We start from the raw sequence: 63,561 nt of genomic DNA on the forward strand, positions 1-63,561 counted from the left end.
TTAAAAGCACTCACTGCTCCTGGGGAGAAGCGAGTTCAGTTCTCTGAACCCACAGGGGTTCACAGGCACATGGAACTCCAGTTCCACGGGATCCGATGACTTCTGACCTCCATGGGTGCCTGCACACATATGGTGCACATACACACACATAAAATTAAACAGATATTTAAAAAAAGAAAATAGTATGGCTTGGGAATATTTTCCAAAACACTCAACAAAATATTAACAAACTAAATGTAGCAATAAATTAATATAATATCCTATCTCAGAGTATAAGAAACAATCAATGTGGCTCACCATTATGACATTCTAAGAAGAAAAAGCCACCATGGCATACACTTTTAATCCCAGCACTCAGGAGGCAGAGGCAGGCAGATCACTGTGAGTTCGAGGCCAGCTTGGTCTACAAAGCGAGTCTAGGACAGCCAAAGTTACACAGAGAAACCCTGTCTCAAAAACAAACAAAAACAAAAAACAACAACAACAAAAAAAACCAAAAAAAAAAAAAAAAGGAAAAGGCCACATGATCCTATCAAATTATACGAAAACTCACTTGACACAGCTCAGCTTTCATTTACGTTAAGAATTGTAGCCAGACTTTTAGCTACTTTATTGGACTCTTTTTCCTACCCCCCCCCATCCCTTTCAGCCCCCAACACTAGGTAGGAGAAAAAGGTTAGAGGTGAGGCGGGCATCAATATCGTTAGCTACTTCCTGCTGGTTAGGGACACCTAGTTTCTTAGGGCAAGTTCGATCTTCTTTGTCAGGGTATCTCCAACCAGCAACCAGCACCAGGGGCAAACAACAATCAGTAACAGCAGCCGGGGTGGGGGAGAAAGGGCGGCAGTGGGGGAGCAGCAGGAGGGCAGCTGGGGGACAGCAGGGGTGCCGTGGGAGCAGCAGGGGGCAGCTGGGGGCAGCAGGAGGGCAGCTGGGGGACAGCAGGGGTGCAGTGGGAGCAGCAGGGGGCAGCTGGGGGGCAGCAGGAGGGCAGCTAGGGTGCAGCAGGGGTGCAGTGGGAGCAGCAGGGGGCAGCTGGGGGGCAGCAGGAGGGCAGCTGGGGTTCAGCAGGGGTGCAGCAGGAACAGTGGAGGGCAGCTGCCCAGCTTCTTGGGGCTCTGGCATTTTAATCCCTCTGAAGGGTCCCCAGAACTCCAAATATAAAATATCTTCAGCTGACAAAAAATCACACCCCTGCCAAAGCACGAGACAAATCATAGTCAGCTGCTATGGACGGTCTGAAGCAGCCCCATATCCCATGCCTGGGATTAAAACAAAAACATAATATTTCTGTTTTTAAAGAAACCAAAATTCTCACGGCAAAGAATTCACTCAGTTTAGAAATAGAATGGGGCCTCCACAAGCAGACAGGAGCACTGCTGATGGGGCAGACTCACACTGAAAAGCGCCCCAACCTCAACCTCTTGAGAGCTGGGGCTGCAGTCATGTGACACCAGCCATCAGTCCCAGCTGTGGACTTCCAGGTTCCAGAACTATTGTGTTACTTAATGTATGAGATCATACTGTTCTTGCAGAGAACCAGAATTTGAGTCCCAGTACCTTTTAGGTGATTCAACACCACCTCTAACTCCAGCTCCAAGGATCGGTTGCCCTCTTCTGACCTCTGTGAGCCCCTGCACACATGTGGTAAATAAACTCACTCGGGCACATGCATGCACACGCACTATAATTATTAAAATGTATTAATTTGTCTGTACGTGGGTGGTTTTGCTTGCATGGATGTCTGTGCACCATGTGGGGAGGCCAGAAGAGAACATCGGATCCCTAAGATTGGAGTTACAGATGTGGGTACTGGGGAGTGCACCACAGGTCCTCTGCAAGAATCGCCAGGGCTCTTCACTGCTGAGCCATCTCTCCAGTTCCTACATATTTTTTTCATAAACCTTAAAATGTGTATTTAAAAATTGGGTGCATCTTGGTGGTAGAGCACTTGCCTAGCATGTTCAACACTTACTATCATGAGAGAGAAAACCAAGTTATTATTTTAAGCACCGAGGCCCTACATGATATTGCCTGTGTTAGCTGTACCCAGCAGAGCTATCTACAAGCCAGCTTTAGCGTGGCAGTTTTCTCTTCTACAAACAAAGCAAAAATGTCTGTAGTCATCAGTTAGCACAAAAAGGTGACTTAGTCAATCTATTCCATAGATGGTATTCCCTTACCTCATTACCTTCAACACAATCACACACACACACACATACACACATACACACACACACACACACACACACACACACACACACACACACACAATATCTGTTATCTAAAGGTCTCAGTTAACCATTTTATTTTAAACCACGGAGCCATCTCTCCGTTCCCTAAAGGTCTCCATTAAAACGCTTCTATCTAAATTACCAAAATTGTCCCTCAGTTGACTAGGTGTGTACAAAAGCTGTTTGAGCATAATGAGGGACAAGAAACGAAAGTTTTAAAGGAAAAAGAATTTCAATCTGCTCACGTGAACACCGCCAGCCATGTTCTAAGGACCAGGGTTCACTTAATGGAGCTTTCTAACCCCATTACTGCTCCCTGGCTACAATGTGTTACTCCTGCCCTAAAAGGGGAGGGGGCAAACCGTGATTAAAATGCAGAAAGCTTCTCAGAACTCTTCCTCACCTGTGAGTCACTGGAGCAGCGTCTCCTTCCCCCAATAAGCATCTAAGCAACTTAGGGCTGCAGACTCCACTTCTCACCGACCCTGACAAGGAAATGATCTCAGGCAAATCATGGAAACTACCACTGGAGCTGTTCACCTGTGGGAGGTGAGGTCTGCAGTGCCAGCTGTTGCCAGAGCCAGCTCAAGGAAGCAAGGATTATGTTTTGTGGCTGTTTTCTCCCACGGCTCTTTAAGCATCGCCTGGATCGATTCCCGCTCTCTAATTATCTTTTACAACAATGTAACAATAATTTAGTAACACTATGTGCTGTCACTTCTCCATTAGTAAACACCAGGACCCGCTGAGTAATTACAGAACAACCTCATAATGAAATGCAGCGAAGACTTCTAATTAAATTTGTAACGTTGCCTAGAATGGTTCTGTTTTAAAAATGAGAATTTTTCCAGCCGTGTGTTCTAATCAGTTATCAGGATGCATTATCTGTCCCCTCACCCCGTGCCCCAAACTGTGTAGATTGGCACTGAATATTAGCACCAGTGGGCACATGTGTGGAAACATTTATCGCCAGAATTATACTGGACACTTAAATGAGAATGCTACAACAATGGGGAAAGGTGTTTATGAAAGCTATTCTCGGTCACTCTTTAGTCAGTCAACCGCAAGAGAGCTCAAAACTGTCTGCTCTGAACATGGACTCACACAAGTCAGGCAGTGTGACCCACAATGCCTCTGCTGTCCCTCAGCCTATAGGAACTCCCTGGCCCCAGACAGTTTTAGTTTGTGTCCTCGTCTATTAAACTAGCCACATTCTGTTGTGGTTTATTTTTGCTTGTTTGTTTTTTGGGTTTTTTTTGTTTTTTTTTTTTTTCTCTCTCTCTCTCTCCATCCACACATCCTCTTCTGGGCGTTTGCTAGAGGTCCCTTCAGTGTTGACTGAGGTGATGAGTATCCCTTACTGGTTCTCTTCTCCTCATGGCAGGAAGGCCACAGCCATTTCTTTTCCTTTTACCTCAGTGCAATGAAGATCTGCCCCGTTGTCTGGTGAGATCAGCTGTAGCCTAGCTACTGCCAGGACCAGCAGCATCTGAAGAGAGATTTGGATAGACACTGAGAGTTCTACAAAATGCCCGTGGTTACCAGTGTGGCCCGTGTGCTTCGGTGGCCAGCCCTGTGCTGAGCTCCGCACCTGTGTTATGTATGCAGGCCACCAGGAGGACAGACCTGAGTCACCATCCCATTTGGCAGTGGCAAGGTTAGGATGCTACTGGGCTGCAACTTGTCTTTGCATGGCACAGCAGTGCTCAAGCTCTGTTTTAATTCCGATGCAAGGAAAAGAGATTTTCTATTTGGCATTAGCCAGTTTAAATAAGGACGGTCTCGCTTCTTTGTCTTGTTTCCATTTGAAACCGATTCTCGCTATGCGATCCAGACTGGTTCCAGTTCATGGTCTTTCTGCCTCAGCTTCCCGAGTGCTGGGATTGCAGGTCTGAACCACCACACCCAGCTCTTATTTCGTGTTCTAATATATTACTGATTTCTATGGAACTTCAGAGACCGCCAGCACTACCAAGGTCTAATTCCTAAGAATTCGCCAATGGCAAGGAGAGGGAGGCTGTGCGCACAATGCTCAATGCCACCAGGCACTGAAAGCAGGAGCCTTGCATCCCATCCCATCCCACTGTACCTAGAAATGCCTGCTTTCCCCCTTTGCTTTTATTAAATAAATTTAACTGATTAATTTTTATTTTTAAAGTATTGTTTATGTACATTGGTGTTTTGCCTGCATGTATGTCTGTGTGAGTGTATCAGATACCCTGGAACAGGAGTTATAGACAGGTGTAAGCTGCCATGTGGGTGCTGGGAATTGAACCTGGGTCCTCTGGAAAAGCAGCCAGTGCTCTTAACCTCTGAGCCATCTCTCCAGCCCTCCTTATGCCTTTTTATGATTTCATAACTTATTTTACTCTCTCCCTCCCTCTCAAAAAAGCAACTTTTATGTGTAGAGCAAGTTTCAATATCTGAACATGGTAATCACATTTTTAACACATACACACACATGCAGATACATAAACATATACAGACCTATACACACATGAGCACACATATACATAAACACATACACAAACACCCACAGAGACATAGACACACACACACACAAATACACGCATGTGTACACACTACACACACATAGCACACACACACTCACATACTCACACCACACATATACACACAAACACACACACATGCACACACGCACACAATGTCCTTGTGGAAGAGTATGTATGCAGAAGAGCCAACTTAAGCCTCTGCCATAGTGGTCATTGACTAGGAGGCCTAAACAGCAGGAAGTAAGTTCCCACAAGCATGTTGGCCATGATCAGGCTTCCACAGGTGATTTCTTCTGAGGTCTCACTCCCTGGGCGGTAGTAGATGGTGGTCTTCCCTCTGAATCTTCACTGTCTTTCCATTGAACACGCCTCCCAAAGCCAACAGAAATCAGTAATAGTAGATGTTGTTTTAAGATAGGGTCTCATGTAACATAAGCTGGACCTCAAATTTGCTATGTAGGAGGAGATGGTTTTGAACTCCTGATTTCCCTGCCTCTGCTTCCTAAGTGCTGGAATTATAGGCATGGGTCACCTCACCTAGTTTTTGCAGTGATGGGATCAAGGCCGGGGCCTCACTCATGCTAAGCAACCAGTCTACCAACTGAGCTACATTCCTAGCCCTGTCCTCCCCAGTAGTTAAATATGTTCTTTCTATTTTGGGGCTGATGCAATTTTATTTTGAGGCCATGAGAATCTGAGATAATGGGAAATTCCAAGGAAGTTATGACAAATATCTGCCAAAAACCATGTTGGGTTTAACTTAGCACAACGAGTGTACAGACCAAGACCAGTAGGCTGCTATGAGAAACACCCCCAACTCCCCACCCTGCTCTGGACCCGAGCAGCTCAGCCCCCAAGGCCACACACAGTATCACAAAGAGGAGACACCAGCATGGTGGCACTTACAAGAAGAGCTAATCTAAATGAATGCAAGCCCCCAGTTCTGAATATCCCCTCTATACACTCATGGGGCAAGCCCATTCTGTGCTTTTCAGGATGCTCTGACTTTGCACTGGAGCCTGCATACAGGACACTCCTCACTCCCAGCCACACAAGAGAGGCAGATGACCCTGAGTCTTTCATAGGGTGGGTGGAGCTAGAAGGAGAATGGAAAGAGAGAAAACTGATAACCATTTCATTCATTGGGCTAAACTGAAAATAATTTCTGAGGTTATTTACAATCTAGTTAGTGCAAAGATATTATCAATTGCTTGCATGTTTAATATTGGGGGGGGTGCTCTTGTGCACTGTGTATTCAGATGCTGATTCCTGTGCCCCGAGATCTGGTTGCAGTCTGGACGTGGTCACAGTCGTCATTTCTATGATGAATCTCCTGTATCAATTCTCAAGTCTAGTAGTTGGTAAGAAAGTGATAGCAATCTGGTGCGGTGACGCACACCTGTGATCCCAGCACTGGGGGAGGCAGCGGACCTCTGTGAGCTCCAGGCCAGCCTGGTCTACTAAGTGAGTCTAGGATTGCCAAGGTTACACAGAGAAACCCTCTTTCAAAAACAAAACAAAACAAAACAAAAAACAAAAGAAAGAAAGAAAGAAAGAAAGAAAGAAAGAAAGAAAGAAAGGGAAAAGGAAAAGAAAGTGTGATCCCAAACATAAGGAAAATAACCATGATGGTGAGCTCCCAAGAGAAGCCACATGGAATACAGCAGAAGGTGAGAGAAGAAGATAACTCCTGAGAGAGGCTATCCAATGCAGACCTCATGCTCTCACAGACACACCTACCACTGTTGAACCTTTTTACATCTCTTTCCTCACTAGATACTGTGTAGATACTAGATTGCTCCAGAAGCTCCTGTGTCACTCATGAATGAAAACCTTGGCATAGTAAAAATATTTACTGATTACTGGTTAATTAAATAAACACACAAAGGATGAGACCTTTGTATTTTTTTTTTTATCATTAACAATGTATTTGGCTGCCCAGATCAACATTCCATCCAATAGGCCTCATAAGTGCACAGTGTGGGCATCAGTTGGTGAGGGTCTATAGATCCCACCGGCCCCAAACATTACAGGTGACTGCCATTGCTCATGGCTACCCATAGAACTTGTTGGTAAGCTCCTATTATAAAAAAAAAAACACCACATATTTGAGTCATAGGAAACTAAGAAACCAAACTGGTACCAACAGTCATGAGGTCTCTTTTCATCACAGCAACAGAAACACTAAGATAGCACTTGCTACCAAGCCTGAAGCCCTGAGTTCAATCCCCAGTGACTACAGGGTGGAGAGAGAATGGATTCTTCCTGAAAGTTGCCCTCTGACCTCCACATGTGCACACCCACACAGGGGTTACATACATACATAAATAAATGTCATTTGTTTTGTTTTGGTTTTTGGTTTTTTGAGGCAGGGTTTCTCTGTGTAGCCTTGACTGTCCTGGACTCACTTTGGAGACCAGGCTGGCCTCGAACTCACAGAGGTCTGCCTGTCTCTGCCTCCATAAGCGTAACTTTTAAAACGAGTGAAAGTAAGCAGGAAAGTTTTAGGGAGGAGACAGAGGTTAACAATAGTGAGAAGGGACTAAGAGCAGGCAGGAAGTTGCAATCAGACTATATATATATGTATATATATATATATATGTGTGTGTGTGTGTGTATATATATATATATATATATATATATATATATATATATATATATATATATATATATATATATATATATATATAAAATCACTATGTGCTGGCAACATCAACATATTGAGGCTAGGTGTAGTGGGATGCACACTTTAATCCCAGTATTCAGCTCAGGAGTTAGAGGTAGATGGATCTCTGTGAGTTCAAGGCCAGTTTGGTTCATACTGTGAGTTCCAGGCCAGCCAAGACTATGTAGTGAAACCTTGTCTTTAAGATGGAAGCCAAGCATGGTGGCACATGCCTTTAATCCCAGCACACCTTTAATCAGGGAGGCAGAGGCAGGCAGATCTCTGAGTTTTAGGCCAGCCTGATCTTTAAAGCAAGTCCAGGACAGCCAAGGCTAACACAGAGAGACCCTGTCTTAAAAAAACAAAACAAACAAACAAACAAAAAAAATATATATATATGGAAAGAAAGAAAACGAAAAAGAAAAAGGACGGAAGGAAGTCATAATGAAACCCACTATTTTGTATACTAAATAAAAAATATCAATAATATATAATTTAGTTGGTCCTTTGGCGATACTAAGCATGGCTTCAGAATGAGTTTACTATCTCCAGAATTCTATTTATATAGGATAATTTTATTCTTTTTTTAATCCAAGCTACTCTTTACTGATATTCTGTTACTTCAAGTCCACTATAACCTGACTGATGAAAACAGTGACGACAAACCAGGCACAGATCCAAATGCTGACAACTAGATGAGGAATATGTAATTATTGTCCCATTATACACACTGTATAATTAAGGCCTCCAGAAGTCAAACGACTTCAAGTCTGCACGCCTGGTGAGTAGCCCAGCACTCAGCCTGTGAATCCCTCAGTCGTCCATGTTACGTGTGTACGTACTGATAATGATGCACGGATAAAAGTCGGGAACAGGTGTTCATGGTTGGAAAGCCAGGTGGGGATGTCTATCAGGAAACTAGAGATGCCAAGACCAGAGATACTCAGAACAAGGAGCCATCTGCCCCGAGACGAGAATTGATGTGCATCCTCTGAAAGATCCAAACCCTCCTATCTGCTAGGTGAAGTGAACAGAGCCATAAATGCAGCAATCTTGCTTTGGCATGGATAATGATCTTTAATTGGTAAAAAATGCCTTTACGTATCCAAAAAAATGAGTGCACTTGTCAATGCAAGCGTTTTGCATAGCTCTGGCTTCACCGCAGGAGCACGGTGAAGCGGCTCTCCGCTCTCCACTCTTTACTGCCAGGAAAGGCTTTGAGCTGCGCATAGCAATTAGAACATGACCCCAATCTCCCAGCAGCCACCAGTTTGCAAGGCTGTGCTGACCCAGCGAAACTGGGCAGAATCTGAAATGAAGTTCCCAGGGGCTGGGGGCTGCAAACGGATGCTCTGGCCTTCCCAGCTCTCGGAGAGGAGAGAGCGAGAAAGGGAACTGGGCGGCATGGATTCCAAGTCATAAACTAATGGGCACAAGAGCTTCCCCATACCAGGCTCTGTGCCAAGCCAGTGCTGCCCGTAGATTATCTTGCTTAATCTACCTAACAGAACCTAAAGGTCCTGAGGAAAATGCTTGGTAACAGTGACAATGTCTTGGCATCTGCCAGCTGGTTAGGCTGGTGGTTTAGCTGGTTGCCTTGGTCTGAGTCTTTTCGTGTCTTCTCCTTTCCAACTTTTCTCTAAGGAAAGATCTAACAAAGGCCAGCTGTGTGAGACAGCCAGCTGGAATATTCTAGTGTCCAGGACAATGCCATCATTCACATGGAGAGCTGACAACCAGGTGATAGGCCAGTTCTGTGGGAAGCAGATCAGCCTGCTGGGATGAAGCAAGAGGCCGCACGTAGGAGAAAGAAGCATCTCTGTGCTTCCTACTGCCCAACATGACAGGGAGGTGTGCATACAGTCCCAGGATGGGACCAACCTAAGCATATTGGTGCAGCAGCACATTATTAATGTGCAGCTGCATGAAAAGAACCGAGGGACGGAGAGATGGCCATTGTACCTATCCTGGTGTGGGCTGGTCTCATTTTGTCCTTTGTAGATATTCACTGCTTTACAAAGGGAAGGTCTGTGGCAATCCTACATCAAGCAAATTCTTGGCACCGTCCTTCCAAAGCCAGGTGCTCATCCTGTCCCTGCCATGTTTTGGTAACTGTCCTAACATCACAGGTGTTCTTATTATTGCACCTATCAGGTGATCTGGGCCACAGGCACCTTTGGCATCACTACTATAGTTATTTAGGAACATCCCAAATCATGCCTCTCAAAGACTGCCATTGGAGCTTTGTGTGTCTCTGATCTGCCAACTGACCAGCGAGCTCTCTGCCTCTCTTTCTCTCTGTGGACTTCCCTTCTCCTTGTAACATGAGATTGAAATATGACCAATTAATAACCCCACAATGGCCTCTAAGTGTTCAAATGAAAGAAAGACTTGCAAATGTCTTCCTTTAAACCAAAGCGAGGTGCCAGGCATCACACCTACAATTCCAGCTTTCTGCAGACTGAGACAGGAGGGCTTAGTAGGCTAGGCTTCAAAGACATTTCTCAAGAAAAAAAAGCAAACACAGAACCTCCACAAAGCAAACTGCAAAATATATGAATGGTTACAATTTAGTGATGAAGGTATGCTAAAGGCTGAGACAGCCCAAAGTTACATGAGTTTGAGGCCAGCCTGGTCTACATAGAGAATTCTAGGATAGTCAGGACTATATAGAAAAAAACCCCATCTTAAAAAACTAAAAATAAGACACAGCAATGGTGTAGTATATTTTCAATCTCCCTACTCCAGGAGACTGAGGCAGGTGGATCTCAGAGCTTGAGCCCAGCATGGTCTACATAGTGAGTTTCAGGAGAGTTCCAGGACAGCCAGGAGGACTACACAGAGAAATCCTGTCTCAATGCTAACTGCCCCTTCCCCCACCAAAAAACCCTAAAAACAAAAGGCATATAATTTTGTGTGTGGGAGGGTAGCATAGGGTTTTATCGCTGTGAAGAGACACCATGACCAAGATAACTTATAAAGGAAAGCATTTAGTTGGGACTGGCTTACAGTTTCAGAGGTTGAGTCCATTGTATCAGACATGGTGCTGGAGAAGGAGCTGAGAGTTCTACATCTTGATCCAAAGGCAGCAGAAGGGGACTGTGTGATATCCTGGGTACAGGATGAGCATAGGAGACCTTAAAGCCCACCCCCCACAGTGACACACTTCCTCCAATAAGGCCACACCTCTTAATAGTGCCACTCCCTATGGGCCAAGCTTTCAAATACATGAGTCCATGGGGGGCCAAACCTTTTCAAACCACATTCCACCACTTCCTGGCCCCCACTGGGTTGTAGCTAGAACATAATGCAAAAATACATTCAGTCCAACTTCAAAAGTCCCCATAGTCTAACAGTCTCGACAATGTTTAAAAGTCTAAAATTCTTCTAAGATTCATGCAATCTCTTGACTGTAATTCCCTGTAAAATAAAATCAAAAAGCAAATCACATACTTCCAACATAGCACGCAATCTACATTAGTGTGCCAAACTGTAGGGAAGGGAGCACAGTGAGGAAATACTGGACCAAAGCAAGACCAAAAGCCAGCTGGGCTAACTCCAAACTCTGCATCTCTGTGTCTGATGTCAAAGTGCTTTCCAGATCTCCAACTCCTACCCAGCTTTGTTGACTTCTTTCTCTTGGGCTAGCTCTACTCCCTGTTAGCAGATTTCCTCATCAGGCATTTCAGGGCTCTGGTATCCCTAGGCTCTTGGGTCTCCATGGCAACCGAAGCTTCACCTTCACAGCTTCACACAATGACCTTTCTAGGCCTACTAGCAGGGACACCCGCCATGCACCTGGCTTCAGCAACTTTCCTTACTGGAGGGAAATTCTATAGCCCTTTTCTTGTAGCTTTGACTCTAAAGGCAGAACCACGTGGCCAAAGCTGCCAAGTTCTGCTGTTCGCTGGAGCTGGAACATGGTCCCCTCGTTCAATTACATCTTCACCACTTTTCTGTTTCCATGGTTACCTTCACTGCCTAAGCTTGGCTGTCCTAGAACTTGCTCTTTAGACCAGGCTGACCTTGAACTTAGAGATTCTCCTGCCTCTGCTCCTGGAGTGCTGGAATTAAAGCTGTGCACCTTTAGGGTGCCCTGAGGCACCTAGGGTCTTGCCCTGAGGTCACCACTCCCTTTCTTCCCTTTAAAGTCTTTTATTTAATCAGTTTATCTCCTTAAGCACAGGATTTAGTTCTATTTTTTTTTCCTGGTTCCCCTTTTCATTATAGATCTTTATAAGCATGGCCATTAATAACCACAGGACACAGTCCACACTAGGCTGTTTTGAGATTTCCTCTGAAAATGCAAAACTCTTCAATTTAGTCTCAGGCAGATTTTTTTTTTTTTGGACAAGGGCAAAAAACAGACATATTCTTTGCCGAAAAAATGAACAGCCCCTCGGCCACATACTAAAGTTCTTGAGGCAGACTTCACAGTCCACCTCACCCCCAGCACCACTGTCTTCCATGCTCTTACTAGTATGGCACAGTGAGCAGCTCTTAAAGCATTCTACTGTTTTCCTAACACAGAGACCCGAATTTGTATTCCTCCACACAAAGGCGTGGCCAGGCCTATCACAGCAACACCCCAGTCCCTGGCAGCAACTTCTTAGTTACCTTTCTATTGCTGTGAGGATACCAAGGCAACTCTTAGCAAGAAAACATTATAACTGAGCAGGCTGGGTAGTGCAAGCCTGTAATCCTAGCCCTCAGGAGGCAGAGGCAGGTGGATTTCTGTGAATTCAAGGCCAGCCTGGTCTACAAAGAGTAAAGGACAGCTAAGGCTACACAGAGAAACCCTGTCTTGAAAACAAACAAAAACAAACAAAGAAAGAAAAGAACATTATTTGGGGCTGGCCTACAGTTTCAGCGTTTTAGTCCATTATCACCATGGTGGGAAGCATGGCGGCAGTTGTATATGCACAAGAGGGGAGGAGGCTCTTGGAGGCCAGGGACGTTAGATTCCTTTGAGTTCTCAGCTGCCTGATATGGGCCTGTGAATTAAACCCAGGCCCCCGACAAGAACAGTAAGAGCACTATTTTCTGATCAGCTAATAGTGTGTCAGATCTTTTCATATGCTTGGTTACCATTTGTATACGTCTTACAATGAAATACCACTTTCTCCCCCTTAAGTTGTTTTTGTCAGAGTATTTTATCACAGTAGCACAAGTAACTATGGCTGGTACTGAGCTGCGGTTGGTTCCTCATGGCAGGTGGTGTGGGTCCCGCAGGTCTGGGTCCTGCCGACAGGAAGACAGGGTGAGACACACTCAACAAGTGCTTCCCCAGTGCTCAGCTTCCGGCTTGCCCAAATGGGGTGGGTAACTCCGAGCATTGGCGAACATCTCGAACATCTCGATGCCCTGGGAGCCCGGCCTGTCTCAGGAGCCCTTCCCAGGATGACGAATCTCAGGCAGTCCTATGAAGGAAGGAGTCTCAGGCAACTTTACTTGTGAATTAAGGAGTTATAAACCCTGGGAAGTGAGGACAGATGTGTCTGATTTGCTGCAGACAGCGGTGCTGTGCCTTTGTCACAGGAAGGCAGACATACTTGATTGTCCTATGTGTGAGGGGATGTTGCCAGGGGTATAATTAAAGACCATTTGTTGGAGGCTAAGAGGTCAGCACAGGTGGGTACTTCCTGGAACTCCCTGTGCCTGTTATCAGGAAAAGTTGGGCCTGTATTTTCCTTTTTCTTTTTCTTTTTTTTTTTTTGTTTTTTGTTTTTTGTTTTTTTAGGTTTTTCGAGATAGGGTTTCTCTGTGTAACCTTGGCTGTCCTGGAGTCACTTTGTAGACTGGGCTGGCCTCGAATTCAGAGCAAGCGATCCACCTGCCTCTGCCTCCTGAGTGCTGGGATTAAAGGCATGCACCACTACATACGGCTGGGCCTGTATTTTCTATGTGATGGCTCTTACAAAATTCTGGAGTCAGCAGACCAGGTGGGGTGAGCGCTCCACTGAGAAAGAGTCCAAGCACAGAATCAGCTGTCCAGAGAAGACCAGACCCCAATCTTAACCAGCAGAGCCTTACACTAAGCAAGGGGGCGGGGATAAAGACAATTGGTCTGATGGAGCCATCAACGTGCTTATACAGGCCAGCTGGTCAACCCCACAGTTCAAACAGCTTATGTTTGAATGTTTGGTTTTTTTTAATGGAGATATTCTTCCCTAGAAAAACTCTAACAATTGTCACAAGCAGAAGGATGCTATTGGCATGGTGTGTACAGACCAGAGATACTCCTAACAGCCTTCTGTGCACACAACAGCAAGTTATCATGTGAAAACACCTAGCAGTGCAGTGACAGAGACACAAGGAAGCTAGTTAAGGCCCATAAATCAACCGGAATGCAGGAAGGCATAAAAGCCCAGAGTGTAGCTCTGGACAACGCATGCTTCAGCTGACCTGGAAATACGAAGTGGGGACAGTGAGTATGAACACTGAGAGAGAAGCACCTGGGCGGATCTGGGCAACGACAAGCAATTTGCTCTGAGTAGGAAGAATGGAGCAAGATGAGGCCAAAAGGAACCCAGACCTGATCACAAACTAGTAGGTGAGGAATACGGACTTGACCTTGTAATTAAGAAGGTGGAAGAGGTTGGTATGAAAGGTGAATGATGTGAAAAGTAGGAAAAAATTAGAAGGATTACAAGGACCAAAGGTGGTGGATGACGCAAACAAAATGATGTCTTCCAGACACAGCATGGCTGATCATGAAAGAACTCAGAGATGGGGCTGGAGGGATGGCTCAGAGGTTAAGAGCACTGTCTGCTCTTCCAAAGGTCCTGAGTTCAATTCCCAGCAACCACATGGCGGCTCAGAACCATCTGTAATGCGATCTGGGCCCTCTTCTGGTATGAGTACTGTATAAATAATAAATAAATAAATAAAAGAACTCAGAGATGGAGCCAGCATACACAAGACTTATGTAGGTTCAAACCAGACACAGTTCCAGCACAGAGAAGGTAAGTGGACACAAAGACCCACCCCTAATCAAGAAGTTATCAGCAATGGATACATGCTAGGAGAAGGAAATCAATTTTCTCCAGTTGAGCATCACTGAAGCTCCATGTCCAGTTGTTGGCCAACATGAAATTGATGCCATTTTAAAAATTTGTTCTCTTTTGGGATGTGTGTGTGTGTGTGTGTGTGTGTGTGCGCACACATTTTTTTGTTTTCTTGTTTTTTGTTGGTTTTGACCTTTTTTTGATAGAAGTTGGGTGGGTAGAGAGATGGATAGGATCTGATAGAAGTTGGGGGTGGGGAAATATGGTCAAAAATAAGAAAAATTTTTAATTAAAAAGATCATTCTTGGGGCTGGAGAGATGGCTCAGAGGTTCAGAGCACTGGCTGCTCCTCCAAAGGTCCTGAGTTCAATTCCCAGAAACCACATGGTGGCTCACAACCATCTATAATGAGATCTGGTGCTCTCTTCTGGTGTGCATGCAGGCAAAACACTGTGTATATATGATAAATAAATAAATCTTAATTTAAAAAAAGAGCTGGGCGTGGTGGCGCACGCCTTTAATCCCAGCACTCGGGAGGCAGAGGCAGGCAGATCGCTGTGAGTTCAAGGCCAGCCTGGTCTACAATGCGAGTCCAGGACAGCCAAGGCTACACAGAGAAACCCTGTCTCAAAAAACAAAAAAACAAAAAACAAAACAAAACAAAACAAAAAGAGCATTCTTGCAACATTATGAATAATGGTTTGACAGCAAACTAAAGACCAATTAATAAACCACTGAGCATAATACAGACCAGATTAGACTCAGAACCAAAGCAAGGTAAGCTTGGTTGCCAACTTATTGGCTTTGTAATCAAAGACACAGCTTTGGGCGGGTCTGTGAGAGTATATCTTGGAAAGACTGAGGAAAGCTAGCACTTTCTACCAGCAGCCCAGGTACAAAGGTTCCAGGGCAGCTTCTGCTTCCGCACTTTCACACCTTGCAGCTGTCACCATCCATCATTGACACAGGAACCCAGCTTCTGTGGCCTTCCAACATGAAGATCAGCAGATCTTCAGGACTCTTGTGTCAGACTGGGACAGTTGGCTCACCAAGTCTCACGGACTGAGCCAGGCTTTCAGCCTCCCCACTGTGCAGACCTGCCAACATCTGTAATCGTTTAATAAACCTTGTAATGTAGATTCATTCTACTGGTCTGTCCTTCCAAGGAACCACAATACAAACAGCAGAAATGAATAAAGAACAATGGGTTGGCACTTCTGTGCAGTGATGCAATTTGACGAACAAGATCAGTTATATATTTTAAGCACCACCCACAAAGGAGAGTATTTTATTTATTTTTATTTTTTGGTTTTTTGAGACAGGACTTCTCTTGTAGATCAGGCTGGCCTTGAACTCAGAGATCTGCCTGGCCCTTCCTCCCTGAGTGCTGGGATCATAGGCGTGCGCTACCACACCCGGCTAAGGAGAATTTCTTTCTTTTTTCTTTTTTCCAGACAGGGTTTCTCTGTGTAGCTCAGGGTATCCTGGACTCACTCTGTAGACCGCTGGCCTCGAACTCACAGAAATCCACCTGTCTCTGCCTCCCGAGTGCTGGGATTAAAGGCGTGCGCTACCACGCCCGGCTGAGAATTTCTTTTTAAAAGAATGTCAACCTAAATGTCCCTCAGTCAACAATGGGTAAAGAAACTGTGGCGCATTTACACTGTGGAATACTACTCAGCTATTAAAAACAAGGAAATCCTGAATTTTACGGGCAAATGGATGGAACTAGAAATGATCATCCTGAGTGAGTTAACCCAGACCCAGAAAGACTCACATGGCATATACTCACTTATAATTGGACACTAGCTCAAAAGGATGTCACATGAAAGTCTTCACCAACCAGGATATTGGGATAGATGTAGGGGCTCTCAGTAAGGGAAATATGAGAGAATGGTGAAATAGAAGAATCCAGAGGGTCCTAGAAACCCACAAGAACATCATGAGGGGCGGATCTGGACCCAGGAGCATCTGCTCAACCTACTGCACCAAGGACAATACATGCAGTAAACATTGAATCCCTACTCAGAATATTCTCCACAGTTGAGTGGAGTGGGGACTGACTCTGACATGAACTCTGGTGCCCCATATCTGACCACTTCCCCTTGGTGAGGAGGCCTGATGGCACCCAGAGAAAGGATAAGCAGGCTACCAGGATGAGACTTGATAGGATGTGACCATATCATGGAGGAGGATGTCCCCTCCTGTCACAGACCTAAGGGAGGGTAATAGGGTGAAAGAGAGGAAGGGAGGGAGGAACAGGAGGATACAAGTGAGGGGCTAACAATTGAGATGTATTCTAAATTAATTAATTTTTAAAAAGTGGGGGGGGGGAGGTCACACACACACACACCTAGATCTCATAGTGAAAGATGCCTGAGTATACAGATGACAGTACTATTATAAGAGTAAGTAGCAGTATCTGTATTCTTTCAATCGGGGAAGAAAGGGCTTATTTGGCTTACACTTCCAGCTCCTAGTCCATCACTGGAGGAAGTCAGGACAGGAATTCAAGCAGGAGCTGAAGCAGAGGTCATAGAGGGGTGCTGCTTAGTTGACTTGCTTCCAGTGGCTTGCTCCACCTGCTTTCTTATAGAACCCAGGACCACCAGCCCAGGGTTGGCACCACCCATAATGGGCTGGGCCCTCCCCCATCAATTACTACCTTAAAAAATGCCCTACAGCTGGATCTCATGGAGGCATTTTCTCAACGGAGGCTCTTTCTTCTCTGATGACTCTTAGCTTGTGTCAAGTTGACACACAAAACCAGCCAGTGCACTTTGAACTGGAGAGAAGGCTCAGTGGTTAGGAGCACTTGCTGCTGTTGTAGAGGACTCGTTTACTATTTATGTTGGGCAGCTTACACAAACTACAATTCCAGCTCCATGTGACTTTATGGCTTTTTTTGGCCTCTGTGGGCACCTACAACATGGTAGTCACACGTGTTAAAAATACATGTATCTGTATTCTTGTGCTCTGAACTGGGCTTTCCAGTGAAAAGTATTTTTACATTCTTTTTACCCAACTTTTTTTTGTTTGAGACAAAGTTTCATCCCATCCATGTTGGTCTCTATACAGCCAAGAATGACCAACTTTGGGTCATCTTGCCTCCCCATTTTACTCATTTAAATATTTTAAAATTCTGAAGCTTGGAATGGTGAGGAAGCTTTAATCCCAGCACTTGAGAGACAGGCAGGCAAATCTCTGTGAGTTCAAGGCCAGCCTGGTCTGCAGAGCAACTAAGAGGACTGCCAGGGCTACACAGAAAAACCCTGTCTCAAAAAAAAAAAAAAATTATGTGTATGTATGTGTACATGTGCACAGTCACTTGGGGAAGCCAAAAAATGTTAATTCTCTAGAAAAGCAGCAATCAGCTTTTAACTAGTAAGAAACCTCTCCAGGGCCAGGCGTGGTCATGCACACCTGTGATCCTAGCAATCAGGGAGGCAGAAGCAGAGGCAGGCAGATCTCTGCAAGGCCAGCCTGGTCTACAAAGTTAGTCCAGGACAGCCAAGGATACCTTGTCTCAAAAACAAAATAAATCTTTCCAATTCCTGCTCCCTCCATTTATAATTCTAAAAGATTAACTTCACCTCCTAAACCTAATTTAGTAACAGCAAAGTAAATGTGTTTTCTCTTTAAAACAATTACAACAAAATTAAGTAACTTTTAAGCACAGCTAATCAGAGGAGCTGAAGCCTCAGTAAATTTGAGGCTACCCTGGGCTATACTTATCAAGAACCATCTTAAAAGCCATAGGGCAGCCACACAGCTCAGCAGGTAAGTGGTGCTTGCTGCTAAGCCTGATAATAATTACACCTCCGGAATTCAAGTGGCAGAAAACCAAGCCCCACGGGTTGTCCTCTGACCTATACCCAGACAAATAAATGTAAAAAAACATCTAAATCACAGTAGAAACTTTTTAAAATACTCAACATGAGTGGGAAAATTACTAATTTTTAATTCCTAACTTTCAATAATGTATTTCATTGGGGAAACATCACCATTCTCCATTACATTTTATTTCACGGTGTGTACCTGTGTGCATGGGAGGGACCACACATGCTATGTGTGTATGTGGAAATCAGGGGACAGTTCTTTTCCACCATGTGGTACCGGGGATAGAATCAGGCCATTGGGCTCAACACCAAGCACATTTACCAGACAAACCATTTTGCCAGCCCATTACAACTCTTTACCAGTTATCTTATTATATTCAATGACAAGTGGGTCAGAGAATTCCTTCAGCAAGGACTAGGGATACAGCTCAGTTGGTAGAGTATTTGCCTAGCATGCACAGGCCTGGTTTTAATCGGTGCACCAGGTAAAACTGCATAACCCTAATCCTAGCACTTGGGAGGTGAACGCAAGAGATCAGAAGCTCAAGGTCACTGTCAGCTATACAAAAGAGCTTGAGGCCACCCTGGGCATATGAGACCATTTCCAGGGAGGGAAAACAAAAACCAAAGGTCTAGAGATGTGGCTTTATGGTAGAGGCTTGCTAGCATTCCAAGGCCCTGGCCCAGTATCACCAAACCAAACAAACATACCCTTACACATACATTCTGATTAAATTATCTTTATTTTAAAATGTCATTTAGTGTGTGTCCCATGCTACATGTGAAGCAGGCTGACAACAAATTCTGGGAGTCAGTTCTCTCCGTCAGCCACAAGGGAGCAGGGAGTCAAACTCAGCTGGCTCAGCAGGCTTGACATTTGAAAGCCCTTTCAGCACTGAGACTTTTCACCCATTTTTAATCTCTGAAGCTTTTTTCTTTTCTTCTATGGACTTCCAAAAACTAAGAATTTGATTCCAAACATTTGCCTGTTTTAAAGTGTGCTCCAACAGTATTTTGGTAAATTATTTATTCAATCGCTTCCTTAGGTTCTCAAGGTGTTCCAAACCAACATCTTGCAGTTCCAGTACGATGGCTTTACATAAAGAAGGATTAAATGAAATGGTCATTAGGCAGCACAAATCTATCAGATCTCGCTGACATTTTTGTAAACCCTCTAGGAATCTTTTATATTTAGGAGGGTCCTTTTTTAACTGTTTCATTTCTGATACTGAAAACCCTATCATGCTGGTAAGTATCTCATCTATAAAGTCTACATCTAGATACGCAGTACCATCAGACACCTTCGCAGTCACACACCAACAGCCACCAGAACTTGAGAGATTGCCAGTTAAAGTTACAATAAATGCTTTGACTTTCACAGTGGTAACTTGCTTTGGCTTTCTGGCCATTAGGACAGACAGATAGATAAAGGGTGGAGAATATAAGTCCATGCCAATAGCGAGGTCAGCACTGTTCTCAAATGATCTTGAACAAGCCTGTGAAGAGCAGCCATTTTCATTAGTGACTTCTGAGCGTTTTTCTGACAGATAGGGTCCCCGTTCTCTGACTGACATGTGATTACTTACGCAATGGTCATCCGAATTGTTGGTTTGTTTTGCTGTATTATCTACCTCTGAAATAACACTGCCATTTGTAAAATCATGAGCTAAGAGTCTCTTATGACAGTCTCTAGCAGATGGACAGTCAAAAAAATTGTCTTCATTAATCATTTGTTCAGGTAATTTTTTTTCATCACAATTGCTGTTTCCTTGTTTATGAATCAAAGCTCTGTGGTTCAGAGTATTAGGTTTATGTGAAAATGTCTCCATATTATTTGCGGTTTTCTTCAGAGCTAGAGGCGGCAAAGCTTTTGTTTCCATCTGTTCTTTCTGGACAGTTTCTTCTAAAAGCAAGGCCTCTTCCAGTGAAAAGTCATCAAATTCTCCATCAGAGAAATGCATATACTGGCTTGGTGGTTTTTCCTTTGGCCTTAAAGAAATATTACACCCTGGCTCAAAACTAGACTGATCTGTGGGAGTAGTGTCTGAGGAACTGCCTGTGCTGAAACAGCTTCTTCCCATGGATCCACTGTTAATTACTGCAGGCTCTTCACTTTCATCAAGACTTGCCAAGAGCTCTTCATCCGAAGGTCCTAAAACAGCATCTAACCCCCCTGGAACTCTGGGCATACTGTGACCAGAATTATTTGGTATGACTGAAACTGTAGGATCAGGTTCACCAATTAATCTTGCAAGTACTTTTTCTTGAGCATATTCTTCTGAAAGACCATCTACTTCACCTCCTAACACCTTCACATTTTCTGGTTTCAACAAGAGAACACCAAGACGGAACAAAATGTGTCCATGTACCAAAATTTTTGTGCCTGGAGGAAGAGCAGCATGGAGAGCTGGAATAGACTGATATTCCATTCCCTGAACTTGTGTGATGCCATCAGTGAGCTGCAGCATCAGCATCCGTGAAGGCCTGGCTTCCCATGGTTTTGGAGTAATCTGTGTTTCAGCTGAAACTAGATCATTGGTTGTATTCTTTCCTCTCAGCTTCTGTATCTGGGAATATGCAGGCTGACTTACGTCAACCAAGGAATTGATCTGTAGAGCATAAAATCCATTGAGTTCTCCTTTTGGAATTTCTAAAATGTCATCCGGTAAGAGAGGCTGTTCCAAGTCTCTCAGGTCAGTAAGAAGCCATTGCTCCCACACTTGTTCATTTACTTGTGCTTGGCTCAAATTAGCATTGTTATTTTCTTCTTGGATCCAGTTAACACAAGCTTCCAGCCACATCACAGGCACTTTAACATGCCATGTTGCCAAAAGCCAGGTTTCAACTCTTAAGACAGTACTAGCTACACTCATCTCTTCTAAATAAGAGCATTCACATCCACCTGAAAACAAAAAGATTCAATATACTTAAATTACACTCTTTTAAGAGCATATATGTTCACTTGAAAACAATACAACAGAGTGATTTAAAAGTTAAACTCAAATAAGCAAGAGTGTACACATTCACCTGAAAACAAAAAGGGGATTCAATACTTAAAGCTACACTAGTTCCTTTTAGGTAAGTGTATATAATCCACCTGAAAACAAAAAGTGATTCAATATACTTAAATATAGCACCTGTAATTCTCAAGTACACAAACAGGCCTAATTACTATATTCTCTATACTTTTCTCTTTCCAGTATTAAAAAAATCCTTGACCTTGTTTTGTGGTTCTTGTTGTAGGTAGTTTATTGTATCTATGTATAATAACATAAATATATATGTTTAAAAAAAAGTCCTTGACTTTCTGCCTGACTGATAACTGAAACCTTAGAAGTATAATGACAAATGCAAAATGTTTAAGAGCTAGCTCTGTCTCTTCAGTATTTTCATCAGTATCACCATCTGTCTCACAGGGCTGCTGAAAGATTGGTGTGCATAATAAAGTATAAATGTCAAATCTCTGAAAGATACTCAGATATTATTATATTTTATTACTTAAAAAATAATATCTATTATTTTTCATTTTACTTAATATTTACTAGTTTCTTCTGACACCTATAATTTACTATTATTATTATTACCATGTTTTTTTTGAGACAGGTTTCCCTGTGTAGCCCTGGCTGTCCTGAAACTAACTCTATAGACCAGGCTGGCATCGAACTCAGGAGACCTACCTGCCTCTGCTTCCCAAGTGCTGGAATTAAAGGCGTGTGCCACCACTATCCAGCTTAACTTTTTTCTTTTGTTTTTTTTCCCGAGATAGGGTCTATGTAGCCTTGGCTGTCCTGGACTCGCTTTGTAGACCAGGCTGGCCTCAGACTCACAGCAATCCACCTGCCTCTGCCTCCCGAGTGCTGGGATTAAAGGCGTGCGCCACCATGCCTGGCCCAGCTTAACTATTAAAATTTGTATTACTATGTTCGGCAACCTCACTCTGGGCTGATATAGAGAAAACTTGTTTGTCTAAATATTCTCAATTGTGCTGTCAGCTATACTTAAATCTGATTTTCTCAGTATAACAAAGCAATAGCAAAATACTAAAGACAAATGGAACACACATGCACACAATGTACGTGTGCACACAAAACCTCTCCATCCGTTCCTTCCAGAGATGAAGACGCTGAAGAGGTAGAACTTATTTAAGGCTTAACATGTCCATAAGAAAACTTACCACTTAGCAGGACAGCATGAGATGTGCTGACAGGATTTCAAGCTGGAGGGTCAGTAGAGTGCTCAAAGCCTCTTCTGCAGAGGAATAGTCCTGAGGGGGTAAGACAGCAACAGTAAAGATTCTAAAATGAAGCCACAGAAAGCATCGCTGGCCCATTCTCATGAATGCAAGAATATGATGGTGCGGTTCTCAGGATTCCTTAACAGTCAAGGCAAAATAAAAGCAATACAGGCTTAAAAAGGGAGTTTAGCGAGGTGGTGGTTGTACGTGCCTTTAATCCCAGCACTTGGGACACAGAGGCAGGAAGACCTGAGGCCAGCCCGGTCTACAGGGCTAGTCCCAGGACATCCAGGGTTACACACAGAAACCCTGTCTTGAAAAACCAAATCAAACCACACTCCCCAGGAGTTTAGAATAAACAGAAACAAGGTGCTGAGAAAGCTATTCTTTCTAAACCTGTTTCCTCATTCATTACTGAACTTGCTAGGCTACTATGCAAATTAAGGCAGAAGATAATTAGGGTAAATTAATGCAGTGTGTGATGAACAGTTCAGAGGAAACTCTGGTGCCATACCACTCCTATTCCTATTATTATTATTGAAGGAGTACACATATACCATGAGACCTAGGTAGGAGTTGGCTCTCTTTCCACCAGGTGGGTTCCAGGGATCAAAACTACAGGGTCAGCCTCGATGGCAAGAGACCTTACCTGCTGAGCCACCCTGAGAAAGGCAAGCATAGGAGACAGTGTAGCCTGGAACCCCACCTGCTCTTGTTTAAGCACACCCTCTCTCTTGTAAAGCTGTGTTACCACAGTCATAGCAGCTGGCAACGGCTCCACAGGAAAGGTTAGCTAGGACACACAATTTCCCATTTGCTGGCAGACAAATCACAGCACCTGAGTCTCAAGAACTCCTCAGTACAAGAAAAACAACTTGGGAAAAGATGTTAGTGGTTATTTTGAAGTTGTATTGTAGTTTTTCTGTTAACCCAGCTAGCATCCAAATAATTGAGATGGACAATTATATTTATTTAACAAGCTTTATGGCACAACAACTAAGTAGTATTGATCTATTTTAACCTTCTAAACTAATCTGGCCACTTCCCAGCTGAAATCCCTGATATTTGGATTTTATGGCTTTCTCCACTCCAGCTGCTCTCTCATGATCTCTCTTGGACCTCCCCTGTGGCTGAATCCCCACTTTCTTTTGAAACAAGGTACTTTTGAACAAGGTACATCTCTGAGGCCTTAGGTTCAATCTCTAGCACTTAGGTGGAAAAAGGAGAGGGGAGAAGAGAAGGCAAGAGGAAAAAGAAAAAAAAAAGATCAGAATATTTATCTGCCAATATTTATCAATATTTTTATATTAGAGGTTTGAATATTATCTGGAAAAAAATTTACATCATGTCCACAAAATAGAAGGCTGTGTAATCGTCAAAGATTTTTGTTTTGGTTTGGTTTAGAGACAGGGTTTCTCTGTGTAGCCTTGGCTGTCCTGGACTCCCTTTGTAGACCAGGCTGGCCTCAAACTCACAGCAATCCACCTCCTCTGCCTCTCGAGTGCTTGCACCACCACTCCTGGCTCAAAGATTTTTTAAAAAATGTCTCTTTGGATGTGGGTGGGTCAGATCCTCTGGAAGAGAAGTCTATGCTCTTAACCTCTGAACCATGCCTCCAGATCCTGAAGGTTTTGTTTCTAAGACAGGGCCTATGATGGCAGCCTTGGGACTCTATGTAGACCAGGCTGCCTGTGCCTGCCCCCTAAACTCTGGATTAAAGGCATGCACCATCACATCCAGCTCTCAAGTTTTTTGTGTTTTGTTTTCAAACAAGGTTTCTCTGTGTAGCCCTGGTTGTCCTGGAACTCGCTCTGTAGACCAGGCTGGCCTAGAACTCACAGCGATCCACTTGCCTCTGCCTCTCAAGTGCTGGGATTAAAAGTGCCACCACTGCCAGGCCAGCTCTCAAGTTTTTTATAAAGTACTTAATGAACATGTAAAATTACAGAACTTTTGTGGGTTGGTTTTTTTTTCTTTTCTTTTTTTTTTTTTTTTTGGTTTTTAGAGACAGGGTTTCTCTATGTGGCCTTGGCTGTCCTGGACTCGCTTTGTAGAACAGGATAGCCTCGAACTCACATTGATCCACTTGCCTCTGCCTCCCGAGTGCTGGGATTACAGGCATGTGCCACTGAGCCCAGAATTCTCACTACTTTTATGGTAAAGTATTTTTATTAACCTTTGTGCCTAAGAGATTGATCCTACAAATCTACGTTCTAAAGACGGCTAAGAATGAAACAAAAAGAAAACTAAGTAGATTTCTATTACTTGTCACTAAGGTTTAGGCATATTTGACTCAATAATTAATTTCCAATCAGACTTAATTTAAAAAAAAAATAGAAAAGTAGTACCATCCTCAGATATTTTTGTGCATTCAGTCAATAGCCAAGATTTTAAATCATTGACAAATAAATATTTATATCCATTTTGTTTCTGTTAATTTCTTCTAAAAAATAAGTTGGGCCAGCAAAATGGTTTAGTAGGTAAAAGTTCTTGCCACTAAAAGCATGGACAAAAAAATGTTATACTATGGTTGACATTCTTAGTAGTAAAACCAGCCTTGATAGTGCACGCCTTTAATCCCAGCCCTCAGGAGGCAGAGGCAGGTGGATCTCTGAGTTAGAGGATGGTCTGGGTCTACAGATTCAATCCAGAACAGCCAAGGCTACATAGAGAAACCCTATCTGGAAAAACCAAAACAGTGAGAAAATTCCACTTAGGAGGCTTCAGCCCAGCTCTCTTACGTGACCTTGAATATGGTTTTTATCCTCGATATTTTTGGGGATGTTAGAGGTCAATCTGAGAGTCAGCCTTGGCAGGAGGCCCTTTACCCACTGATCCATTTCACCTGTCTCTGAGTCCTCCCCATCGCACCCCCATCTTTAGAGTAAGTTTGTTTCTTGAGATAGTTTCACTACACAGCCCTGGATCTCAGATCCAGCTGCCTGGCCTCCCAGGGGCTAGGACTAACGGCAGGAACCACCACTTCCAGTTTATCCTACTTACTAAAAAAACGAAGATAACCACAGCTTATTCAAAGCACTGTAATAAGCATTAAATTGCCAGCACAAAGTCTGGCTCACAATAGAGAACTAAGGATACGGTACCTATAGTATTTTAAATATCACCCCAGCCACCTACTGGACTGTTCCAATTATATTAAATCTCACGGCTAAGTAATACTGGCTCCAAATTGACACTGAAGCATTAGACTTCACCGTTTAACCATTAACTCCTGGTGCCACTAAATGAAACAAACTGGCAGGGGCTTTGTTGTGCCACCCAAACGCAGGGCCCCCACAGCTATGCCACGGAGCTACATACCCAATCCGGAGGTTTTACTAATGAATTGAAAACTTCCAACTTGAAATAGGAAACGAAGGACGGAGAAAAGACAAACTTTCAGGTACTCAAAGAGAAAACCTGAAACGTAAGAAACCAAACGGGTGTAGTGGAGGGCAAGAACAGCCCCACCGTGGAATGCAGAGAAAGCAAGTTTTCACTGCAGTCTAGCCTATAGACAATGCCTGCAGTTTCCTTTGGATTCCCACTCATCATTACTTAGGGGGTGGGCCTGCTAGGCGATCTCTGTGGTGTGTGAGCGCACGCCTTTAATCCTAGCACTCAGAAGGCAGAGGCAGGGGGATCTCTAAGAGTTGAAGGCCAGCCTGGTATAGAGTGAGTTCCATGGCAGCCAGGACTACACGGAGAAACCCTGCAATGTCACAACAGAAATGCTAACTTTATCTGGGCGTGGTTTGCACGCCTTTAATCTCAGCCTTGGGAGGCAGAGGCAGGTGGATCTTTCTGAATTACATAGTGAGACCCTGCCTCAAAAAACCGAAGTATTAAGAACTCTGAGCCGGGAGTGGTGGCACAAACTTTCAATCCAGCACATAATAAATTCCTCGACAGCCAGGGCTACGTAGGTGGCCTCAAAACCAGTCTTACGCCCTCAATTCCCTGTTTCTTCTGTCATGTAAGTAAAAGGTAACTCAAGTGCCATACAGCAGAGCTATTTAAGAGGGTATTTTGAAGTTATTCAATGAAGAGTTGGGACAGGGTGCACCAGCACAGACGCCTCACTACTTAGGGACTATAGACGGGCATCTTGACGCTTCAGCCGGAGTTTGGGTGGCCAGCTGTGATGGTGAGGGAGGAAGGGGACCACCTAAACGGACCACGGGTTTGCCACGGCGGGACGGCGTGCCCCGACGCGCGGGCGGCCGCCGAGCCGTGCTCCGAGGTCCTCGCTTTACGGGACCGACACCAAACGTGGCCCCAGGCCTCCCTCAGAATAACTCGTGGCCACGTGAAGGCCTCGCCGGAGAGCCAGGGGCGCCGCTCCCGCATCCTCCCCGCCCTCCCCGCCCGGCGAGCCGTTAGCGCAGCGGGTTTCCCGGGCCCAGCGGAGGGGGCGCGCAGACCCCGCAGCACGGGGAGCGAGCGAGATGCGACGGTCTATCGAGGAATCCCGGCCGAGCACCGACCTGGCCATGCCGCCGCGACTCGCGCAAACGTGATCCCGGGGCCGCCGTCGCCGAAGCTTTCCCTGTACTGTTTGTTGTAGGGTTTCGGGTTTTTAGTTTTTTTGCTTTTTCTTTTCCTTAACTTCTTCCCGCCCAATCCGCCGCGCGCGCCGGCGTCCCTCCTCCAACCCTGCAAAAACCTCCCTCGGGGCTCGAAAATACCCTTTTTTGCCGCCCCCCTCCGGACACACGTGAGCGGCTCTTTCAAATCTCGCGAGAGGACTGTCACTACTCCCCCCCCCCCCCTCCCCCTCACTACAGAGTGCGCGAACGAGAAAGGAGGAGGGCGCTCCAAGCGACAGCGCTGCAGACGCCATTATCCTCTGTTCCTCGGCTACACGGACGTCGCCGTCGCGCTCGCCTCCCGCTCGATTGCGGCCTGTAGGTATCGGAATGACCGGGGCTGCGTGTGGCGGGCCCGGGGGGGAGCGGGATGGCGTCCGGGGACGGTGGCTCGGGCTGTCCCCCCAAGCCCGGGTTTTCTCAGGCCCCGCGGCCTTACTACCCAAAGGGTGTCGCCGGCGGAAGGCGGGGTCCTCGGCGCCGTAATTGACGCGGCCCCGAGCCAATCGCTTCGCCCTCGCACCACCGCCGAAGCCCGGGCAGCCAATGGGGCGCGACGCCGAGGAGGGAGGGGGCTTGTCCTCGTTCTCTGTCTAGCAGTGACCGACCGTCGGAGGCGGCGCGGCCGGGAGGCAACGGCGGAGTCGCGCGGTGAGCAGGGCCGGGCGAGCCGTGCGCGGAGGCGGCGGGGCCGAATCCCCGCCCGGCTGTCCGGAGGCGCCCGGGCCCCGCCGTCGCCAGCTGGTGGGGGGGGGGGGGGAAACGTTGCCGGGCCTCCCCTCCCCCACCGCCGCCATTTGCCAGAACGTCCCTCCCTGCAGTTGGCGTGGTGGTGGCGGCGGCGACGGCGGGTCCGGGCGCGCGTGGGCTTGGAAAGGCAACTCGTGGGGTGCAGGACGTGGGCGCTTGTGTGGGGCCGGCCAGCGGGGGCGGGAATGGCGGTGCCGCGGCGTCCTCGCCGCTTCTTTGTGTGTCCCCCCCCAACACACACACACATAAACACACACACTGCTTGGGTCTCCCGAGCGGGGCGGATAGAACGGCCCCGGCTTCCGCGGCTGCTTTGTCTCTCGGGCGGTGGGGGAGGTGCGGGGGCCGGGAGCTCGCGGGCCCGCGTGCTGGGTGGGGGAGGGGGTTTCTCTCGCGGCTCCGCCTAGTCGCACGTAGTCGCCATTACGCGGGCCGCCATTTCCTGTCGGATCCGGGTGAGGAGAGAGGCGCGGCGCCGCTCGGCCGCAGACCGCAGCTTGGGCGCCGGAGGGCCGTGCCGTGGGAAAGGGGGAGGGCGCTAGGTTTCGCGCGGCCGATCTGTTAGTGGCGCTGGCGGGCTTCGGGGACGGCGGCTGCCGGGCCCGGGCTTAATAGCTTTTTTTCGTAGACCCCTGCTGTCCTCTCTAGAGCCCGTTTGCCGTGGGCGGCTGGAGATCTAATCGGGTGGCGGGTCTCGGCGGTTCAGGCCGTCCTGTGAGGGACACTGCCAGCCGCCGTTTTGGAATAGGAGGAAGGCATGAATGCGATGCCTCCTCAGCTTTGCGGTCTTTTGAGCTCAGCTATTCGATTGGTAGGGCCACAAGTTGACTGGACTAGTTCTGTTGCTTTGTTTGTAGGGTTGTAGAGTTGAATTAGGTGAAATTCTTGGGAGGCACCCTTTTCTTTTTTTTCTTTATTATTTTTTTTTAGCATCACTTATGTATAATGGTAATGTTGGTGGTTAAGGGCTACCATAGCTGATGGTAGTTTCAGTCTGGTCCCTTGATCAGAATTACAGACTTTTCCCTCTGGAAGTTGAATGTAGGTTTTATTTGGGATAATATTTGTAAACTTGCCAGGTTTCCTTTAATAGTGTTGTTAGTCACAACCCAAAACACCGGCCCAATTACTACTTGTCTTACTATAACACTAAATTTGTGATGTGGTCTTTTTCAAGAATTAGTCTTGTGAACAAGATTATAGGTCGGCTGGCTTCTCCGTTGTAATGAATGAAGCAAGTTGCTGAGGGCGGGATTACAGATTTTCCTGGGGGATGAGTGGAAACAGGCTTCTCTGAATCTTAGTGGTTCAGGTGTTTGGACTGTTTCCTTGAGAGAGTCATTTTAAGAGGTGTTTTTTTTTAAAGTCTGCTTTTAGGAATTCCTTTTTAGTTTCCTCAAATAAGACCTACAACTGGATATTAGTACTACGTGATAAAAAGAAAAGCAAAACTAGTCTATGCTGGTAATTTTATAGATTATGGTAGTGCGAGTGTGTTATTTCTGCCCTGCAAGAGGTTGAAGGGGTGTGTTAAGCCCCTGCTTGCTGGAATCAGAATCCGTTTTTGAAGACTTAAAGCAAAATAGTATTTGTTTTCCAGTAAGCCAAACGTACTAGCTTCTTTATTTTTCAACAGATTGGTGCATTCATTTAATTCAAGAAAATGGAGACCGAACAGCCAGAAGAAACCTTCCCCAACACCGAAACCAATGGTGAATTTGGTGAGAAGATATTTTAATTATAAGCAGTATATGTTAATTTTATTATTACAAAATATTTGGAATGGTATGTTTACCTCTTACATAACTTTGGTTTCATAGTTTTTGTTTATATTGAGTTTGTATCTCTTAGTTCTTGGTTTTTATGAAAAGGAGTAACCTTTTGCATAGGTAACCAATATAGATCACCCAAAATTATAATTCTTTGAAGTATTTATTACATATTACCTTTGATGTTACAAAGGGAAACGATCAAGACAAAGGCAGGAACTTTTAAGATACAAATTACCCTTTCTTGGGGACATTTCTAATTTAAAGTATAAACTGTTGGTTTCTAGGTAAACGCCCTGCAGAAGATATAGAAGAGGAACAAGCCTTTAAAAGGTCTAGAAATACTGATGAGATGGTTGAATTGCGCATTTTGCTTCAGAGCAAGGTATTAACTTTTCCTTTAAAATTTGGAGGTTTGTGGTCAATTACAATAGCGATATTTCACTTTAAGCCCAGGTTTGACTTGCTGGGAAGCTTTCAGAGCTTTACACACCAAATTAAAAATTGTAAGAGGTTTGTTTCAAGATAGGATCTCATAGGCATAGGGAAGGGTGGCTTTAACTCCTGATTCTCTGTCCTCAGACTTTGAGTACTGGGATTACAGATGTGCACTATCACATTTAGATAATACGTTTTATTTATAAACAGACTTACAAACTGGGTAGTGCTGGAATTTTGGTGACGAAAAGTCCTTTTACCAGGGTCCACCCAAGATCAATTAGAAAAGTGAGTTTGGGTTATTTTAGGTGTGGTTATATTTTATTTCCCCAGGAAACTAGATTACTTAAGGTTACCTGACTAGTTTGTTCAAGTCCTAATGTAAAAGTATTTGCTGCTTAGAGTCTGCTTGGTTTTCATAAGAGGGTGCTTTTAAAAGTAATCTATACTTTGTAGGAATTTTATATTCATGTCTGGTGTACTAAATATTCCAAAAATGTATTGTAGAACCATTTGTCTTGAAACCTGTCATTCTCAAGTAGATGTCCAGTGCTCTGCAGACTTTGTTGTTAACAATAAAAATATAGCTAGAAATACTAATTTCGGAAGCCCAAAGTAATTTTTTGTCTATTCCAGAATGCTGGAGCAGTGATTGGAAAAGGAGGCAAGAATATTAAGGCTCTTCGTACAGACGTAAGTATTAAACTAACTACTGAACAAGCAAATTCATTGTATGTGTCTAGAATTTTAAAGGATCACATTCTTAAAGATCACTGACTGTAGCTACAAACCATTTGTAGTAATTAATGGTAATATAGATGATTCCTGCTCTTTTAAAGCCCTGATTAAGGTGGAACATATACAATTAAATCTTCATATTCTGATAAAGCCCTTCAAATTAATTCACTTCAAAAAAAAAGGTAAAATATCTTAATTAGAAATAGAGACAAAGTGTAAAAACCCTTAATTGCACCATTCCTCTTGTATGTATGTGTGAGAGGGAATTGGGCATTTCTGAAAGCCATTGAAGATGGCGGATACAAACTAACTTACTTTGTTTAAAAAAAATCATCTGTTCCACAGCTTGCAACATGGAGCTAATGTTGACTGTATTCTTAACATAGATAGTGAGGAGATTAATCTTGGCAATTGAACTATTTGCCTAGAATTTGAGTCTTCGTAATTTATAGTGGGTTGACTCTTGTGATTAGACACATTAAATGTTGGCAGCCCCAGAATTGTGTGTAACTTACGGTTTTGTTTTCATCATAGTATATATACTTCTTAGTGTTTCCTATCTTGGTAAAACTGAGGCAAATAACTGTGTTGAATACCTAACAGTATTTCATTTCTCTCCGTAACAGATCTTTGTGTTTCTCTTGATCACTATAAACTTTAAATTTTAAGTTTTGCAAACCTGCTTGAAATACAGGAATGTCTTTTGCACCTCATGAAACCAAATCAGTCTGACTAGTTGCGGGTTTGGTGTGGGAATTTTTGTTTTGTCTTTGAACCTCTTTCCTCTTAATCCAGATGTTCTGTATAATTATCTGGGTTATTTCCCCATTTTCCTCAAGAATTTCAGTAAACTTTTGAGTCATGACAGGTTTTGTGTCTACCCTCACGAGCCAGCCTGCTACTGAAACATTCAAAAACAAAAACAAAAACAAACAAACAAAAACCATCATTTAAGGTCCTTAAATGTTAAGCCACGGTCAGGTATAGCGAAGTCCATTATTGTGTTAGCCTTCAGAACAACTTAAGCTTGTTTCATTAATTGAGAGTATGAGTATAGTTTGTATTAAATTAAAATTTATTGCTTTTCCCCCTTTTCCCTCTCCTTGTTTTTTTGGCCATATATCTCCGTTGCCCATGTACTGGATCGACTTACCCCTGCGTTGCCCACCATGACGTTGGCCCATCCGCCCCTGAACGCCCATGTGAAAACCCTGGTTGGCTATGCCCAAAAATGTGCTCGTTGCCAAACGGGTACAATACTTGACAACTTCTGATTGAATGCCCATGCCCAATGCCAACATCCACGAACGCCAATGACCAATGCAGTACAATGCCAGTGTTTCAGTCCCAGACAGCAGTGGCCCCGAGCGGTATGTCCCAACAGTTTATGCCTCACTGCCTGATTAGAAAGAGAGAAATGTATTTTATTACCTGCCTTTTATATAATTAAATAGTATCCCCTTTAGACGGTGTATTGTTTTTCAAGTTTCTGTCTTATTTTCCCCATTAAGTCCTTTTGTCACTGAACTTTTACCGTGAGTTGCCCACCCAAACGATCCACTAATTTTATTTCGATGGAAGGAGCACAGCTTCAAGTGTTGCATATTTGCTGCATTGTAAATCAGACTGTTATCCAAATAGTCTCTCGCTCTGTCTTTGTGGCCCACCTTGCTTCCCAACATTGTCTGTTCATAATTTTTTCTGATGAAACGCTAACTGGTTCACTTTCCTTCACTTCTCATTTGTATTGTCTTTGTTTTGTCTTGCATTTGTATTTGTTTTCTTGCAGAGCCCATTAAGTAGTCTAATTTCTAACTGGTATCCATAACCTTACTCCAGATACAATGTTCACCACTTGCATATCCCCCCACTTTACCCAAGAGAAGGTGTGCCAGTATTACCAATGTAACAGCGAGGGTGTCCTTAACTTGGTGGCGGGGAACATGAGAATTCAACTCTGCTTCAGTTCTGGTCGATTGTTGCCACTTAATCTGAGCCCTTCCAGCAGCCCATTCTCTCTGTCTCTCAAAGTCTCCTAATAATGTTATGTCTGTATTGGGCATAAAATAAAATGCATGTGTAAAATTCATAAATAGGCTACCTTAAATGGGGACTATTAAGTAATTGTGTTGTTGCTTCTCTAAAAGTCTTTGTGACTACTGATGACAAAACTCATTTTTCTTTTCCACTTTTTTGTATTGTGTGATATTTGATATTTGGCAGCATACTGAGTATCAGTGCTGATATTGAAACAATTGGAGAAATTCTGAAGAAAATCATCCCTACCTTGGAAGAGGTAGGTTTCTTTTTTCTTTCTTTTTTTTTGTTTTTGTTTTTGTTTTTTTGTTTTTTAAATATTTGGCAAGATGAGGGGTGAACCAGGGGAGGGGGAAATATGGTTTGTGACAGCAAAATCTGCATGTCACAATGTATAGTATAGTGTTCTTTATTTATCTTCAAAATTTAGGCTGGCCATCCCTGGAGTAGTAAAGGAAACTGAACATGCATTATCACAGTTTAGCATGTATTTTAAAGGCCTTAGTTTTTAGAGACTTATCTTTAACAATGTTGAGGTATGTTATAAAGGGCAACTTAGGTCTAATTAGGGAACATTGCAGTTTTACTTTACTTTTTTGTTGTTGTTTTTGTTTTTAATAGGGAGGTTTTGTAGTTCAGTTCCAGGCCATATTTCATCTTCAGGAACTTAGCAGCTGCAGGAGCTTACTATAGTGCTTCTGTATACAGGAAGAAGCCGTGGACCTGAGTGCTGCTATTGTTTGGCTTTATTTTCTTTACTGTTAATGACATTGAGAGTGTAATCACTGGATATATGCAGAAAGGATTTTTATATTGGGCTTTACTGTTAAACTGTTTTCTGGAATAATAGATTTTAAAATATGTTGTAGTAGCTTTACCAATATATGCGACAATAGCCTGATCACGCTAGACACTTAACCTATTATTCTTATTTTTCTACTTTCAGGGCCTGCAGTTGCCATCACCCACTGCAACCAGCCAGCTCCCGCTCGAATCTGATGCTGTGGAATGCTTAAATGTATGTCATAGTGCCATTGAACCCCACTGAAGTATGGAGCCTGGCCCATAGGATCGATTTTATTTTTAACATAGTGTGCTTTTCCCATCTCTATAGAAAAAGGCTTAAAAATATGATATATGAATGGTCTTACAACTCACTGTTGACCCTGCTCCATGCTGCAGTGGGAATTAACTACATTTGCAAAGTGCTTTGCAGTCATTTTTATTATGGTGTTATTTGAATGTTAATAATTTTGTGGTAACAGCGACATGCTAAATGGCTGCAGTGTGGGTATGGTGTTGCAGGACCTGAAAATAAAATAGTTTTTTAAGGTGGTGCAGATTGTCCTTTTTGGGCCTGGCTATTGAGGATAATAAGCACATAACTGGTAAAGTTATTGAGATAAAAATTCAGGTTGCTTACTGCAACAGTGCATTATATTGTGCTTAAACATAAGCTGATAGTGTGTTGGGAGATACTTACAAGAGAGTAAAATTGTGTATTTCCCCCTCCACAGTACCAGCATTATAAAGGAAGTGACTTTGACTGCGAGTTGAGACTGTTGATTCATCAAAGTCTGGCAGGAGGAATTATTGGTGTTAAAGGTGCTAAAATCAAAGAACTTCGAGAAGTAAGGCATTGTTTTGTTCCTTGCTGGATTTAAGTTTTTTCATACAAAGTTGGTTTTGTGGTCTACTCCCTCAGATTGATCCCTCATCACTAGTTGGGTCTAAAAGTAACAAAACTAAGTTTAAACTTAGACCATTTCTAAGTCCTGTGTCATTGACCACATTCTATATTGGAAATAATTGGATCCAAATGTCTAAACTTGGGAAGCCTGGATATTATTTGATTTGTTAAGTTCTTCTACTGAGTTAATCTCTTTTTTATAAATGTTATAGAACACTCAGACAACAATCAAGCTTTTCCAGGAGTGCTGCCCTCATTCTACTGACAGAGTTGTTCTTATTGGAGGAAAACCTGATAGGGTGGTAGAGTGCATCAAGATCATCCTTGACCTTATATCTGAGGTATCTTTGGGATATTTTTGCTTGCATTCAGTTGCACCAAACTACCAGAAATGAGGCAATTGTTAATTTTAACATCTCCCTGTGGGTTTTATATTGCCCCCTTTAACATAGAGCTTTTGATTCTTTACACAAAGGTCCCCACGTTGCCCGCTTAACATACATACCTGGGGTAATGGGGTTCACCCCTCAGTATTCAAAAAAAATACTTTCCATCATTGCCTCTTTATGTTCCTTCCTATTACCTTTTGAGATAAATTAGTGCCAGTTGAGATGCGTTAACTGATGAAGACCAGGCCTTTTTTTCCCCCCTAGACATTAAGGTGCTATGTTTCTATTTTTTAGTCTCCTATCAAAGGACGTGCACAGCCCTATGATCCCAACTTTTATGATGAAACCTATGATTATGGTGGTTTTACCATGATGTTTGATGACCGACGTGGCCGGCCTGTGGGGTTTCCCATGCGGGGAAGAGGTGGTTTTGACAGAATGCCTCCTGGTCGGGGTGGGCGTCCCATGCCTCCTTCTAGAAGAGATTATGATGATATGAGCCCTCGTCGAGGACCTCCTCCACCTCCTCCTGGTCGAGGTGGCCGGGGTGGCAGCCGAGCCCGGAATCTTCCTCTTCCTCCACCACCACCACCCAGAGGAGGGTAAGTTTTTAGCCAAACATTAATATTAAAAGAGGCTGCACTTAGTAGTAGATGGGGTGATTTTGATGCGACCATATAAACATTTACAGCATGTTGTACTTGCAGAGATCTAATGGCTTATGACAGAAGAGGAAGGCCTGGAGACCGCTATGATGGCATGGTAAGAACTTTTATTTATGAGGGGCATAATGTATTTCTGGGTTTTTGAGACAGGGTTTCTCTGTTTTAGCCCTGGCTGTCCTATAGTCCCTTTTATAGATCAGGCTGGCCTCAAACTCATAGCCTGTCTCTGCCAGCCTGAGTGCTGGGATTAAAGGCATGTGCCACTGCCGCATGGCTGGCGTATGTGTTTTAATAGCCCTTACAACCAAGTATTTGTGCAAGATTATACTTACTGAAAGTGGGGTTTTTTTTTATTATTTGTACAACTATCTAAATAATTTGATATTTCCGTGTGTGATACAGGTTGGGTTCAGTGCTGATGAAACTTGGGACTCTGCAATTGACACATGGAGCCCATCAGAATGGCAAATGGCTTATGAACCACAGGTTGAGTATCAGTGGTGTTAATGGACATATCAGTAGTTTACCTGTCCACAAGGCCAGGTGTTCTTTCCTCCACCCCCATAATTTTTAGTTTCAATGTATTTACTAGATAAACTGGCTGTGGGTGATTATGTGAGGAATTTGATTTTTCTAAGCTCTTGGAATTTTTTTTGAGCTATTAAACTAAGTAATTTTGTTTTCCTTTGTTTTTAGGGTGGTTCTGGATATGGTAAGTTTCTTCTTTGTGAAATCAAATATTTCATACTTATTTTTACATGAACTTGCTGCTCATTGTTTAAATCAGATTATTCCTATGCAGGGGGCCGTGGCTCATATGGTGATCTTGGCGGACCTATTATTACCACACAAGTAACTATTCCCAAAGATGTAAGTATTTTTAATTTAGAGAACTGAATCCCCTCCTCCCTCCCCGCAGACAGGGTTTCTCTGTAGCCTTGGCTCTTCTAGACTAGACCAGCCTGGCCTTGAATTCCCGAGTAATCCTCCTGCCTCTGCCTCCGGAGTGCTGGGATTAAAGGCATGTGCCACCACGCCTGGCTGGAACTGAATTGTTTAATGGTTGCTGCTTCTGTAAATTCAGCCAAGACTCCCGATTTAGGATTGAGATGTTTAAGGATTTAGGGGAGAGAGTTTGCTTGTTGGTGGGTTGTTGTTTTTAACTTTGTTTTATTTCCATTGGTGTTTTGCCTTGATACATCTGTGTGAAGGTGTCAGACCATTGATGTGGAGTTGAAGATAGACATGAGCTGCTATGTGGGTGCTGGGAATTGAACCTGGCTTCTCTGGAAGAGCACCTAGTGCTCCTAACCACCGAGCCAGCTCTTCAGCCCTTATGGGGAGAGTTTTAAATCTCACATCAAATGATAATTTGGTGGCATTAATAAAAATAAAGGGCTTGGGGTTCTTAAAATACATACATTATAATTAAATTTTAGTTGAGGAATTGAAGACTGCCATTCTAAATAAATTACTATAAAGTTGCTCTCATTGATGACAGGGATTGATTAACTTTTCCTTAAAGTTGACATGAACTCTTGTATTTAAAAATCTTTTCAGTTGGCTGGATCTATTATTGGCAAAGGTGGTCAGCGTATTAAACAAATCCGTCATGAGTCGGGAGCATCAATCAAAATTGATGAACCTTTAGAAGGATCCGAAGATCGGATCATTACCATTACAGGAACACAGGACCAGATACAGAACGCACAGTATTTGCTGCAGAACAGGTCAGTTGAAGCTTAGCTTTATGTTCACATAATACATACTAAAACCTTTAAAAAGCTTTTCTTCCCAATTGATTATTTTTTCTTTTAGAAACCATGGTGTTTCCGTCTCTTGGGGATCTAACTTCTAAACATCCTAATTAATAGTTCTGCCTTAATTTTCTTCTGTTTTCTTACTAAAAATGAAGACATTCAATACTAATCTTGCTGGAAGAAGCCTTAACCAAGCAAACTTCTCATTTCTCTGGTGAAAACTGCTGCCAAAACCACCACTTATAATAAATTATACAGAGCCTGTAGAAAATGTAGAAGAGTCATGGGATGTTGGCCTAGTTCTGTGTGGAAGACTAGTGATTTTGTTGTTTTTAGATAACTAAAACGACAACAAATCACAGTCTGCCATATGGCACAGGCCACCTCTACAGGACAGATTATGTTGGTGCTGTAAAACGCAGCATTTCACACCTTCTTCGCACTCCTTTGTCTTTTCTACCAAGTATTAACAGCTTCCAGTTTCATTTTCTAACTCTGCACTACTGTCTGATTAACATTTTCTTGAGTTTTACATTGCTCTAACTTATAGTTGGCTAGTGCTCTTTAACGTTCTTCTAATTGTAATGCACATGTTTATCATTTTAATTTAGCATTGAAATTGTCTTAATGTTGATTAAGATGTTTCGAACAAAAATTCTAATTCGTACTTTTTTTTCTTTTCTTTTATAGTGTGAAGCAGTATGCAGATGTTGAAGGATTCTAATGCAAGATATTTTTTCTTTTTTATAGTGTGAAGCAGTATTCTGGAAAGTTTTTCTAAGACTAGTGAAGAACTGAAGGAGTCCTGCATCTTTTTTTTTTATCTGCTTCTGTTTAAAAAGCCAACATTCCTCTGCTTCATAGGTGTTCTGCATTTGAGGTGTAGTGAAATCTTTGCTGTTCACCAGATGTAATGTTTTAGTTCCTTACAAACAGGGTTGGGGGGAGGGCATGCAAAAACTAACATTGAAATTTTGAAACAGCAGCAGAGTGAGTGAATTTTATTTTTTGTTCATTGTTGGTGGTTTTAAAAAAATTCCCCCGTGTAATTATTGTGAACACCTTGCTTTGTGGTCACTGTAACATTGGGGGTGGGACAGGGAGGAAAGTAATAGTCCACATGTCCCTGGCATTTGTTCAGAGCAGTGTGCAGAATGTAATGCTCTTTTGTAAGAAACGTTTTATGATTTTTAAAATAAATTTAGTGAATCTATTTTTGGTGGTCTTTTTTTTTTTTAAGACAATTTTCAAATGGTGGTTGAATTTTCCAGCCCACCCCAAAACTAAACACTAAGTTTAATTTTCAGCAGCTCCTCTGTTGGACATAAGTGCACCTCTCAGATAGAAACAAAACACATTGGCAAATTCAGTTTGGGTGATTTCTTAATGGTTGGAAAGACTTGGCTTGAGATAAATTTCCATCACATATTCATGCTTATAATAAGCTTGGGATTTTGTTTGTTTTTGCAAATGTTTGCCACTACTTTTCAACAGTTTTCTGTTAGTTGTGGAGAACTACGGTGGGGAGCAATACTACAGGAGTTAAGCATCTTAAGTATATGCCAGAAGCCTGATGGGCAGTGAGCTTTATTAACCGGAATAACACTTGGGTATGGAAGTGGCTGATGCTGAGTAAATCCTGCTTATTTTTGTTAGATAATTTCTCACCTATAGACTTAACGCTGTCAACCTGCTAGCGTCTTGTTAGTTGAACTTTGTAAAAAAATATATATATACTTGTTTTTCCATTGTATGCACAATGAAAGAAAAAAGATGTACCATTTCTCTGTTGTGTGTTGAATTATGTAGGAAATGTTTGTGAACGATTCAAAAAAAATGGAAAAAGTTCCTGTGGATGTTTTGTGTAGTAACTTGGCATCTGTATTGATAGTTCAAAATCCACATCTAAATAAAACTTCCATGATGTTAGTTTTGATGTGTGCCCAATTTGAAAAGGGGTGATTGATACATGTAAAGTTTGTTGAAGTGTTCCTCTTGTAAGGAAATACAATAATCTTAAATTACATGGTTTTTTGTGTGAAATGTTTTTCTAGCACTTAAGAGACAAAGTCTGGCTAAGGGCAGTACATAGAAGGTTCAGGTAGTTCTTCATAGACCCTACGGATACTAAGTGCTCAAGCTTCGAACGTAATGTTTTCTGTATTGGAGGCAGTATAGACTAACTGCAGCGAACAGTCTGCCGGTTCACATGTTCTCAGAATTGCCTTCACCTCCAGTAAGTTTAGGGGGAGTCGTGAATATAGTGCTTTTAAGTTTGGTGTAAGAATGTGAGTGAAATGGGCAGGTTTTTGTCATAACACATGTTGAGTGGTGCATGCCAAAGGCTTTTTAGAGGGAATGGTAACATTTTAAGCTTGTGGAAAGGCATATAGTTTTGTTAGGGAACCATAAAATGAGTCAATTTTCAAAACCCCAAGTGGTAACTTTACCTGAGATTTTTCCAAAGGATAAGGTTTGGCTGCATACATCTTAGGCAAGTCCTTGCTTTGGGTGTTTAAGTGAACTAGGGTTTGAGGTTAAACAACCTCCCAAGAGAAAAACCAGTAACAAGTTGTTAGTCCTGGACAAAAGCATCCCTCAAGACTGCACGTCTGTGCTTTTGCAGAGTCACTGAAAACACAAGCAAGGTGTTTGATGTTTGCTTTTGCCATAATTTATTAACATTAATAAAACACTGGATATTCTGGAGAGTGACCTTTAAAGAGTGAGATGAAAGTATTTAAAAAGTACTATACAAAATGTTTTCAAGCAATTTTGTATGTAAGATTTATTGACGCTTTGAAGATGGGAGGTTTATTGAGGGGTTACACGTGGAGTTTGAAAGAGAAGGTAGTCCAGGATAGCTTCTCTACCTTACTTGACACTGGCTGCTCACCAACTGGTTAGGCTAGCTGGCCACCAAGTGTCAAGTATCTTGCTTTCTGCCTCCCTAGCAGAGATTTCAGGCTCATTCTGCACCTGGCTTTATTGGGTGCTGGGAACCCTATCTGAATTGTACTACTCACTAACTGAGCTATTTCACTAGCCCCTCAAAAATAATAATATGGCTTTTTAAATTTAATGTGTCTGCCAAAATCTTGGAAGAATTTTCCAAAAACTCAGTGACAGTCTAAAGTTTTACTATATTCATTTATTTGTGTATAGAAGTACATGTGGAGGTCAGAGAACAATTTGGAAGGCTAATTCTTTTTAGTGAGAGTCCCAAGGATGAAACTGATGTCAGAATTGGCATCTTTTAACCTATGAACCATCTCCAAAGCCCCAAATCAACTTCTAATGTGTTCTTTTGATTTTGTTGTTGCTTTGTTTTGTTCTGTTTTGTTTTTTGAGATAGGGCTTCTCTGTATATATAGCCTTGGCTATCTTGGACTCCCTTTCAGGCTGGCCCCAAACTCAGAGATCCACCTGCCTCTGTCTTCCTGAGTGTTGGGACTACAGATGCACCACCACACCACACCACACTTTCTTCTTGAGTGTTGGGACTACAGATGAACCACTTTCTTCCTTTTAAAGACATGTTAGCTGTGTACCTCCCAGGCTGACTGGTACTCAGCCTATACTTCCTGAACTTTCTGAAATCAGAGAAGACAATTTTATACCACAACACCAGGCGTGGCTCAGCTTTGTGAAACCATGGAATTCTTAGAAATATTACTGCAGTGTTTCTAAAATTGCATTATTAGAACCTACAAAAACAGGGGTGCTGGTTAACCAAATCCAGTGGCCAGCTGTCATTTGTCACACAAGCCTTCCGGCCAGAATTCAACCCCCAGAATCCACAAAGTTGTCTTCTGATCTGAGAAGATCAGAGTACCCACATGTGCCTACCCATGTCATACACATACAAATTAAATTGGTATAACAAATTTCAATGTACATTTTAAAAGCTTTAATGCAAATTCACAGCCCAGGAACAGGAAGGAATTCAAGACCAGCCATGACTGCAGGACTGTCAAAACAAAATTAGTAGGCCATATCCCAACTACTAAGCCAGTCTGTATGGAAAGTGCTTCCTGACTGCTGCTGCACCATAATAGACCGTTTTCAAGCTAGGCCAAAATAAGTACTCCCAGGTTTTCTTGTCAGTTGTTTTTGTGACTCCAATAAGGCAAGTAACTTAACAATCCCCATCTTTCTATGAGTGAGTATAGGTGCTTGGGGACCCCAACATGTCGGGAACTATTTTGAAGTCATTTCTTTCCACCTTGTTTTTGAGGCAAAGTCTCAACTACTGCACTGTGTACTCTGGGTGACCAGATTGTTGTGTATATATACATTCTCAAGCATGTAGCTTGATCTCAATATAATATCCAGAAATATTTGGGACTCCAAACTGCAGTCTGTTTCCCTTTGGTAGATGCATGTAAAAGTAGACACTGTCAGTTTGTGTGCACAAGTGGATATGATTTCTCCAAGCTTTGTAGTTTGATTTATGGGGGGAATTTTTACCTGAGGACAAGCTCAGACAACTACGTCTGAGACCGAGGCCCTTCAGAACTCATCTAGCCCTCTCCTGTAGTGGGCCTGACCTGTGCCTGTTAAGTTTCCTTGCTACCTCACATCTGAGTTGGAGTAGCTATATGTGCAAACACATTGAAAAATATAAAGTGTTAATAGCCATGACTGCTTTTGTTTTACTGGTAAAACATATCCTTAGGCTGTGCCTCTGAGGACATTTCCAGAGACTACAAGATATGAAGACTCAATGAACTAATTAACGCTTTAATTCACTCATGGATTCAGAGTTTGAGATACAGACGGTGGTGAGACATGGTGGTGCTGCGTTGGGGAAAAGAGAATATATGTCTTTGAGCTTAGCTTGTTAAGTAAGAGTGACCTCGGTTTGTTGTTGTTGTTGTTGGTTTTTTTTTTGAAACAGGGTCTCTAAATAGCTCTAGCTGTCCTGGAACTCACTATTAGACCACCTGCTTCTGCCTCCCTAGGGCCACCACACCTGGCTTCTGAACTATTTAAGTCTATCATTACAGAAAATAGCAAATAATTGTCACCAAGAGGTTGATGTTTAGCGCTTCAGAACAATGGCCGTCACTGATAACTGAAAAAATCAGGACAGATGGCAGATAACTATAGTGTGTGTGTGCCTGGTGCCCTCCCCTTGGGAGCCAGAAGAGGGCATCAGATCCCTTGGAACTGCAGTTACAAACAGTTGAGAGCCACCTTGTGGATGCCAGGAAGTGAACAAAGGTTCTCTAGAAGAGCAGCCAGTGCTCTTAACTGCTGGGTTGTCTCTCCAACGGCCTCTTAAGATTTTTTGTTTTGTTTTCTTTGTTTGTTGTTTTTCCAGACAGGGTTTCTCTGTATAGCACTGGCTGTCCTGGACTCACAAAGATCTGCCTGCCTCTGCCTCCCAGTGTGCTTCCATTAAAGGCGTGCGCCACTGCACCGGTCCTCTCAGATTTTAATGTGAGCACTTGTCACTATAAATTTAGGAGGACTGTGCTGGCTACGTTCCAGAGGTTCTAATTGGTTGTATTCTCATTTTCATTTGTCTCTAGGAATTTGATTTTTTTTTTAACTTCCTTTCTGATTTCTTGGATGATCACTGTCCAAAAACGTTTTGAATCTGGATTTTGTTGTTGTTGCTGAAATTTTGTGTTCAATGATATTAGTTTTGGAGAAGGTTTCATATCCTGATGAGAAAATATGTGTTTGCTATTTGTTGGGTGGGTTGTTCTGTATGTATCTGTTAATTCAGGACTTCAATAGTCAGTGTATAAAATATTTCTCTTGATGAATTATTCCTTCATAATATGTAGTATCCCTTTTTATATTTTCTAATTAGCTTTGGCATTTACTTTATCAAATATTTGCATATACATATATATGCATAATCTTTCCTAGCTGAATGTGTTTTACGACACAACTTATTATTGGCTCTTGTATTCCCTACTGTAGACTAGGCTGGCCTCAAACTCACAGTGATCTGCTGGCCTCTGCCTCCCTAGTCCTGGGATTATGGGCATGTGTCACCACACCCGGCCTTAATTCTTCTCTTTAATGAACTTAAACACAAAAACTCAACAAAATATGTGCAAACGTAATTTAGGAACACATTAAGAAGATCATCTATTATGACCAAATGGGTTTTACTATGGATAGGCAAATTTGCCTCAACATAATGTAAGTAGATAAATATAATGCACTATATAAACAAGGCTTTTCGACGAAGTTGAACATGCCTTTGTGATAAAAGTCTTGGAGATGCTAGGAATAAATGAATTGATCATACCTGAAAATAATAGAGGCTATATACAACAAACAGAGCCAACAGTAAATGGAGACAGCAGTTCTAAAACCAGAAACGAGACAAGGCTGTCCATTCTCCCCACTTACTCCAGATCGTGCCCGAAGTCTTAGCTATGGAAGTTAGACCAAAGAAAGCGATAAAAGGAAAAGAAAAAAAGAAAAGAAATCAATTCCTGTTCGTATGTAACGTGATTCTATAACCCAAGTCTAAACCCTAGAACCCGCATGGCCGCTTACAGCCTCTCTTACTCCAGTTCCAAGGGCTCCATCGCCCTCTTCTGGCCTCTGCACAAAAATATCAACCTAAGCCATTGGTTGGGGGGCCGGGCGGGGGTGGGGGTGGGGGTGGGGTCACCATTGAGTCATTTCCCTTTATTTGCAAACCTGGAATCACGGTCGTTCCTGTCAGGAGCAGGAAATTCAGTGATTGAATGCAAAGTCAGATACAAGGTTTAACAATACCGTTCCCTTTAATCCCAGCACTCTGGAAGACAGAGACAGCCCAATCGCTGTGAGTTCAAGGCCAGCCTGGTCTACAAAGCAAGCCCAGGACAGCCAGAGCTTCACAGAGAAACCCTGTCTTGAAAAAAATCAAAACGAACCAAACAACCAAACAACCAAAAAGAATTGAACAATACTGTTCCCTTATCTACTCAGTCAATGTTCCAATCAATCCTAAACATCCATTTGGCCTCTGAGGTGTGGGCACAGCCCAGTAGCCCGCGCTCTGCCTGCCGCAGAAGGCCTGTCTACACCTCGCCTCCGGGTGGCGCCGGGCAGCAGATGAGTCTCCACGACCTGCGCGATGGCCACCCTTCATCAAAGACAAGAGTGCGACCGGGACACGACGATAAACAAGGGGGCGGGGGGCGACCCAGGAGCCACTGAGGCCGGCCGGAAGCCTTCCGTGGCAACTTCCGGACATCAGACCCGGAAGAGGGCCCGAGGTGGGCGTGGCCGCAGCCAAGGCTCAAAGTTCCAAGTGGCGTGAGGGAGACGGCAACATGGACGCGCCGTTGCCGCCGCGCGAGTCGGCGAGGTTCGTGGCCGAGCACAGTCGCGACGTGTTCGTGGACCGCGAGGGCGTGCGCAGGGCGGCGGAGCTGCTGCTGCCCGCGGCCTCGGCTTGGCGCGTGGAGCACTGGAAGGCCCTGCACGAGCTCAACCCGCGCGGGGCGGACGAAGCTGCGCTCAACTGGGTGTTTGTGGCGGACTCGCTCAACTTCTCCTTCTGGGCGGAGCAGGAGCAGCACAAGTGTGAGGTGCGCTACGGCGGGACGGCGTACACGGGCTACTGGGCCCTGTGCGCCGCCCTTAACCGCGCGCTGGACCAAGGTGGGTGCCGCCCCTCGTACCTGCTGCTGCCCGGTGTGCCGCGGGCACCATCTGGAGGTGCCCAAAGCAAAAGCCGGGCAGAAGCAATATATGTCAATCAGCGGAGGTGGCAGAGCCAGTTTTCTTAAGAAAAAAAAAAATGTCACTTTAAGTTGGGCGCATTGGCTTCTATCTACAATCCCGACACTCCAGGCTTAGGCAGGAGGAACAATATGGAGTCGAGGCGAGCCTTGAGCTACGTAGTTTCAAGCCAGTCTCATAGCGGAAAAAAAACACAGAAAAACAAGTGAAAAATGAACACCACCTGAAGAACAGAACAGATTATAGAATGTTTTATGCAAGGAAAGTATTTGTGTCACATTACTGTCCTCAGTAACGGATGAATACACAAGTGTAGGGGCACGGGGGGGGGGGGAAGGGGTTACTTAATATTGTTGTTGTGCACCATTGATGCGTGTCTGGAGCACTTGTGTGGCTATTTATTTATTTATTTATTTATTTCTCTATTTTGGTATGGGTGTTTCGCCTGCGTGCACCCATGTGCATGCAGTGCCCACCGAAGCCAAAGAGTGTGTCGATTCCCTAGGATTGCATTCAGTTACAGAAGGTTGTGAACCACCATAAGACTCGAACCTAAGTCCTCTGGAAGAATGACCAGTGTGTGTACGGGCCTCCTGAACCACAACAACAGCCCTAATTTTTTTTTTTTAAGACTCCTCACCGAGTAGTCCTGGCCTGTGTAGAATTCAGACTACACTGGTCTTGAGCTCACGGGGATGCTATCCAGCTGCCTCTGCCTCTTGAGTCCTCAGATTAGGTCAGCACCCCACATTGCGTCTTTTTTAACACAAATTTGATCGCATATTATTTGCAACTTCTAAAAATCTCTGAATGTTCTCTTTAAAGGGATACCAGTAACGAGCGCCTCCTACTGTGCCACTGTGACCCTTGATCAGGTTCGGAATATATTTCGTTCAGACACAGCCGTGCCCATGCCTTTAATAGAAGAGAGGCATCGGATTCTCAACGAAACTGGGAAGATTCTGCTGGAGAAATTTGGAGGCTCTTTTCTTAATTGTGTCCAGAAAAGTGAAAAGAGTGCGCAGAAGTTAATGTACCTGGTTGTTGAAAATTTTCCTTCTTACAGAGACGAGACACAGTTTGAGGTGAGCTTGTTGCTGGGGGATTTTAGAAGTCATAATAACCCTGAGTCAATGCTCTCTCTTTCCGGAGCGGTTTTTAAGGCTAGCAGCTTAAAATTTGAAGTTTATTTTACTGTAATAACAAAATTTGTGCTTCAACTCCGTTACTTTTTATGTTTTCCAGTCAGAGATCTCTTTATTTTGTCTTTTATTCTTTTAAAAGGCTTCAGCCCTCCATAGAATGCTGTCACTTGAGGATAGAAAGCACAAAAAGTTCACAAAGTTGGATGAGAATCAGAGTGTAGAATGTACACCGATTTTTCTCTAGGAAAACTATTTTTCTTGAAAAGCTCGGTATATGTTTTCTTTCTTACACACTGTTCTTTTATAATAATTTGTTTCATGGTACAAAACAATTAGATGGATGCACTTTTAAAATGATGAACATTAGCTCTGTGCTCCGAGTGTACGCCTTTCATCTTTTTGGAATCCTTGTCACTGAGTGTTTTCTGGGTTTGTTTCTTTGTTTCATTGGTATGAGCTGTGGTCTCTGTTGCCCTGCCCCCACCCTCCCCAGGGACCTTCCCCTGTGGAACTGTAAACCCTAGTACTCTCTTCCTTTTCTACCTAGCTGCTGGTTGTGGTAGTTGTCACAGAAACAGGAAAACAACTGACACCCCCTCCACCACCACCCCCACCAGTTTCTTTTCTTTTTTAGATGGGTTTATTTTGTGCATGAATTTTGCTTGCCTGTGTATATGTGTGACATGTGCATACCTAGAGCCCACGGAGTTCCAAAGAGGGTGTTGCATTCTCAGGAACAGGAGGTAGGAATGGCTGTGAACCACCCGTGTGGGTGCTGGGAACCAGCCTTCCCCCACCACAGATTCCTTAATAGTGACATTAGAAACGTTAATCTCATAAAAGTAGGTCTGAACCGATGGTAACCTAAGGTTAGGAAATAGGCTATTTCTCATTATGATGGAGTATTTTTATTGATATCATTTTCTGGGTGTTTAAATTTTACTTAGGTTTTTTACATTTCATTGTGTGTGTGTGTGTGTGTGTGTGTGTGTGTTGATCTGAAGGCAGCACAAGGCTGCCACACTGGGTGTAGCTTAGGCGTAAGAGACCTCAAAGGCTGCCCCACACACCTCCTCTAGTAAGTCCACGCCTCCTAATAGTGCTCTTCACATGGGCCAAGCATTCCAGCACATGAGTCTGTGGAGTCCATTCCTATTCAAAGCTGCACAGGCATTAAGGCTAGGAATAGGTTTTAATTACCAATATGTTCCTGTACTCTAAACTGATGTACATTTGAGGCATTTGGGGGAGGGGCCTAGGGTGGGTGGGGCTGCAGAGGTCCAGGTCCTTCTTAGCAGGGCTAATTTCCCTAACTTCATCTTTGCTAAAAATGACGCTTTACCCCCAGACCTGGGGATTAAACCTGGGACTTCCCAGCACTGGGAGGCAGAGGCAGGTGAGTTGCTGTGAGTTTGAGACCAGCATGGTCTACAGAATGAGTCCAGGATGCCAAGGCTACACAGAGAAACCAAAAACTAAACACCAAACCAAACAGACGAAACCCTGAGGCTTCATGCATGCTAGACAAGGGTTCACTATGCTATAGCTCCGATGTTAGTCTTCTTTAGTTAAATTAATCCACATCTGCCAGGTGTGGTGGCGCACGCCTTTAATCCCAGCAATCTGGGAGGCTGAGGTTGGTGGATCTCTGTGAGTTCAAGTCCAGCCTGATCTACAAAACAAGTCCAAGACAGCCAAGGCTACACAGAGAAACCCTGTCTCAACACCGCCCCATGACCCGCTCACAAATAATATATACATCCTTATTCTGTGTTTAAATATAATTGACAGCTTCATTGCATAGACTACATACTGACTTTTCCTATTGCCCAGTGATTTGATAAGTCCTGGCTTACTGTTAGTTACCTCTTTATTTCTATAAAGTAAATTAAGAGCCAGGTGCGGTGGTGCACGCCTTTAATCCCAGCACTTGGGAGGCAGAGACAGGAGGATCTCTGTGGGTTCGAGGCTAGCCTAGTCTACAAAGTGAGTCCCAGACAGCCAAGGCTCTGTTACACAGAGACACCCTGTCTCAAAAATAAATAAATGAATAAATTTGAATATATTATTTGAAAGGAAACAGTTTAAATATCAGTGTTGTGAATTTTTTTTCAGTCAGAAGCCCAGAGACAGTTATTTTCTTCATTCTCCATTATTTTATGCAGTTAATGTGACTTGTGCTTCAATGAGATGAGAGCCCTCTTTTTACTGGGTTGAAACTGAGCTCAGAATAAGTACTTAACCACTGGGCTTTAACCCCAGTACAGATAAGCTTGTTTTCAGTTAAAGGATTTTTTTTAAAAGCGATGCTATTTACATATAAAAATCATAACTAACTGGGTTATAGAGCATGGCACATGTATGAATAATACTGAAAATGAGTGCTAGAGGCTGGAGAGGTGGCTCAGAGGTTAAGAGTACTGACTGCTCTTCCAGAGGTCCTGAGTTCAACTCCCAGCAACCAAGCAGTGGCTCACAACCATCTGTATAATGTGATCTGATGCCCTCTTCTGGCCTGCAGGTGTACATGCAGGCAGAGCACTATATACATAATAACTAATTTTTTTTTTAAAAAGGAGCACTTACTAGTCCTCCTACAGAGGACCAGAGTTTGATTCCCAGCACCCATGGCAACTCACCACCTCCTGTGACTCCAATTCCAGGAGATCAGATGCCTCTGGCTTCTGCAGGCACCCGTACATGTGTCACTCAGACATACATGTATGAAAATGATTAATAATAAAAGGGTCTAGGGATACAGCTTAGTTGGTGAGTGCTTGCCTTGCACTCAGGAAACCCTGGGTTTGAACCCGAGGCCTGGGGGCTTGGGAGGATGGAGGGAGGAATAAAGAAAATGGTTACTGAGTATTGAGTGGTATCAAGACTGAATGTTTGGTGTACCTTGAAAAAAAATTGTAGTGATAATGTTGATGAGATACTTTTAAAAAGTTTTTGTTGTTGTTGTTGCTGGGCATGGTAGCACACAACCTTTAATCCCAGCACTCTGGAGGCAGAGGCAGGCAGATCTCTGAGTTCAAGGCCAGCCTGGTCTACAGAGCAAGGTCCAGGACAGTCAGAGCTACATAGACAGACCTTGCTCGAGAAACCAAAAAAAGAAAGAAAAGAAAAAAATGTTTTCAGACTTTGTTTTGTCTTTTGAGATGGTCTCTGTCTCCATCAAGTGCCCTTTTTAAATAGTATACATTAAGATTTCAGAAAGCACAGTGATGTGTGTTCTCCAATCTCCAGGGGAAAAGGATCTCCTTTTACAAGCGAGCGCAGATTCTCGTGGCAGACACATGGAGTGTGTTGGAAGGGAAAGGAGATGGCTGCTTTGAGGACATCTCCACCATCACCATGTTTGCTGATTACAGACTGCCTCAGATTCTTGCTTACCTTGGAGCCCTGAAGTACTCGGATGACTTACTAAAGAAGCTTCTCAGAGGTTTGCAGCTCCACATCATGTTTGCTGTGCTGTGGCCTGTTGGCCTGTTGCTCAGTCTGTTTAGTTTTATTTACAAATCGCTCTCTTTTGCCTAGAAAGCAAAGCATAAGTGTAGAGATAATGTGTGCTGGGTGTGGGAGCGTCTTGCACTGAGGAGACAGAAGCAGGAGGTTAGGGAGTTCCAGAGCAGTTGGTCTACACAGGGAGAGCCTATGATTAAAAAAAGAAGAGGGAGGGGGAGGGGGGAGCACGAGGGGCGGGGCTGTGGCATGAAAGCACACACCTTTAATCTCAGTCCTTGGAGGCCGAGAGGAAGGAGGCTCTCTGTGAGCTCAAGGCCAGACTGGTCTACATAGAGAGATACAGGACAGCTAGGGCTACATAGTCAGATCCTGACTCAAAAAAAAAAAAAATATGGCCGGGCGTGGTGGTGCACACCTTTAATCCCAGCACTCGGGAGGCAGAGGCAGGTGGATCACTGTGAGTTCGAGGCCAGCCTGGTCTACAAAGTGAGTCCAGGACAGCCAAGGCTACATAGAGAAACCCTGTCTCGAAAAACCAAAAAAAAAAAAAAAAAAAAAAAAAATATGTATAAGAATGATGAAGCCAGGTGGTAGTGAACACCTTTAGTCCCAGCGCTGAGGATCAACCAGGTAGATCTCTAAGTTTGAGACCAGCCTGTTTTACAGAGCAAGTTCCAGGACAGCCAGGACTACACAGAGAAACCCTGTCTCAAAAACAACAACAACAACAACAAAAGGAATGAAAAAAAATTGGCTATCCTAGATCTTACTCGTAGGCCATTCTGGCCCCCAACTCACAGAGATCTGCCTACCTCAGCCTCCACCTCCCAAGTGCTGGAATTAAAGGCGTGTGCCACCACTACCCACACAAAATGGTTTTTCCTGTTTGCACTGTAAAAAGTAGATACTATTGAAAATTCAGTTTACTTGGACATTATAACTTCAGAGCTTGATAAAAATGAAACCCATGTTTGTTACATGGAGATGTGTGAAATAGGTGTAGTGGCTACGACGTGTTACTCAAGCCCCTGAGCTGTCTTTCCTAGGCTTACCTGTGTGTGTGTCATGGTTGGGCGTAGTTGCAAACATACATCTGGGCATCTTACCTGCTAATTAGTAAGTTAGGTTGAGACGTTTGTGTGAAATTGACTTCTTTTTAAAAGAAAAATAATTGTGTGTCACTTTCATGTTACTTTATTTCTTAGGTAGAGGAGTTTCTACTGCTTTTCTTTTAAGTAGTTGTTATACTTGAATTATTTTCTGTTGTGAAACAAACATAAAGTTACTATCCACCTAAGGTTCACTAGGTAAAGCCTAAGGCTGTCCTTTCTGTCTCTGTATCTTCATTTGAAAATTAACAGGCTGTTAAAATGTAATGCTCATGACCTGTGTATGTGATTAATTATTGGATTAATTATTGATTAATTATCATTTATCATATATACCTATGTGGGTAAACATGTGTAGATGTGTGGGCATTCAACTAAATCGAGCCAGTCTGTTTTGAGACAAGGTCTCATGTGTAGCCTGGGTGGCCTTAGGTTTTCAGCCCTTTGCCGCAGCCTCCCAGGTAGCCAGCACTGCAGACATGCACAGCCATGCCTAGCTCATGCCTGTTTCCCAATGAAGTCACATACCCAGGTACCAAACGTAGGTCTCCAGTGTTGTCTTCCCAGGGAAGGGAGCTCAACCCATTACTAAACAGAATGGGTAACAAATTATGCTAACATTTAATAGCTAAAACAAGAAAATTTACTCTTTCAAAGTTTCTGTGGTTCAGGAACCCAGGTTCCGCCTGGCTAGGCTCCTCTGGTCAAGGTTGCAATCAGTCTAGTCTAATGGGTCCGCTTAGGTGGTGGCATCTTCCTTAGGGTTACTCCCCTGATTGGCAGTGTAGCAAATGATAGTTAAGTTTGAAGGGATTTATTAACAGAAAAGGAAGGCTTGGATTTCCATGCTGACGCCAGGGGCAAAATAAGTGGAAGAAAACTGCATTGGTCTGTATTCTCCTGCTGGCCAAGCAACAGGGATGCCAGAGAGAGAGCAGCATTGCTTGAGGCTAGAGGTTAGATGTACTTGCCAGACCTCCTGTCTGGCTCCAGGTGGCCTGCATGGTCCTGCCCAGAGCAACAGTTCTTATATGGAAGAAACCCGTGAGAACACTTTTCTGCTGAAACCAACTGCGTCTCTACAGTTTAGTTCTGATTCATTTCTTAAGAAGCCTTACCCCTGACCCGGCCTCATGGAGCACACCTTTAGTCCCAGCACTGGGGCGGCAGAAGCAAAGAGATCTCTGTGAGTTCTAGACCAGCCTGATCTACATAGTGAGCTGCAGGCCAGCTAGAGTTACTGGTGGGACTGGCTAAAAAGAAAAAGAAAAAAAAAATCTTTAAATTTAGGGCTAGGGCTATTTTATCTTCATTTAACAAGTTTACTTGAAGAACTCCCATGTGCAAAGTGTAATACTAGGTCCTGAGAATATTGAGACAAACAAGCCAGACACAGCTTCTGTCGCTGTGAATTTAACTTAATTTTACAAAAACGCCTAGGTTTCTAAACGATTTTTTTCTTTCCCTCTTAATTCTTGCAGGAGAAATGCTCTTAAATGGAGATAAACAAGAGGTGGAAATTAGAGGTTGCTCCATTTGGTGTGTTGAGCTAATCCGGGATTGTCTTCTGGAGCTTCTTGAAAAAAGAGGCGAAAAACCTCTTGGTGAGATCAACGCTGTTCTCCTGGATTATCACCTGTGGGACTATGCCCGAGACCACAGGGACGACATGAAAGGAATTCCATTTCACCGCACACGCTGCATTTATTACTGATCCTGAATGCTGATGGATCCACTGGGAACACTTGCACTTTTAGATCACACGTCATGTGCACATTGTTTGTTTGGTTTGGTTTTCTGAGACAGGGTTTCTCTGTGGAGCCTTGGCTGCCCTGGACTGGATTTGTAGACCAGGCTGGCCTTGAACTCACAGAGTTCCACCTGCCTCTGCCTCCTGAGTGCTGGGATTACAGGTGTGTGCCACTGCACCTGGCTTTCATTTGCACAGTTTTGGTTTGTTATAAAGGATTTTTATAAAGGAGCAGTGGTGGCACATGACTTTAATCCCAGCACTCAGGAGGTGGAGGCAGGTGGTTCTCTGAGTTCAAGACCAGCCTAGTCAACAGAGTGAGTTCTAGGACAGAGAAACTCTGTCTTGAAAAACCAAAGGAAAAAGAAAAGAAAAGAAAAGAAAAGAAAAAAAAAGGTGGAAATTATAGGAATGGGTAATTGACTGGCAGGTCTCTGTTCATCATTTTTTCTTGGCATATCTTATATAGTCCCATAGTCATATTGCATAATCTTCAATGATATTATCCATGACTAGTTGGTAGCTTTTCTCAATTGGTAGTCATTTAGTCATTTTCTTCTTTTTCTTTTATGGTCCCTGGATCAGCCCTGTGTCCTTATGTATGCCAGGCAAGTGCTCTAACGCTGAGTCACACTCCCCGATTAGTTATTTTCTCTATGCGATAATTTTATATTAAATAGAGATAGTTTCTGGTATATTGCTTTTATAAAAATCAATTGTGAATGCTTAGTATGGTGGCACACACATGTAATCCCAAGACCCAGCAGGTGGAAGCAGAGGATCATGAGTTCTAGACCATCCTGGACCACTTAGAACACAAAAATAAGGGCTAAAGAGATGCTTCTCCAATTCAGAGCATTTCCCTCTCTTGTAGAGGACATGGGTTTGCTTCCCAGCTGCACACTGGGCACTAACAGCCACCAGTAACTCTAGCTCCAGGAGGGATCCAGTGCTCTCTGCTGGCCTCCTCTGTCTGTCTGTCTGTCTCTCTCTCTCACACACACACAGACACACACACACATGTAAAATAAAAGATCTTTTTTAAAAAACATGGTGGGGATGGGGGAGCCTATGAATGCAGTGCAGTTGGTGGGGTGCTTGGCTACCATGCCAAAGGTCCTGAGTTCCACTTTCAGCACTGTGTAGAACCAGTGTGTGATCCTGCATGCCTGTCATCCCAGCACTGAGGTGACAGAGTCAGGAAAGTTAGATGTGACCGAATCAGCTTCACATGATGAATAGCCAACCTAGAATATTTATGACCTTGTATTTTTTGTTTGTTTGATTGGTTGTTTTTTGAGTTTTTTGTTTGGTTGGTTGTTTTGGTTTTTCAAGACAGGGTCTCTCTGTGTAGCCTTGGATGTCCTGAACTTGATTTGTAGACCAAGCTGGCCTTGAACTCACAGTGATCCTCCTGCCTCTGCCTCCTGAGTGCTGGGATTAAAGGTGTGTGCCACCACTCCCAGCCACCTGCTATCTTGTATTATTTTTAATACAGTATTTTAATTAAACCATCAAGAGTTTCATACACTGTACTTTGATCATATTTGCCCCTAACTCTTCCCAGATTCACCCTCACCTCACCACCCCCAAGACCTTGTCTTATAAAAAATAAAAAAGATCAATCATGGCATTTTATTTTGTGTTTTTTGTTGGTAGTAGTGAGTTTTGAACATAATGGCTTCTCAGTTTTGGATATCTATTAGCCTAAGTATTTTTAGACTTCGTTGGAATTGAATTAAGATCTCTAAAACTTTTCCTAACCGTGGAATGAGATGTATCATTAAGATAGAATTTGCCGCTGGGCGGTGGTGCTGCCTTTAATCCCAGCACCCCAGAGGCAGGGATGGATGGATGTCTGAGTTCCAGGCCAGCCTGGTCTACAGGGTGAGTTCCAGAACAGCCAGGAAGAAACCCTGTCTAAAAAAAAAACAAACAAGATAGACTATTCCAAGTGTAGATTAAAAAGGTTTATAGTGGGCTAACTCACTGACTCCATTGGTGCACTGGTGAATGCCTGCTAGCTCAGGTCCCACCTCGCCCCACCTCCCCTCTGCCATTGGCAGAATCCACAGGTGCAGAATCCAGGGCTGACTTCACCTTTTAAACTTAACAACTGCATAAACCAAGGATAGGTGTTCTGTGTCCAAGTATGTGCTTGAGACCTGTGACAGGGACTATATGAAAGGGTCCCCTGGCTTGAGCAGTTGACAGCTCACATAACTGAGTTGCTGCGCCTGTCACTCGTGTGATTGAGGGGCAGACAATCAGGTGCTTATGCATAGATTGGTGCAGTAGTTAGTCACCCTGTCTCCTTGCTTGTGGTCGTCTTGGTGAAGCAAGGTGCAGCTCTGTCAGGAACGACACAAGAAACTGTCTTCCGCTAAGGGGTGTTCTGTCGAAGCATAGCAGCTGAGACAACAGTAACCTTTGTATTTATTCCATTCAGTCTTGGGAATGGAACCCAGGACATACTTGGCAAGCATTCTGCCACAGAGCCGCACCCTTACCCTAACTAGCCAATTTGAGGACTGGGACTCACCTGTTCCTGTTCTGCCTCTTCTGTCTGTGAACTTTGTGCTTGAGATAAGAACGTGTTACATTTCCAACTCATTTTCTTCTTTTTTTGTTTGTTTTGTTTTTCTTTTTCTTTTCTTTTCTTTTTTTTTTTTTTTCTTTTCCCCTTCGAGAAAGGCTTTCTCTGTGTAACTTTCCTGACTATCCTAGGCTTGCTTTGTAGACCAGGCTGGCCTTGAACTCAGATCTACCTACCTCTGCCTCCCGAGTGCTGGGATTAAAGGCATGTGCCACCGTGCCCGGCTCTCATAATTTTGTTCTTTATTGTGAGTTTGCACATGTGCACGTGCATGTCATAGCACATGTATGGAATCAGAGGGTAAGGTGCAGGTGTTGAGTCTCTCCTACCACAGTTTGTGTCCCGGTGATCTAACTGTAGTCATCGGGCTTGGCAGCAGGCACCTTCACTGGCTGAGCCATCTTGCCAACCCTCAATTAGTTTTCTGTAACATACTCAAAAGTATCATAACTGATTAGCTTTCAACTTTGGGCACCTGCAACCCGTCTATACTCTTCCTTAGCACCTCTGTCTTTGAGGTAGCGTCTCGTTATGTAGAGAAGGCTGGCTTCAAATTCACAGAGATCCACCTGCCTCTGCCTTCTGAGTGCAGGGGTTGAAGTTGTGCACCATCACGCCCAGTATAAATACTTTAAAAATATTTAACAATTTGCGTGTGTGTGTGTGCATGCTTGTATGAGTTTCTGTGCACCATGTGCGTGCAAGAGCCTGCAGAGACCAGAGTTACAGGAGGTTACAAGTGGCCAGGTGTGGGTGCCGGAACCAAATCTGAGTCCTCTAAGAACGAGTAAGCACTCTGAACTGCTTCTGGCTCTTGGAGAAAGTAGTTTTCACTAGTGCTGGCTCTGACTGCACAGCACCACTTGCTCTGATGTTGCTACATCAGCACAGCGGGCACGCTGTTTCCAGGCTGCTTTCAGAAACTGTCGTTTTCTCTTCGCTACAAATGTAGTCGTGCATTTGGAAGCCAGGCTATTGAACGCTACGGTGATGTATTCTTGAGTCTCAGAATTCTAGAGCAGAGGCAGGAGGATGGCTGTGAGTTTGAGGCCAGCCTGTGCTGTGTAATGAACGCTACTGTAACCCAGCCTGGACCATGGTATAAAGCCCTATCCAAATAGTAACAACAAAAAGTAAGCCTATGGGGAATGCAAAATTTCATTTTTCAGGTGGTTACCTCCAAGACAAACTATTAGTTTAATTTTTATAATGTAAAGAGCAGCTGTTATAGCCCCATCACTTTCTCTTCATCCCATTCCGCTGTTGTCAAGATGGACTAAAGTTTATCTCCTAGAACTGGAATTCTGGACAGCTATGAGTCACCACGTGCATGCTGGGAATTGAACCCAGGCCCTATGTGAGAACAAGTGCTCTTAACTGCTAAGCCACCTCTCTAGCTCTAGTTCAATTACGTTTCATGAAGCCTGGGTTAAAATGAAATAATAAGTGATGAGGCAGGAGAGATGGCTTATCAGTTAAGAGCGCTGGCTGCTCTTGCACAGGACTGTGTTCTGTTCCCAGCACCCACATGGTGGCTTACAGGTGTTGAGGGAGGGTCTTGTGCACTGGATTTTCAGATGCTGATTTCAGTGCCCTGAGATCCGGTTGCCACCCAGACAAGCACAGTCTCGCATACACCTGTCCTTGTTGTGTAAACCTTGTTCCACCTAATTTAAAGTTGAGTGGTTAGTAAAGATGCTGAAGCCTGTGACTTGGCAGAAGAGAGGTAGGCAGAATTTAGGTTTCCCAGCTTGGGCTTGGGCTTGGGCTTGGGCTTGGGAGACCACGAGGCACGGGGAGGGTAGGAGAAGGAGCAGAAGATGGAGAAAGAGGACATGGCCTGATGGAGCAGGTCCAGCCCAGAGTGGATGAGTAACTTAGGCTGTGTAGCTGAGAGATAGCTAAATAGCTTAGAGAGTTGATACCTGCCCAGCTCCACAGTGTTAAGCTTGTAAAATAAATCATAGTCTCTTTGTGTCAGTTATCTTGGAAACTAGTGGGGTTAAAAAAAAAAAAAAGACCCTGCTGTTTTATTCATTAGGATTCTACATGCAAGCCTCCAGTTCGAGATATCGGCTTCCTCAGGCATGGCGCAAACATGATACGCATATATATGCAGACAAAACATCCACACACATACAAATAAAGTCTTTTAAAAATAATAGGTAATAATAGTATCTGAGAAGCCTAGAAACTCCTACTTCAAGAACAAAACATACTATTTGGAAAACAAAAATCCACAAAATCTTAATTACACTAAGGAAAGAAACTATATTTGGTTTGGGCATGTTGTTAAGGACCAATCCATCACCATCAAAGTGATAAAGAGAGGAACCATTGTCCCCCCCCCCCAATTTCTGTACGAACACCATTTTGGATAACTGGGTAGGAGGAAACTTTTATTATAGAATAATTTGAGCTGATGAATGTAAAATGATTGTTAGGATTTGAGCATGACCTTGTGATTTAGACCCAGAGAGAGCTGCCAGAGGCATGGCCTGATTCAGGCTGAAGGATCGAGCCTCACAGTGCAGGCTGGTGTCAACAGGAGACTTCATCTGGTGGGGAAAGCATGCCTGCTTGCCTGCCTGCCAGGGACTGAGAAGGAACCAGGGTGGCCTCCAGCCCACAGCCTGTGCTGCCAAGAAGAACAGCATGAGTTGGAAGATCATTTGAGTTAATCCTGAGGTGGCCTTGGCCCTGGTTTTCACCTCAATTATAATCATATTGACAAAAGAAAAAGTAATAAAAATTGATGTTAAAAAGGATTTGCTTACATGACATTAAGTTAAACGAGTGATACTTTTTAGCTCAAGTAGAGTTGCATCCCGATAAGCATTCCTCCACCCTAGGAATGGGCCAATTCAAGCCAGATTAGAGATAAATGCAGGTTTATTGGGGACAGCTCTCACTGGTCCCAAGAAACAGGCCAGAGAAGTTGCCATGCGCAAGGGAAAACAGAAAAGGTGGTGGTGGTGGTGGTGGTGGGGGCGGGGGACGCGCAGAGAGAAAGTGCATGCGCGGAGAGAGGGAAAGCAGAGAGTGCAAAAAGAGAAGGGAACAAAAATGTTCGTTTTATATAGTGAAGAGCCTCTGAGGGAGGGGAAGCCCCTGTCCCTGGGCTGGAAAGTTCAGGGTAGATGGCGGGGTATGTGGCCATGTCCTGTAACAGGTAGGGACTGAGGGATCCTGGGAGGACCTGGAGGCTAGGTCCACTTTGGTTCAAAAGTCACCTCAGCCGCTTGTACCGGATTTGAAGACCAACACATACTAAACCTCCTAGAGATAAGTAGTGTGCTAAATGGACCAGGAAATGTAGGGTGCTAGGAAGTATTTGATTGGCCAACCGTTAGGCCCTGGTTCCCACACTGAAGACAGGCCTCTCAGGCAACTCAAGCAGGGTAACAGCTATCCGAAAAAGTGTAACACTGGTGTGCATAAAATAGTTCCAGCAATATGTACTATCTTTGCTACGTAAAACTCCTATCTGCCCAAGTAGCCAGGCCAAAGCCCCATCTTTGTTTAAATTGTACAAAGTGTAACCTGGGGCCAGGATCTGGAAGAGATTTAAGGATGACAGTGTTTGTGGAATGCATACACCTAAAGTGTATATAATTTAGTAAAATCTGGTGAACACACAGCTCTTCCTTGAGTGTTGGCCCAGCTAACAAAGCACTATTAAAGAGAGTTTCCTCAATTAATCGCTGAGTGTATGGAGTGATCTCTCAATAGGAAGGTGTTGCAAGCAAGAAGGTAAGTACACTCAGCTGGTGTAATTAAAATTATATTTTATTATGCCAAGGGTCTTCATGCAAGGTTCTCACGTGATGCTCATGTCTCCCCATTGCTGCTCACCTGTTGGTTCCAGTCATTTTAATTTTTATTTTATTTTAATATTTATTTAGTATACAGTGTTTTGCCTGTATGTATGCCTGCAGACCAGAAGAGGGCACTAGATCACACTATAGATGCTTGTGAGCCACCATGTGGTTGCTGGGAATTGAACTCAGGACCTTTGGAAGAGCAGCCAAGTGCTCTTAACCTCTGAGCCATCTCTCCAGCCCCGTGTCTAGTCTTAATAGGAGCCTCCAGTTCAAGGGTCAGAATCCCAGGGGACACTCTTCAGCAGCAGGGCCGACCAGCCTGTCTGTCATCTCTCCAGTTTCTCCAGCAGTCATGAAGAAGTGAAGAGTGATACTGCTCTTGGTCTCTGCTTATAGACTGTCAAGTAGGTGTCATAGGATTCTCTGCTTACAGTGTTTGTAAGAGGAACTTTTATTCACCAGTGTCAGTTGTTTCTTGGAGGCTTACTGGTGCTGTCTGCTAAATAGGCCTAGTCCTTGAATCTTCCAGCCTCTGTATGCTCTAACCTCGGCCTAGAATGTTTTCAGTCTCTGAGACTTACAGCTTAATGAGCTCATCCTTTCTTGTTCTTACTGAGCTCATAGGTGGCTGGTTCAACTCAGTTGTTCTGGCTCAAACTCCTCTCCCAGCTGACTTAATTCAGTCTGACTTCTCTCTCGGCCTCTGAATTGCTCTGCTTGGCCTCAAACTAATTTAGCAATCTGCTTAATCTTCTGGCTCCTTCTCATTCTCTGGCTCATTCCATATTCACCTGTGTTCTTTCTCTGCAACATGTCTCTATTACTGTCCAGGTAAAACTGCCTCTCCACTCCTCCTTCCCTCCCTCCTCCTCCTCCTCCTCCTCCTCCTCCTCCTCCTCCTCCTCCTTCTTCTTCTTCTTCTTCTCTCTCTCTCTCTCTCTCTCTCTCTCTCTCTCTCTCTCTCTCTCTCTCTCTCTGCATTGTGCCTTAAGTAGTTTCCCTTTCCTCTCTCATGAGAGTTGGGCAGATCCTATTCTATCAAATATTTCTCTGTTATTTTTCAACCACTCAATTATATATCACTTTCAACTATGGGTCTTCCTTCTACAATCTAGCTTTCCTTTCATTTTTACTTTCTTTGTTTGGAATTAAAGGCATGCACCACCACGCCTAGACCTAGGTTTTTCTTTACCTGATACTTGCTCTATACCAGGCTGGCCTTAAACTCAGATCTACTTGCCTCGTCTTCTGGATTAAAGACATGTTTGTATTCCAGCTGGATCACACAGACCTAGAAGGTCTTTGGATGTGGTCTCTTGCTAGAACAGCCACGTTCTGAACTAAAATTCCTCTAAAATTTCCTCCTTTCTGCTTAAGCTAACAATTGTACACAGTTCAAGTTTTACAATAGAAACACTTATCAAACCCATAATCCTAACAGTCCAAATGTCCTTATGAAGATCCACTCAGCCATTGATGTGATGATCCTCCATAATTGCAGTCTGATCATCTGTCCTTCAGCATCAAGTCTGTCCATCTGATGAACTGTCTGTCCCTCCTCAGCTGGTTTGTGAAAGTGTCTCCATGCAAGGGGATCTGCTTTCTGCGCCATTTGCATTGCTGTCTTTCTGTGTCTCATCCTTGAGTCGTGTCTTTCATTTGGAAGCTTCTCTTATTTGGATGGAATCTATCAATTTTTATGCAGCCCATAGGCTTTTATCACCTATGGAAATAGAAGCAAAACCTCTTCCCCAGTGTAACATCTTCCCTGAATTCCATTTTAAAGTGTAGAGGTTGATTTAATTCAGTAGTGTCTGGTTATCTTGAGTAAGTGGTGTCACTGGATTCTGGCTATCAGGTACAGCACTGGGTGTATTAGAGTTCCTGACTAAGCTTTTCTGTGTTTAAAAGGCATCATCATCATCATCATCATCATCATCATCATCATCATCATCACAGGAGGCATTCTATTATATTATCAGGGACTTTTCTCCTCTTAATTTGATTTATGCTGTAGACCAGTGATTTTCAACCTTCCTAATGCTGCAACTCTTTTATATAGTTCTTTGTGTTGTGGTGACCCCCCCAACCATAAAATTATTTTCATTGCTATTTCATAACTGTAATTTTGCTACTATTATGAATTGTAACTATCTGTGTTTCCTGAAGGTCTTAGGTGACCCCTGTAAAAGGGTCATTCTACCCCCAAAGGGTTTCGACCCATGGGTTGAAAACCACTGCTCTAGACAGATCACTAGAGAGAGCATAGAACCTTTGTGGGGGTCCTGGATCAGGACTCAGGTGGGCCATTCCCAGGTTCCAGACTCAAACTGTAGGTACTGTATGTTGTTTCAAAGTCACCAATTTTCAGGGTGATTTGTTGCTCCGCAGTGAGTACTAAATACAATAGGTGGCTAATGTGTCAGTCATCTTCTGTCACTGTAGCATAACACCTGTGGTGGTTTGCCTTGTGTTGGCCCAGAGAGGAGTGTGATCATTGCCAGCTGCAGATAGTTCAATTCTGGGAACTCTGAGAGATAACACACGCCAGAGCCTTGGGTAGGGACTCTGAGGAAGAAGGAGGCTGCTCCTCCTGCTGCTGCTCCTGGTTGCCGTTGATGGTGTTTGATGAGGAGAAGCTGGAGATATCCTCATACAAAGGTTGGATTTGCCCCATGGAACCCAATGACCTCAACCAGCAGGAAGTAGCTAAAGAGACTTAGGTCCTTTTCTCCCCACTAACTTTGTGTCTCTTCTCCCTGGTGTTGGGGTGTTAGAAGGAGTAAAGGGTAGAGAAGGGAGGTAGAGATATAAAGAACACAAATAATAAAATAGATTTTAAATCTGGGAATGTGGCACTCAGGCAGGCAGAGGCAGGCAGATTGCTGTGAGTTCGAAGCCAGCCTGGTTTACAAAGGGAATCCAGGACAGCCAAGGCTACACAGAGAAACCCTGTCTTGAAAAACAAAAGAAAACAAAAATTTAAAAGTGCCAACAGTCCAGTTTCATCCCCTCCACTTGCAACTTGCGGCTCATGTGTGAGCACTCAGCTACTGCTCCACTGGCTGCCTGCCACTGTGCTCCCTGCACGGTAATAATGGACACCATCAGTCAGCCCCCAGGTAAATGCTTTCTTTCCTAAGAGCTGCTTTAGTTATGGTGTCTCGTCACAGAAATAGAACAGGGACTGTTAGGATTCTGCTTCAGTCTGCCTACCTGTGATGTCATTGCCTACCTGCCACAGGGGCGTGGCCCTGCCCATGGCTATATAAAAGGACTGTCCTACCTTGCCCCCGCCTCTTCCTCTTCCTTCTCTCTCTCTCTCTCTCTCTCTCTCTCTCTCTCTCTCTCTGTCTCTCTCTCTGTCTCTTATCTCTTACCCCCTTTCTCTCTTCCTCTGTCTCTGTCTCTGTCTCTCTCTGGGGTATCCCTCTGCCCTTTCCTTCTCTCCCCATGCTCATTTAATAAACCTCATATTTTAATATCTGTTGCCTGGTGCCTTATCTTATTATCACCTTATTTTAATAAACATAATCTGGCATCTGGTATCTTCTTATCATTTTCTCATTAACAAACATAAAAGAGACTAAGACAATACCAAAAACAACTTACAGAGACTCATTTGGCTCACAGAGTTTTTAGTTCATAGCCAATTGGTGCCACCCCTGCTTTGAACTATGGTCAGGCAGGGCAACATAGCAGCTAGGGTATATGGCAGCAAACTGTTTGCCTCATGACCAGGGAGCAAGAGGAGAAAAGAGAGAGGGGTGTCTCATTTCAAGGGCAGATCCTAGATGATTGATGAGCCAATCAGTCACTTCCCAACAGCACAGTTAAACCCAAGTGTTCTGGCTAGCTGTACGTCAGCTGGACACAAGCTACAGTCATTTAAGAGGAGAAAACCTCAGTTGGGAAAATAAATCTATAAGATTGTCTGCAGGCAAGCCTGTTGGTCATTTTAGTTAGTTGTTGATGAGGGGGACCCAGCCCATTGTGGGAGGTTCCACGTGGCCTGGTGGTCCTGGATTCTGTAAGAAAGCAGGCTGAGCAAGCCAATAAGCAGCACCCCTCCATGGCCTGTGCACCAGCTCCTGTCTCCGGGTTCAGTTACAGTTGTTGCCTTGGCTTCTTCCCTCAATGGACTGTGATTCAGGATATGTTAAGCCAAATAAACTGTTTCATTTGGGGCATGATGCTTCATCACAGTGATAACAGTCCTAAGACACTAAGGTACAGTAATAACTGTTGTGTAGGAAATGTCTTAACTGGTCCATCTTCAGCTAGATTTCCACTGAAGACCAAAATACGTTAAACAGCAGGTTGCATTCTATTATTGGGTTATGAAATCGGCAAGTCCTGGAGAGTGACTCCATGCTTTGTGCATTCTAAGCACACGCTCAATCATAACAACTATACTGTGCCCCTTTGTGCCAGTGGAATCCATTCAGGGGTTGTAGTCAACCTTAAGAAAAGTTAGAATGAGATTAGGACTAGTGATTGTTTTGTGAAACTTGTTTTCGTTTATATACTTACTCATTGAGTTATATGGCAGTTTTTCCCCCATAACTACCTCATGCTTGAGCCACTATGTTCCGTTTTTTCTTAAATTTATCTTCTTTAATGGAACAGGTCAAAGCTGAAAGCTATT

At 43.7% G+C, this 63,561-nt stretch overlaps 3 protein-coding genes across 10 annotated transcripts; 2 read left to right on the plus strand and 1 right to left on the minus strand.

Moving 5' to 3' along the window:
* Positions 1 to 18,982: 18,982 nt before the first annotated feature.
* Positions 18,983 to 27,179, minus strand: RMI1 (RecQ mediated genome instability 1). The gene is made up of 3 exons (XM_084794553.1): positions 26,980 to 27,179; positions 22,433 to 22,522; positions 18,983 to 21,160 (listed from the first exon to the last, which is right to left on the minus strand). The coding sequence occupies exon 3, from the start codon at positions 21,129 to 21,131 to the stop codon at positions 19,281 to 19,283; it is 1,851 nt and encodes a 616-aa protein (XP_084650679.1). The 5' UTR covers positions 21,132 to 21,160; positions 22,433 to 22,522; positions 26,980 to 27,179; the 3' UTR covers positions 18,983 to 19,280.
* HNRNPK (heterogeneous nuclear ribonucleoprotein K) lies at positions 26,357 to 39,343 on the plus strand. Of its 8 annotated transcripts, none has more exons than XM_084794561.1 (16): positions 26,357 to 26,468; positions 29,468 to 29,552; positions 29,888 to 29,985; positions 30,675 to 30,731; positions 32,103 to 32,146; positions 33,000 to 33,072; positions 33,760 to 33,831; positions 34,331 to 34,444; positions 34,716 to 34,844; positions 35,187 to 35,494; positions 35,600 to 35,654; positions 35,960 to 36,043; positions 36,254 to 36,269; positions 36,345 to 36,427; positions 37,118 to 37,287; positions 38,008 to 39,343. In XM_084794561.1, the coding sequence occupies exons 2-16, from the start codon at positions 29,495 to 29,497 to the stop codon at positions 38,039 to 38,041; spliced, it is 1,395 nt and encodes a 464-aa protein (XP_084650687.1). In that variant the 5' UTR covers positions 26,357 to 26,468; positions 29,468 to 29,494; the 3' UTR covers positions 38,042 to 39,343. The 8 variants fall into 8 exon arrangements, with proteins under 8 accessions (XP_084650687.1, XP_084650688.1, XP_084650690.1 ...); XM_084794558.1 differs by lacking the exon at positions 26,357 to 26,468 and adding an exon at positions 27,259 to 27,399; XM_084794563.1 differs by lacking the exon at positions 26,357 to 26,468 and adding an exon at positions 27,259 to 27,399 and having other exon boundaries at positions 38,068 to 39,343.
* A 5,196-nt stretch (positions 39,344 to 44,539) lies between these two features.
* QNG1 (Q-nucleotide N-glycosylase 1) lies at positions 44,540 to 54,126 on the plus strand. Its single transcript, XM_084794574.1, has 4 exons — positions 44,540 to 44,940; positions 45,847 to 46,106; positions 49,416 to 49,611; positions 52,225 to 54,126. Exons 1-4 carry the CDS (start codon positions 44,610 to 44,612, stop codon positions 52,455 to 52,457), a joined length of 1,020 nt encoding a protein of 339 aa, XP_084650700.1. The 5' UTR covers positions 44,540 to 44,609; the 3' UTR covers positions 52,458 to 54,126.
* The last annotated feature ends 9,435 nt before the right edge of the window (positions 54,127 to 63,561 follow it).

Source organism: Acomys minous (assembly GCF_964271855.1).
Source record: "Acomys minous genome assembly, chromosome: 9".
In the NCBI taxonomy this organism is placed as follows: Eukaryota; Metazoa; Chordata; class Mammalia; order Rodentia; family Muridae; genus Acomys; species Acomys minous.

Excerpts from the sequence above, each read along its gene's own strand:
- HNRNPK (XM_084794561.1), top strand. The coding sequence starts at position 29,495 with ATGGAGACCGAACAGCCAGAAGAAACCTTCCCCAACACCGAAACCAAT. Across the intron at positions 35,495-35,599 it reads CCACCACCACCCAGAGGAGG|AGATCTAATGGCTTATGACA; the intron begins GTAAGTTTTTAG and ends TTGTACTTGCAG. Across the intron at positions 37,288-38,007 it reads CAGTATTTGCTGCAGAACAG|TGTGAAGCAGTATGCAGATG; the intron begins GTCAGTTGAAGC and ends TTTCTTTTATAG.
- QNG1 (XM_084794574.1), top strand. The coding sequence starts at position 44,610 with ATGGACGCGCCGTTGCCGCCGCGCGAGTCGGCGAGGTTCGTGGCCGAG. Across the intron at positions 46,107-49,415 it reads GAGACGAGACACAGTTTGAG|GGGAAAAGGATCTCCTTTTA; the intron begins GTGAGCTTGTTG and ends TCCAATCTCCAG. Across the intron at positions 49,612-52,224 it reads ACTAAAGAAGCTTCTCAGAG|GAGAAATGCTCTTAAATGGA; the intron begins GTTTGCAGCTCC and ends TAATTCTTGCAG.
- RMI1 (XM_084794553.1), bottom strand. The coding sequence starts at position 21,131 with ATGAGTGTAGCTAGTACTGTCTTAAGAGTTGAAACCTGGCTTTTGGCA.